This window comes from Lynx rufus, unplaced genomic scaffold (assembly GCF_022079265.1).
Source record: "Lynx rufus isolate CCGP_SWC_20201006 ecotype Redwood Valley unplaced genomic scaffold, mLynRuf1.p SCAF_18, whole genome shotgun sequence".
NCBI lineage: Eukaryota > Metazoa > Chordata > Mammalia > Carnivora > Felidae > Lynx > Lynx rufus.
Window position 1 is genome coordinate 23,776,673 of NW_025814832.1, and position 69,577 is coordinate 23,846,249.

General features: G+C 52.8%; 2 protein-coding genes across 2 annotated transcripts; both read left to right on the forward strand.

Annotated features, from left to right (window-relative positions):
• The first annotated feature begins 742 nt into the window (after window positions 1-742).
• Window positions 743-26,534, forward strand: TTLL6 (tubulin tyrosine ligase like 6). The gene is made up of 12 exons (XM_047081720.1): window positions 743-778; window positions 918-1,048; window positions 2,802-2,958; window positions 3,680-3,823; window positions 4,414-4,499; window positions 9,796-10,021; window positions 11,276-11,451; window positions 13,812-14,000; window positions 15,321-15,495; window positions 16,902-17,162; window positions 25,079-25,439; window positions 26,308-26,534. The coding sequence occupies exons 1-12, from the start codon at window positions 758-760 to the stop codon at window positions 26,532-26,534; spliced, it is 2,154 nt and encodes a 717-aa protein (XP_046937676.1). The 5' UTR covers window positions 743-757.
• A 33,083-nt stretch (window positions 26,535-59,617) lies between these two features.
• HOXB13 (homeobox B13) lies at window positions 59,618-61,459 on the forward strand. The gene is made up of 2 exons (XM_047080451.1): window positions 59,618-60,221; window positions 61,206-61,459. The coding sequence occupies exons 1-2, from the start codon at window positions 59,618-59,620 to the stop codon at window positions 61,457-61,459; spliced, it is 858 nt and encodes a 285-aa protein (XP_046936407.1).
• The last annotated feature ends 8,118 nt before the right edge of the window (window positions 61,460-69,577 follow it).

Consider the following 69,577-nt stretch of genomic DNA (forward strand, 5'->3'; position numbering starts at 1 on the left):
AAAGAAGGATGTGATAGCATATAAGTGTGGTTTTTTTTTTAATGTTTTATTTATTTTTGGGAGAGCGTGCACCCGCAGGGGAGGGGCAGAGAGAGAGGCGGACAGAGGATCCGAAGCGGGCTCCAAGCTGACGGCAGAGAGCCCGATGTGGGGTTCGAGCTCACGAGCCACGAGATCATGACCTTGGCTGAAGTCGGACGCTCAACCGACGGAACCGCGCAGGGGCCCCAGCCTATATGTGGTTTTGAAATGCACTGTATACTTTTTTTTCTGTTAGCTTCCTACTTAAGCTTGACTCTGGCTAATGTTAAGGATTAGTTTACATTCCCTGAACACAGAGTGCTTAGTGTTTGGAGGAAGGCCAGAAGCCTACTTCCTGGCAAGGGAAAGCCAGGGCAGGTAAAACATTCTTCCCAGATAACCTTCTGTGGGGTTCACCGGGTATAGGCTGTATTCCTCAGTAGATCTCCCTGTTTCTTTCTTGGCAAAGGTATGTCCAGACCAGGCAAGATGGCTTCCAGTTCCAACGAGCTGAGGTGTCTCTCTTCAGCACATGGTCTGACATGGTCTGAGACCACCTAGAAACATAGCCTCCCCACCCCATGCTCCTTCCCCACTTCCGGGGCTAACAGGCCTTTCTTTCTCCAACTCCATGGCAGTGCGTAGGGCTGCCCAGCGGTATGGCCTTCGAGAGGGAGGGGAAACCAATGACTGGACTCTCTACTGGACAGACTACTCAGTGTCGCTGGAGAGGGTGATGGAAATGAAAAGTTACCAGGTATCTGGGGGCAGAGCTGGTCCTCAGTATAAGTGTGACATCTATCCAGCGGGCTCCCACTTTTAGGACCGTCCACCAAGGGGATCTCATGGGTTCTCCCGTGGCCCCCCTTATTCATGAACTCTGGCTTCCTTCACAGAAAATAAATCACTTCCCTGGGATGAGTGAAATCTGCCGAAAGGACTTGCTGGCCAGAAATATGAGCCGCATGTTAAAGATGTTCCCTAAGGATTTCCTCTTCTTCCCTAGGACCTGGTGTCTTCCTGCTGAGTAAGTGCCCACCTGTGCACCCTTCTCTACCCTCCACCCCCAATTTACATTTCCGTCTTGCTCTTGATTCCCTGGTGCCACTTTCCCTTCCCAAAGGATCCCCCATCTATCGCTCTCCTCTTCAGGAAGAGAAGGGATAAAGGGTGTGTCCAAGGCTGAGAAAACACAAAGCTCTGCTATAAAAAATTAGATGACATCTCGGGGCTGGGTGCCTTGGAGCTTGTGCCTGTAGTTGGGATGAGAATGGGTTCTGACCCTGAACGCTGTTGATTTTGAACTTGTTCCAACCTCTTAAGTGTGCGGTTTCTGGATTTTGAAGGACCATGAACACTTCTGGAGGGAGTGAGATAATGGTTAGTGCCCAGGTTGGGAGCAGGGAGGGACGCCTGACCTCTGTCGCACGGCAGGACTATGGATGGCAGGCAGCCTTTCCCCATCCCCCACCTCACTTTCTCCATCTTGAAATTGGGCATCCATTCTCCGTGCACAAATTGCTCTGGACCACACCACCAAGGGACAGAAGAAATGTAAGATGACATAAATGTGACCTGGGTACCATCTGGTCTTTGGGATGAGGTGGAGGGGGCAGGGAAGCGTTGCCATTGGAATTATATTCACACAGCAAGAATCCTACTCTGTCCTCTGCACCCAGTGCTTTTCCTTTTTTTTTTTTTTTAATGTTTATTTACTTTTGAGAGAGAGAGAGAGCATGAGCAGGGGAGAGGCAGAGAGAGAGAGGGAGACAGAGATCCCAAGTGGGCTCGGCACCGAGAACGGAGAGCCTGAATGCAGGGCTCGAACTCACGAACCGTGAGATCATGACCTAAACTGAAGTCGGACGCTTAACCCACTGAGCCACCCCGGCACCCTCCCAGTGCCTTTCCAAACCAGGAGCTCCAAGATTCCCAGACTTCCTCAGCTTGTCTGGAACAACTTTCGGGACTTAGAACTCAGAAGGAAACATGTTTGCCTTTAAGCCACCGGGCACATCCAGAATTCATGGCCCCTAAGGAACTTGGGAGTCAAGTGACTTCTCTAGTGGTCACAATGCAAATGAGTTAAAATGCAAAGTAAGTGTAGCAGGACTGAGATCTGTAATGCATCACATTGGCTTCTTTCTTCCGGATACGCTTTCTTCAGAGCGGAGAATACTGTTTGCACCTTGATGCTGTGGCTGGAGGAGAGGTGTTATCCGGGAAGAGCTGGGACCTAGAGTAGGGAAGGAGACGGATTGATCCGAGGTCACAACACTTGTCAGGGCTTGAGCCAGATGCAGAACGCCACATCTCCTGTCTGCAGACCCGCAAGGCCAAAACACTCGGGTCCCAGCTCCCTCCGTGGGGCATGCAGTCTGTGTTAACGCCTTGCATGCCTCCTGTCATGTGACCAACCACCGTACAAGCCAGGTGTCGTTACCCCACGGTGTAGGTGATGGGAGTAAGGCTTAAAGAGGTCAAGTCCTTGCGAAGGGTTACACAGCTGTGAGCGGTGTCGCCTGGGTTTAAATCCCGGCCCAAGTTCCCCCCAAAGCCCACCCTCCCTCCACCGTGTGCGCGTGTGCACGGCCGTCTCTCCTATTGCCAGATCTCGTAGCGTGCGTCTGTTAGCTGGAGGGCTTTTTCACGTTAGAGAGCTTTAGTGTTTCTGTTTTGGTTTGGCTTTTGATGTTTTTTTTGTTAATAAAGGGCTAGGCTTTCTTTGCACTGCTCCCCCTCTAAAGGCGTATTTCATTCCCTTTCTGCCGCTCTGGTAGCTGGGGAGATTTGCAGAACTACAGCAGGTCAAGAAAAAATAAGACGTACATTTGTAAGCCGGATTCCGGCTGCCAAGGGAGAGGTATATTCATCACCCGGACGGTGAAAGATATCAAGCCAGGCGAGGATATGATCTGTCAACTCTATATTTCAAAGGTACTTCTTCCTTGGGATTATTTATTTCTTGCTACAGCAACCTCATGCTCTAGCTTCACTGGACTGTGGGAAATGAGGGGACGGGGGCTGGCGATGGGGGCCAAGCCGAGTCGTGTCTTCTGCCCTGGAAGTTGTCAGAGCAGGCCTTCGGACCAGGGATGTGATGTGTGCCTGGGCAAGCGTCTCTCACCCTCGTGCCCCTGTAGCTGGTCTAGCCTTACTAGGCTGGCCCTTGTCCTCCAACCGATGGCAGCTGGAGGGCACCTTTGGTCTGTGGGTCCCCCGCTTCATTTGGGAGAGGGGAATCGTCCTGGAGGGATCATGGTGACCGGCTTTACTCCATGGCTGGAGGTCAGAGGTCACAGTGGTATAGCCCACCGCAGGGAGGGAGCCCTCTGGGAGCGGGCGCGGATTGGGAAGGCCCGGCCAGCCCTGCAGGAAGCACTCTTGCACAAGTGACATTTGGTGACAGCATGTCCCTCATCACAGGACTTTATAATGGCACTTTGTTTGGTTGCCTGGAGATCTCCGGGAGGTGGTGAGTTGTGCTGTAGAAAACGGAGGCACAGCGTGGTTTAGTGACTTCCACAGGGCGAGTCCCCCCCTCCCCCGTTCCTCCTCCCCAACTCGGGCCAAGCCTGCACTCCGTAGTGCCTAGTGATGATCTTCAAGTCTGCATCTCTCCTCTGAAGCCTGTGTGACTCCTGTTCCCTCCTCACAGCCCTTTATCATTGATGGGTTCAAGTTTGACCTGCGGATTTACGTGCTGATGACGTCCTGTGACCCCCTCCGGATTTTTGCATACAACGAAGGGCTAGCGCGCTTCGCCACCACCTCCTACTCCCACCCCTGCGCAGACAACCTGGTGAGCTCAGGGGACGTGCCTCCTCCCCCGCTCCTCCTTAGGGGGACGAAAAGCCCCCAGTTAAACCCACGTCCTCAAGACGCTGTGGCTACGGGCTGTCATTTGTTGAACACTTACTACGTGCCGGGTTGCATCCGTCCCTTCACTTGGCCCTGTTAGGAGCCCTCGGAAATAGGGATTATCATCTCTCCATTTCACAAACTCGGAAATGAAAACTCAGGGTGTAAGGGACTTGGCGGAGGTCACGGAACGAGGAAGAGAGGAGGCTGGGACCCGTGGCCAGAGCTGCCCTGCTTCAAAGCTAGCGCTCCAGATCTGCGGGAGAGCCTCCGCCCACCCCTTCAGACCCCCCCCCCCACCCCAGGACTCCTGAAATGTCCCTCAGGCAGTGAACCACCCAAACGCGGGAGGGGTTGGACTCTCTTCTGCCCTAGGCTGCGGGATACCACTTGACTTCCTCTGTTTTGCCACTTGAAGCAAGCCCAAGGCCTCCCCTGTCTCTTCTTTAAGACCTAGGGGCCCCGGGAGGGCAAGGAGAGGAAGTGGGAGACCCCACAGAGTTGCGTGTCTCTCTCTCTCTCTCTCCCCAGGATGACATCTGCATGCACCTGACTAATTATTCCATCAATAAGCACAGCTCCAATTTCGTTCGAGATGCTCAGGCTGGGAGCAAGAGGTAAGGAAGCCCCTTCACTTCTCTCGTCTTGCCCCACCAGGCTCGGAGCCACGGTCTGCGATTCTACCCAAACCCCGTCAGTCCCCCTTGGTGGTTCCATCTTGGGTCACATGGCCTCAGAAACTATTTCTTGGCCTCCGTAGTCTCTGCCCTCTGGCTGTTAATCATTAAAAGCAGGCTACCTCGTAAACCCTAGGAGGTTGGGAGCAGGAGAGAGAAACGCGTACTGTTTCCCCAGCAGGATACACACACACACACACACACACACACACACACACGTACGCACGCGTGCACGCCAAAACATACGCCTGGTACGTTGGGCCCTTCTGAGATTTCCAAACCAATAGATATTTATCGATCGCTGGTCTGCCACGCTAGAAGGACAGGTCAGGCAGATGTTCCTTGGGCCTGTGGTTTCCTGGGGTGTTATTCCAACAGAGATTCTCAAATGATAAGTCACGATGTGCGTGGCATGTGTTGACATGACTGTGGCTGGCCGGCTTTGAGAACACCACCCCCCCCCCCCCCCCGCCTCCGCCCCACCTCCCAGGAGCGGGGAAATGAGAGGAATGCCTGAGTATCTTCCCAGTTACTACATTCATGTGATCGGCTTATCCTGTCTCATTGGAGTTTTAGGAGAAAGGGGGAGCTGAAGGAAGGGAGCCTGCCAGGCACAAGGGGAAGGGAGAGTGGTGCCTCCTGTGTGGTGGGGGCCGTGCCGGGCAGCGGGGGGGGGGGGGGGGCTTTGTTTACAGTTTTCCCACCACGCATCTTCAGAGCACTACGATAGAGGCGTTATAATCTGCCCTTTGTAGGTGAACTATGAGTTAGGTACTATGTCCATTTTACAGACAAGGAAACTGAGGTCTCTGAGAGGTTAAGCTGCCCAAGGCCCCACAACTGTCAGTGCTAGAACAGGATGAGAAGGTAGGTCTGCCAGATTCCAAGGCGCGTGCTCTGCCCCCCTGCCTGAGGCTTCCGAGGGCTGATAAACACGCAATCTGTTTGGCTTTGGAGCCTCAGGGAGGCACGTGAGATTTCACAACTCCCTTGGTGGCAGAGTTCCAAAAAGCAAACGGAAAATCACTAGCTGAAGCCTGCTCGAAGGGGAGGCCTCCCCTGTTTCCGAGGGCGCCCCCCCCCTCCCCCGCTCCCCACCTTGACCGTGGACGCCAGCTCAGCCTTGGGCGCCCTTGCAGGTTGAGTGACGGTGCTCAGTGAGGCCTGGCTTTCAGTCCTGGCTCTGAGTCTCGCCAGCTCGGTCAGCGTGGGCAGTGATCTTTGAGCCTCGGCTTCGTGGCGTGTAAGATGTGGGCAGTGAGATGCCCTGCGCACCTCCCACAGTCACCCCCATGAGACTCAAATGACCTGTGGGACAGTGCTCAGGGTCATTGTGACTTTCCCTAAGGGCCCTCATTTCCCTCCTCTTATGAGAAGGCAATAGGCTTTGCACCCTCGGGCCATGACGGAGGGGTGGCAGGGGGTGCCGGGACTAAGGGGAGAATGTGTGGTATGGTTCTGCCACCTTGCACCCCCCTTCCTCCTTCCTCCTCTGTTTCCTCAACTCTCTTTCCCCCCAGGCCAGGCCTCGCCCCTCTGCTCCGCTCCCCCGCCCTCCCCTCTGCCCTCTCTCCCTGAGTTCCGGGCTCATCCCTCCCCAGTGCACCTGGACATGTCCTGTTGCCTACGACTCAGCATTTCCTCACCCCTCGCTCCCACCCCAGCATTCCAGAATGGTTCTCCTGCCCAGTTTCCCCATCTCTCCCTCCTGACCTGCAGGATTAGGGAGCTTGGTGTCCTTGAATCCCGAAGATTCCTCCTTCAGAGGTCCCTGTGTCCCTTCCTTTCCACCAGACCCAGACCTCAGACCCAAGGGCTGCTCAGCCCCCTGGCTCTTCACCCTAAATCCAGACTTTAACTTCTCTGTACCTCCATTTTCTCATCTCTAAGATAATTTAGTAATCAGGGCGCCTGGGTGGCTCAGTCGATTGAGCGTCCGACTTCGGCTCAGGGCATGATCTCCACGTTCACGGGTTCGAGCCCCACATCAGGCTCTGGGCAGACGGCTCAGAGCCTGGAGCCTGCTTCCGATTCTGTGTCTCCCCCTCTCTCTCTCTGCCCCTCCCCAGCTCGCACTCTGTCTCTGTCTCGAAAATAAATACACGTTAAAAAAAAATAAAAAATAGGGGTGCCTGGGTGGCTCAGTCGGTTAAGTGGCTGACTTCAGCTCAGGTCATGATCTCGCAGTCCGTGGGTTTGAGCCCCGCGTCGGGCTCTGTGCTGACAGCTCAGAGCCTGGAGCCTGTTTCAGATTCTGTGTCTCCCTCTTTCTCTGACCCTCCCCTGTTCATGCTCTCTCTCTCTCTGTCTCAAAAATAAATAAACGTTAAAAAAAAAATTAAAAAATAAAACGACATAGAAACTACGAATACTGGCTGGCCAGCCTCAGATATGCCGTCAAGGACCTATTGAGATGACGTATGTGAATAAGCTTCAAAAACAATAACCCCCACGCAGGTGGGTGCTGTTATTCTGTATTCTGTATACAGTACTCCCCCTTATCTGTGGTTTCCCTTTCCGCGGTTTCAGTTACCCGCGGTTAACTGTGGCCCCGGGAGCAGATGATCCTCCCGATGGAGGATGGTCAGCCTAATGTTGCGTCACAACGTCCGCGTCACTCACCTCATTAGTCTCATCGGGGTAGGCATCGTATCTCACATCAGCTTCGTAAGCCGGGTGAGCGCAGGAAGGTGTTTCGAGAGCGTGCAGGAGAGACCACAGTCACACAACTTTTATTATGGTATATTGTTATCATCGTTCTGTTTTTCCTTGTTGTTGTTCATCTCTCACTGTGCCTAAGTTAGAAATTAAGCCTCATCACGGATGTGTCTGCAGAGGGGAGAACATAGTACCTGCAGGGTCTGGTGCTCTCCACGGGTTCAGGCATCCCCTGGGGGTCTGGGAATGTATCCCCTGTGGATAACGGGGTGGCGGGGGTGGGGACTTCTCTACTCATTACTGGAAAATGGTAGAGCCAGAGTAAAACTCCCGTGTCTACCCTGAACCCCTAGGCCATGGTCTGTGCTATTCGCTCCATGGGGTTCTACCAGGACGCTCTTTGGCTCATATTCTGTATATAGGCCTTGCTCGTTCCCACTTCTCCATCTTTGCTCAGCTCCAACCAAAACCATGGGGGAACATCCTCGAAGGCCCTTCGGGCTCGCTAAGCTTCCATACTGCCTTCTCCGATCTGGTTCTAGGTTCTGGTGCAGCCATATAACTAACCACTGTGAAACCAGTCGTCTCTATGGGCCTCTGTTTCCTCATTTAATCAGATGAGAGGATTGGGTTCCATCTCTGAGGAGGCCCCACAACTGTCAGTGCTATGGGATCTGAGTCAAGCCACCCACCTTCCCGTTTCTGGACCCCCACCACCCTCTGGTCAACGTCAGCCATAGCCCGTCACTACTCTGGGTTTGGTGCACATGTCTGTCTTGTGTCCTTGCTTGTACTTAAGTTCCCTGAGGGTTAGAGCGATGCCCTGGCCTTCTGGGTGCCTCCCGTGTTGCCAGGCAGAGTCCTTCTTTCCTTCTGTCCCTCCTTTGTCCTTCGCTCTTCTTCCTCTTCCCCGCCTTCTGAAGTGATCTGCTTCTGACGCTGACTGCCTTACCCAGCCCCAATTCCCCTGTCCCCAGCTTGAGGCCAACTGCACCCCCGGTAAGTCCCCCACCAGGTGCACACTCAGCAGGAACAGTGGAGGGGAAGACAGAACAATGGGAAACCTGGCAAGCTCGGGGGCGGGGGGGGGCGCAGAGACCAGGCCCTGTTCATCTTTCGAGGTGCCTGGCACATAGCTGGTGTGTTAAATTGAATTGGCTAACCACTGGGCATTATGAAATTACACGATAATGGATATTCATTGTGATGTGCCTGAGTCATCAAGAAGAGGTTACGCCATGATTTGCAATGTCTGTTATAAGAAGTGTATAATCTATTTTGGGAAGATTTATTTCCCAATTAGGCAAATTAAATACATTTTTTTTTTTTTTTGCACTTGAATGGATTGGCTTCAAGAGATCTGGAAAATTCATTTATGGGCAACACTTTATACCCTGACAATGGCGGGGGCGGGGGGGAGGTGGGCTTCTGTGTTCAGTGGCCTTTGCTAATCTGTCTTTACATGAATGCATCCTTGGTTGGTCGTTTTCATATGTGGGTTGACTCCCCAGATGGTCCTTAGCTTCCCATGGCCGCGGGATCGTGAGTTTCGCATGTTCAGCAGACCCTCGGCAAATGTGCGTTGACTGACTGCCCCCGCTTCCTCCTTTTTGGCCCCATTGGCTGGGGTCCCGTGAGCTCTTTGCACTGCCTTGTGAGCCCCTGTCTCTTGTCTTGTCTTCCCCTCTGCTCTTCCCGCCCCTGTGTCTCTCCCTCACACATTCCCACTTCAGCTCCGTGTGCGCATGCGTGTGCATGTGAGCGGGTGGCTGTGTGTCCCCACCGCCGCCTCTTAGACCTGTCACCTGTGCCCTTTCTCTGGACTGCCCAGCTCAGAGCTGACCAGAGCACCCCTTCAGACGTTTCCTCACGAACCTCTCCACACAGGGTAGACGTCCTCTGATCTGTGTAATAGGGTGACCAGCGGGTGACTGAGGGGTTTTCTGGGATGTGAGACTCTCAGTTCTAAAATCAGGACTGTCCTAGTTTGCCTGGGACAGTTGGTAACCCTCTCTGTGGCGGTGCCCTGGGGCTTCCTTTTCCCTGTGGATAGTCCTAAAGCAAAGTTTCTGTGAATCTAGTGTCCCCAGAAGCCCCTCGGATGGCTGGCGTGGGACCCAAGTATTGGTGTTCTTAGAAGGCTCCCTACGTGTTTCTAATGAACACCAAAGGCTGAGAAACCATTTGCCATCAAAGCCAAACCACAATGTAGGATGTTGGGTGGTTTCTTTTTTTTTTTTTTTTTTTTTTGCACCCATTAAGCTTTTCACCCAGAATACCTTGTCCCTGCCCTGGCCTCACGGGTGTTTTCTGGGTCACAGTGAAAGTGCCCAAGCCAGGTCTTATGTGTCATTTTACCTGCACCCACTTCAGGGCCACAGAGGCTTGAGGACTGTGGCCCTATATCTCCTGCAGGCCCCTTCTGAGCTGACACAGCCCTGTTGTCGCCCTGCACCCCGGGCGTCCATCCCCGTTAACTCCCGGGACCTCTCCAGAAGTTTCTCGGTGCCGGCATGAGATGGCCTTAGCTGACCAGAGGGGGGCCGCTTTTGCCTCACGGCCTGTGGTTTCCTTCCAGGAAGCTCTCCACCTTCAGCGTGTACATGGAGAGCCACGGCTACAACACGGAGCAGGTCTGGAGAGATATCGAGGACGTCATCATCAAGACGATCATCTCCGCCCACCCCATCATCAAGCATAACTACCACACCTGCTTCCCCAACCACACACTCAACAGCGCCTGCTTTGAAATCCTGGGCTTTGACATTTTGCTGGACCACAAGCTCAAGCCCTGGCTGCTGGAGGTAGAGGGGTTGGGGCGAGGGGCGAACACTGGCCGCTCTTACTGGGGTCGGCGGGGGTCAGGCTCATGCCTTCATCCCCCGGCTCAGCCAGATCCTCGCTATCAACCTCCCGGCCAAGCCAGTTCATCTGCCCGGGGCTTGCTGCCCGGGGCTGAGAAGTGGCCACCAGAGGGGGTAGACGGCCAGGGATTAGCGAATTCCTTGTGCCTTCTTGAAGTCCACCCAGAGCGGGGGTGGGGAAACCGTTGATCTCAGGCGCAGGAAGCCTCCAAAGACAGCTTTGTCTTTTGTAATAGAATCATCTCCCAGAGAGGGGGTGTGGTTCATCAGAACTGGGTGATGATATTCGAGATCAGACAGGAGCTGCCGGGCCTGGCTGTCCGGGGCTTGGGCCACTCGGTTCCAAGCACCAACAGAGAGTGGGCTGGTGTCTGTGGCCGCGGGAGTGGGTGGAGAGCCGCTCAACGAGTTTCCTGTCTCCCCCAGACCCATGGCAGGGTGCCCCGCAGCACGTTACGCAGGGCGTCTAAACAGGACGGACTTTTCCGCGAGCAGGAATGAGTTCTCTCCCACCTCCACCGGTCTCCCCCTCAGTCCTGCTCAGGGTCCCGAATGCATCGCTCTGGTTTCTTCCCCACCTCCCAGCCTGACCCTTTGGACTGGGTCTGGGTCAGCCAGACCCTCTGGCTGGTCTCCCAGCCAGACCCTTCCATCTGTCCTATGGGATGGCATGTACCTGAGAGAGCACGCACGCCAGGGGGAGGGGAGACCAAAGACGGGGCACCCCTGATGCTTCTCGAGAGGAAAGGCCTGATGGGACGGGCGCCTGGGTGGCTCAGTCAGCTCAGCGTCAGACTTCTGCTCAGGTTGCGATCTTGTGGTCGGGGTTCGGGGGATGGAGCCCTGCACCAGGCTAGGCACAGTCAGTGAGGAGCCTGCTTGGGATTCTCTCTCCTCTCTCTGTCCCTCCCCGCCCCCCTCAGAATAAATAAACTTCTAAAAAAATCATGAAAGAAAAAAAAAAAAAGAGGAAAGGGCTGAAATATACGCTGGTTAAACCAGAGGATATTCTCCTTCCTCCTTTTCTCACTCTGGCTGCAGTGCGGACTCCCTCTCCCTGTCTCTCCCCCCCTCACCTGGTAGCCAGGGCCCCACGCTGGGCTGAGGCTGCTCCCTGGAGGTGGCATTTTGGCCTCACTCCCTGCCTCCGCTCTGGACAGCCCAGCCCTCCCCCTCCCCCCGGTGCCTTCACAGGTCAACCACTCTCCGAGCTTCTCCACCGACTCCTGGCTGGATAAAGAGGTGAAAGACAGTCTGCTATATGACACTTTGGTCCTGATCAACCTGGGAAGCTGTGACAAAAAGAAAGTCTTGGAGGAGGAGAGACAACGGGGGCGGTTCCTGCAAAAATGTCGTTCTCGGCAGACCAGGTACAGAGGTGCCCCGAGACCCTGGAGACCCCACTCTCTGTGACTTCCCTGCTCCCAGTAACACTGGCCTGGCCTGGTCCTCGACAGCCTACTGGTTATGTGGCCTTCATGTCACTTCTCTGAGCCTCAGTGTTCTTTCTGTGAAATGGAGCCAGTGATACCTAAGTGGAATTAAATGAGATAAAGGTTCATCACAGTGCCTGGCACGATAGGGTGTGTTAGAGACTGTGAGGAGTCTTGCCTGCTGGGGGCAGGCAAAATGAGTGAAGGGGGTTAAAAGCTACAAACTTCCACTTATCAAATAAATAAGTCATGAGGATATGATGTAGGGCATGGCGACTATAATTAGTAAGACTGTATTGCATGTTTGAAAATTGCAAAGAGAAGCGCCTGGGTGGGTCAGTCGGTTAAGCATCCGACTTCGGCTCCGGTCGTGATCTCAGGTTCGTGAGTTCAAGCCCCACGTCGGGCTCTGTGCTGACAGCTCAGAGCCTGGAGCCTGCTTCCGATTCTGTGTTTCCCTCTCTCTCTCTCTCTCTCTCTCTCTCTCTCTGCCCCTCCCCTGCTCATGCTCTGTCTCTCAAAAATAAATAACATTTTTTTAAGTTAAAAAAATAAAGAAAGTTGCTAAGAGAGTAGATCTTAAATGTTCTCATCACAAGAAAAACATTTTTGTTAACTGTATGGTGATAAATGTTAAGTAGACTTATCGTGGGGATCGTTTCATGATATATAACAATATCGAATTGTACACCCGAGAAACTAACAGGGTGGTATATGTCAATGATACCTCAATTAAAGCAAGTAATTGCATTTAAAAAAAGAATCTTGTCCCGAGTTGGTGGGGAGGGAAGTCAATTCTAACAAATGATAATCCTATTTGGAAAATTAGCTTATATGTGCAGAAAGGGGCCTTTTGAACAGTTTTACCATGAGCATTTTTTTTTTTTTGTACTTAAAAATAGGAGATTGGGGCACCTGGTGGCTCAGTCGGTTAGGCTCCCGACTTCGGCTCAGGTCATGATCTCACAGTTCGTGAGTTCGAGTCCCGTGTCCGGCCCTGTGCTGACAGCTCGGAGCCTGGAGCCTGCTTCGGATTCTGTGTCTCCCTCTGTCTCTCTGCTTCTCCCCCGCTCACGCTCTGTCTCTGTCTCTCAAAAATAAATAAATGTTAACATTTTTTAAAAATAGGAGATTTAGTTATAGACAGAACTATATCCCGGGTATGAGTTCATTAAATATAAGATGAAGATTCAGGGATCACCAATCCCCAAATTAAAACCATTCCTTCATTTTTGCTGAAAGACCCATTGGTCTGTCCTACCCCATGTTACCTGTTGGCAGGAGCGAGCGCCCCCTGCTCCCCGAGTGGCAGCATCTGCCTTTAAACAGGGGCCTTCATTCTGCGGAGTGATTCTCGTGTCTGAAGAGCCTGAACTTGGTGGAAGAAATGCCTTTGTGGCTTTTCAGATCCCCCTGAAGCCCCTCTCCTCCCATGAGCAGAACCAACCCTTGGTGGGGGGGCGGGGTGGGGCTTCTGACGCGGAGGCAATAGCATCTACTTTGTGACAGCACTGTGTTTCTCAGGGCACTTTTGCGGGTGCCCCGTCTTCCCTGTGAAGACAGGTGGGTAGCGGGGGGTGTTATATGGTCCTGTCGTTGGAGCTAAGGAGACCAAGCGTCTGGGAGGGGAACTGACTTGCACGAGGTCGCCCCGCCGGGAAGTGACAGGTCTGGAGCCAAGAACCCAGGGAGCGTGCCGCTTGGGACTCCTCCGGGCTGCCTTCCACTGAGCCGGCTCTGTCTCAACTTCTCCAGGAGGAGGCAGCCTCCGTTAGGGAGGAGCCGGGGCTCTCCCCTGAATCATCCTCTTGGTCATGGCTTGGCCCCCGGATAAGCTCCGTGCTCTCGGTTTCCCTGCTGTAAAAGGGACTCATCATTCCTCCCTCTCTGACCTCCAGCTCCCCGAGGGGCTGTGAAGGAGAATGAGATCATCGCAGCTCATAAAAGCTCAGCCAAAGAAGCCCTCACATTTAGCAACCTCTCCAGAGGAGGGAAATCAGGGCTGCAAAGGGGGAGGTGGCCACAGTCCGCCTCCTCCGAGCTGAGCCAAGGGGAAACTGGGATCTTGTATGACGAGAGACCTTGGTGAGCAGCCGGAAAGACTGTCCTAACCAGCGTTTAGTGCCTCATGACAACGGCTGTCCCGAGAGGGCTAGAATCAGTCCCGCACATTTATTTAGCAAATACGGGTTGACTGCCGTTGTGTGCGAGGCCTCTGCCTGGCCCCAGGTGACATCCAGCTTGGCACGTCCCTTCCTAGAAAATCTACAGCAGCCTTGCATTCTGTTCCCCAACAGGATCGAGGAGGTCAAGGGTTTCCAGGCTGTGTGGTTAGAGAAAACTGAGAAGTACGAGAAGGAAAACTGTGGAGGGTTCCGCCTGATTTATCCCACTCTGAATGCGGAGAAGTATGAGAAGTTTTTCCAGGGAAACAACTCTCTCTTCCAGAATACTGTTGCCTCCAGGGCTCGGGAGGTGTATGCCCGGTAGGAAGGCTCTGGGTGAGGTGGGTGGGTGTCGGGGTGGGGGGGACATTATACTTGACCTTTAGGGTGACTGGCCTGGCACAGCGAGGAGGGTCTTTTATTTATTTACTTTTTCAAATTGTTTAATGTTTATTTATTTTTGAGAGAGAGAGAGAGAGACAGCGTGAGCAGGGGAGGGGCAGAGAGAGAGAGGGAGACACAGAATCCAAAGCAGGCTCCAGGCTCTGAGCTGTCAGCCCAGAGCCCGATGTGGGGCTCGAACCCACAGACTGTGAGATCATGACCTGAGCTGAAGTCGGACGCTTAACCGACTGAGCCACCCAGGAGCCCCCCCCCCTTTATTTTATAAAGTTTATCTATTTTTGAGAGAGAGTAAGAGAGCGAGTGGAGGAGGGGCAGAGAGAGAAGGAGAGAGAATCCCAAGCAGGCTCTGTGCTGTCCACACATGGAGCCCCATGAGGGGCTCCAGCCCACAGACTATGAGATCACGACCTGAGCCGGAATCAAGAGTTGGACGCTTAACTGACTTAGCCACCCAGGCGCCCCACGAGAAGGGTCTTTGAGCTTCAGTTCCCAACCTGGGAGTTGCCAGGGATATATTTGCTTTGGTCTCACAAGGACCAGGAATGCTAAGATACCCCGGTGTGGGGCGTTAAGTGGATATGTGGCTGTTTCTAGAAACTCGTCCCTGAGAGAGGCACCCTCACCCCTCTCCAGAAACCCCAGTCCCTCAGAACTCCTGAATCCCCACAGGTAGGAAACCTAAGAGCTGGAAGGGACTCATCCTGTCCCATCTAATCCCTACCCATCACTCATTTTATGGAAGAGGAGGTCAGAGCCCAGAAGGGGTCACATAGCAGGTGATGGCAAAAAAGAAATCGGAATCTCTGTCTCCTGACCCGGGTGACCGAGTTAGTCCCACTATGTCATTGGCCAGAGAGGTGTAGTGGTCCAACACGGGGGCCCCTTGGTTTGGCCGCCTACCCCGACCCTCTTCCCGGCACCTGCCATGCGTGGCCCGCTGGGAAGTGGAGACAGAGACAAGGGGGTGGAGCCTCGTAGAGCCACTTGCTTTGCCTGTCTCCCTGCATGCTGTTCCCCAGGCTGGGAATGGTCTGGTGGGAGGAATGCCTCCCCCCCTCCCCCCACCTCCTGCTCTGTGCCCTGCAACGTCATGGATGCAGGCCGGACACGCTGGGGGAAGGACATGTGGAGCATTGCCCTTCTTTGCCGAGTCTCATCTCCCCGCCTCGGGGGACAATAGCCCGCATTTGCAGCCCACCCCTCACCTCCCTGACGCTCGCTGTTCCTCACGGACAGGCAGCTGATCCAGGAGCTGAGACTCAAACAGGAGAAAAAATCCTTCCAAACGAAAGAGAAGAAGGCAGAGACGCAGGGGGAGTCGGCCGGCGAGCGAGCGAGGGGCAAGAGCGCGAGGAGCTGGCCACAGAAACCACAGCAGGAACACAAGGCCACGGCCCCCGTCTCCAGACAAGTAAACCCGGCGGGGAGGGGCGCCCGTGTGCCCAGCACCCTTCCTCGGCTGGGGCCGGTCCGTGGGGGGCTGCTGAGGAGGCCCCTGCCCAGAGCCCTGACGCACTGAAGGAATGGGGGGCTGCACGGAGGGCTGGGCCCCAGGAGGCGGGGGGGCCTGGAAGTCACAAGGAGCCCGGCGTCCTTCAGGCGCTCACCAGCCCTCCAGTGGGAGTGAAAGCAGCTAGGAGGCCAGGCACGGTCCCCATGTAGGCCGCGGGCTCCGGGCCCACTTGTACTCATAGGTCCCACCTCCAGCTTGGGTTGGAATGCTCGCCTCCAGCAGGCCAGGGGCACAGCTGGGGTGGGGGTGGGGGTGGGGCGCAGAGAAGAGCATTAGGGACGCAGGACCCTCCCCATTACATGGGGTGACTGACCACAGCTGGGTCCTTCCAGCCTGCCCGCTGCTCAGAGTGTGTGGCCCAGCCCCGGCCTGTGGGCCAGCTGTCCCGTTGTCCTACCGTCTGAATCTTTGGATTCCCCCTCCCTGCCACACTGTCTCTTCTGGCTCTGTGGAAGGACTCACGCGGGCTTTTTGGACCATCTCCTTTTTCTCCAACACTCGCCTGAAGGGGCAAGGTTAGAGCAGGATCTTTTTTTTTCTTTTTTTCTATGTTTTTTATAACTTTGTTAGGGTCGTAGGCCCTTTGAGAATCTGATAAAAGCCATGGAACCTCTTGCCAGAAAATATATAAAGGTACAGTTTTAAAACTGCAGTCTTTGGGGCGCCTGGGTGGCTCAGTCGGTTAAGCGGCCGACTTCGGCTCAGGTCGTGATCTCGCGGTCCGTGAGTTCGAGCCCCGCGTCGGGCTCTGTGCCGACCGCTCAGAGCCTGGAGCCTGTTTCCGATTCTGTGTCTCCCTCTCTCTCTGACCCTCCCCCGTTCGTGCTCTGTCTCTCTCTGTCTCAAAAATAAATAAACGACGGGGCGCCTGGGTGGCGCAGTCGGTTAAGCGTCCGACTTCAGCCAGGTCACGATCTCGCGGTCCGTGAGTTCGAGCCCCGCGTCGGGCTCTGGGCTGATGGCTCAGAGCCTGGAGCCTGTTTCCGATTCTGTGTCTCCCTCTCTCTCTGCCCCTCCCCCGTTCATGCTCTGTCTCTCTCTGTCCCCAAAAAAAAAAAAAAAAACGTTGAAAAAAAAAATAAATAAACGTTAAAAAGAAAATTAAAACAAAACAAACTGCAGTCTTAAGTGGCTCAGAGATGCCATGAAACTATCCATGAGCCCTCTAGAACCACGGATTAGAGACACTTTGGGACCAATTGCTTTCCTTCTCTTCTCCTTGGCACCTACCCTGGGTGCAGATGCATCTGGAAATGGACACAGCTGGGTTCCCACGGGCCGTGTTTGGTTTCCTCCCTTCCCAGAATCTCCAGCCATTGACGTTAGCGTCCTGCACACCTGAGTTGCTCTTGAGTGTCAGAGATGCAAAGACAAATGAGACAGACAGCAGCCTCGCCCCGGAGGCCCCCACAAAAGAGGCCGGTCCTGCACGGCGGCACACCTCCGCACCTGACCTCAGGCACTCGAGCCTTCTCGGCTGCCCGGGGCTGGAGCTCGGTAACCCCCTCTCCAGAATCAAGGAGGTCAAGTCCGCCTCCGCAGTGAACATATTCACCAGCACTGAGGTGAGTAGAGTCCTCTACCTCCCCAGAGGGCTGAGCTCAGGGGGCGGTGGTAGGAGGAGTCTTGCTTTCTGGTGCCTTCTCTACCTCTGAGTCTTCACTGTCTGTCTCTGAGTGAGCCGCTCAAGCCTCGATTTCCCCACCTGGGAAGCCCGAGTTGTGGAATAGCATACCTGCTAGGAGAACGGACCCTTACTTCTAGGGCTTTTCAAATGTTAATCACAGGCCCACCAAACGCTGGGTCACGACTGTACTCTAACTGCTGGAAAAGCTTCAGTGTTGTTGGGCCTCAGCTCGGTCCAAGTGCAGTATAGAGCGGTGTAAGTGTTTTTCAAGTTTCTAACCATAGCCCACAGTAGAAGTCCATTTTATTTCATCCGTACGTAGACACACACTGAAAAAAAACTTTCCAGAAAAGTGCTTAGGGGGGGCTCCTGGCTGGCTAAGTCGGGGGAGCAAGCGACTCTTGATCTTGGGGTTGTAAGTTCGAGCCCCATGTTGGGTGGGGAGATCACTTAAAAGTAAAATCTTAAGGGGCGCCTGGGGGGCTCTGTCGGTTGGGCGTCTGACTTCGTCTCAGGTCATGATCTTGCGGTTTGTGAGTTCGAGGCCCGCGTCGGGCTCTGTGCCGACAGCTCAGAGCCTGGAGCCTGCTTCGGATTCTGTGTCTCCCTCTCTCCGCCCCTCCCTTGTGCATGCTCTGTCTCTCTCTCAAAAATAAACATTAAAGGGGCGCCTGGTGGCTCAGCCGGTTGAGCGTCCGACTTCGGCTCAGGTCACGATCTCGAGGTCCGTGAGTTCGAACCCCGCGTCAGGCTCTGTGCCGACAGCTCAAAGCCTGGAGCCTGTTTCGCATTCTGTGTCTCCCTCTCTCTCTCTGACCCTCCCCTGTTCATGCTCTGTCTCTCTCTGTCTCAAAAATACATAAATGTTAAGAAAAAAAATGTTAAAAAAATTTTTTTAAAGGTTAAGATGGTAAATCTTGTGTGTGTGTGTTTATTTTACTGCAATAAAAAAATAAGAATAAAGAGTATGCATTGGGATCTGGCTGCCTCTGTTTGGATACTTGGATCCTAGAGTCTCCTATATGACTTTTGTCTAGTCACTCTTATCTCCCCAAGCCTTAGATTACTCATTGAGAAAAATGGTCATTTAATAATAATAACTACAGAGGATTACTTTGAGTGTTAAATGAAAGAATTGACGAAAATGTTTAGGGGCACCTGGGTGGCTCAGTCAGTTAAGTGTCCGGCTCTTGATTTGGGCTCGGGTCACGATCTCGTGGTTCATGGGATCCAGCCCCACGTCGGGCTCTGAGCTGACCGCACGGTCCCTGCTTGGGATTCTCTCTTTTCCCTCCCTCTCTTTCTGTCCCTCGCCAACTCGCACGAGTGCTCTTGCGTGCATGTTCTCTCTCTCAAAATAAATAAACTTAAAAAAAAAAAAAGGGAAAAAGAGGTTTAGAGTGGTGCCTGTTGCACAGGACTCCGGAAGCATTAGCTGTTATTTCAATATTCGTGTGACTTCTTAAGACTGCCTCTGTTCTCTTCTCATTAATTAATTAATGACTCATTAATTAATTAAGACTTAAAGCGGTACTGCTTAACTCTAAAGAGGTTTTCAAAAATAAGGCAACAACATTTTATTGTCTTTTTTTTTCTTTTTTGGAGTTCATATGCAGAGGGCTGATTCAGTACAAATCCTTGGTTCATTCAAAGCCTTTGTGTCTTTCATTTACTTATTTTTTTTCCTTTTATCTCTATGCTTATCCACCGTGTTTGGTTAGTGTGTTTCCTGGCAAAGTAGAGATTTTTTTAATGTTTATTTTTGAGAGAGAGACAGACAGAGTGTGAGCAGGTGAGGGACAAAGAGAGAGGGAGACAGAATCTGAAGCAGGCTCCAGGCTCTGAGCGGTCAGCACAGAGCCCGACGCAGGGCTCGAACCCACGGACCGCGAGATCATGACCTGAGCTGAAGTCAATGCTTAACCCACTGAGCCACCCAGATGCCCCAGTAGAGATTTTTTTTTTTTTTTAATGCATGCACTTAAACTTTATTTAAATGTGATTGGGTTATTTATCTCATTCTATGACCCAGTCTTTTTCTTGTTGAGCCCTGTTTTTTTTTTTCTTTTCTTTTTTTAAGATTAAATTTGGGTGCATTGAAATGCTCAAAAATTTTTGAAAAGTTTATGTACTTAAGTAATCTCTCCACCCGATGTGAGGCTTGAACTTGAATCCAGAGTCACATGCTGTTCTGACTGAGCCAGCCAACCACCCTGAAATGCTCAAATCTTAACTGTACGATTCTGACAAATAAATACATCTATGTAATCTCTATCCCTGTCACAGTGTAGAAGTTTCTGACATCTCCAGAAAATTCCCTCCTGCCCTTTTCCTGGCAATTGTCCCCCTCACCTCCCCCCCCACCCCGTTCCCTGTGTCCGTCATTCAAGGACAAGGGATCCTGACCCTGGCTTTTTTGACCTTGGACTATTTTGCCTATTCTAGAATCTTATATTAATGGAATAAAATAGTACATATTCTTTTGTGTCTGTCTTCTTTTTTTTTTTTTAAACATTTTTTTTTCAACGTTTATTTATTTTTGGGACAGAGAGAGAGAGAGCATGAACGGGGGAGGGGCAGAGAGAGAGGGAGACACAGAATCGGAAACAGGCTCCAGGCTCTGAGCCATCAGCCCAGAGCCCGACGCGGGGCTCGAACTCCCGGACCGCGAGATCGTGACCTGGCTGAAGTCGGACGCTTAACCGACTGCGCCACCCAGGCGCCCCAGTGTGTCTGTTTTCTTTAGCTGAATATTATATCTGAGATCCATTCATGTTGTTGGGTATATCAATAGTTGGTTCTTCATTGCTGAATTATAATCTATTGTACAAATCTACTGCAGTTTATCATTCTCCTGTTGATGGACATGTGGGTTGTTCCCAGTTTTTATTTTTTTATTGCTACTGTGATTAAAGTTTCTATGAACATTGCTGTACAAGTCTTTGTGGACATATGTTTTCATTTCCCTTGGGTAACTACCTAGAAGAAGTTTGCTAGGTCAAAGGGTAGATCTGTGTCGAACTTTATAAGAAACTCCAAAATCTTTATTTAAAGTGATTGTATCATTTGTACATTTCCACTGACAATGAATGAGAGTTCCATTTGTTCCTCTGTCCACGTTTGGGGTTATCTGCTTTTTAAATTTCAGCTACTCTACTGGCTATTTGTGATTTCACTTTGTAGTTTTAATTTGCAGTTCCCTGGTCGTTAACTGTTTTGAGACTTTGTCAGGTGCATGTTGGTCATTCGTATTATCTTTCTTTGTGAAGAGTCTGTCAAGTTTTTGCTTCCCTCTCTTTTAAAAGTTAGGATTTTTTATCTTTTTCTTATTGACTTGTAGGAATTCTTTGTATATCCTGGAAACCTGCTTATTCTTTCTCTTTCCTTTTTTTTTTAAGTTTTTTTTTCTTAATCTTTATTTTTGAGAGAGAGAGAGAGGGACAGAGCACGAGCAGGGGAGGGGCAGAGAGAGAGGGAGACACAGAATCCGAAGCAGGCTCCAGGCTCTGAGCTGTCAGCACAGAGCCCGACGCAGGGCTCAAACTCACGAACTGCGATATCATGACCTGAGCCGAAGTCGGACACTTAGCTGACTGAGCCCCCCAGGGGCCCCATGGCTTCTTTTTCTTACTAGTGCCTTTGATTAGTGAAAAATTTTAATTTTGATGAAGTTTATCAATTTTTCTCTTATTGCTTTCTGTGTCCTATTTAAGAAATTTCATGTACTTCCAGGTCATAAAGATGTTCTCTTAGTTTTTTCCTAAAAGCTTTATAGCTTTAGCTTTGTGTATAGGTCCATGATCCATTTCAAATTAATTTTGGGGAATGCTTGGTGATGGGAACCAGGGTTTGTTTTTCCCATATGTGTTGCTATTTTGAACACTATTTTTAAAAAATTTTTAGGGGCGCCTGGGTGGCGCAGTCGGTTAAGCGTCCGACTTCAGCCAGGTCACGATCTCGCGGTCCGTGAGTTCGAGCCCCGCGTCGGGCTCTGGGCTGATGGCTTGGAGCCTGGAGCCTGTTTCCAATTCTGTGTCTCCCTCTCTCTCTGCCCCTCCCCCGTTCATGCTCTGTCTCTCTCTGTCCCCAAAAAAATAAATAAACGTTGAAAAAAAATTTTTTTTAAGACTTTTTTTTTTTTTTTTTTTGAGAGAGAAAGAGAGGAGGCAGGGGAAGGACAGAGGAAGAAGGAGAGAGAGAATCTTAAGCACCCTCTAATGCGCAGCCTGATGTGGGACTTGTTCTCATGACTGTGAGATCATGACCTGAGCCGAAATCAAGAGTCAGACGCAGCTTAACCAACTGAACCACTCAGGCACCCCTCTAACACTGTTTATTGAAAAGACTTTGCTGTGGGGCGGCTGGGTGGCTCAGTCGGTTAAGCATCTGACTTCGGCTCAGGTCATGATTTCCCCATTTGTGGATTCGAGCCCCGTGTCAGGCTCTGTGCTCTTTTATTAGGCACACGTTTGCAATCATTTTGTCTTTTTGGTATATTGACCCTTTTTTCAATCATGAAATGATAAAATCCTCCTTATCCCAGATAATACTCTTTGTGTAAGGATCTATTTTGTTTGACATTAATATAACCACTTCAGCTGATTATGGTTAGTATTTGCATGGTGTATCTTTTTATTTTCAACATTTTTTTTCTCATTATATTTAAAGAGGATCTCTTACAGGCAGACATAAGTGGATCTTGCTTTTTTTAATTTTTTAAGGTTTATTCATTTTTCAGAGACAGAGACATACTGTGAGTGGGGGAGGGGCAGAGAGAGAGAGAGGGAGACAGAATCTGAAGCAGGGTCTGAGCTGTAAGTACAGAGCCCTGTGCTGGGCTCGAACTCATGGACCATGAGATCATGACCTGAGCTGAAGTCAGACGTTTAACTGACTGAGCTACCCAGGCGCCCCGGATCTCGTTTTTTTTTTTTAATCCGGTATAATAACCTCTGCTTTCTAATTAGGGCATTTACTTCATTTTCATTTAATACAGCTATTAATACCATTGAATTTAGAGCTGAAATTTTGTTGTTTGTTTTCTATTCATCTCTTCTGTTTTTGCTTTTTTTCCTTGTGTTCCTCCTTTTCTGCCTTCTTTTGGGCTAGTCGAAAATTGAATTTTTGGGGGCTGCCTGGGTGACTCAGTCAGTTGGACATCCTACTCTTGGTTTTGGCTCAGGTCATGATCTCATGGTTTGTGAGTTGGAGCCCTGTGTCAAGCTCTGTGCTGACAGCATGGAGCCTGCTTGGGATTCTCTCTCTCTCTCTCTCTCTCTCTCTCTCTCTCCCCCCTCTCTCTCTGCTGCTCCATCATGCTTTCTCTCTCTCTCAAAAACAAATAAACTTAAAACAAATAAAGGTTTTCTTTAAAAAACTGAATATTTATGGGGCGCCTGGGTGGCTCAGTCGGTTGAGTCTCTGACTTCGGCTCAGGTCATGATCTTGCAGTCCGTGAGTTCGAGCCCCGCATCAGGCTCTGTGCTGACTGCTCAGAGCCTGGAGGCTGCTTTGGATTCTGTGTCTCATTCTTACTCTGCCCCTCCCCAGCTTGTGCTCTCTCTCCCTCTCAAAAAGAAACATCAAAAAAAATAAATAAATAAAATTAAAACCCTGAATATTTGTTAGTTTTAATTCATTTAGTTAGTTAGTGATGATTTTTGCATTTTTTTAGTGGTTGTTCTAAGGATTGCAAAATGCATCTCCAGCCTGTCAGAATCTACTTAAGAGGTGATGGATTTCATTCTGAATATAGGAAAATTATTCCCTCTTTTGTGCTAATGTACATTATAAATCCCACAACACAGTGTTATAAATTTTGCTTTTTTTAGCTTTACTTTTTTAATTAATTTTTTATTATTTTTTAATGTTTATTTACTTTTTTAATGTTTTTGCTTATTTTTGAGAGAGAGAGAGAGAGAGAGAAAGACAATGTGAGCAGTGGAGGGGCAGAGAGAGAGGGAGACACAGAATCTGAAGCAGTCTCCAGGCTCTGAGCTGTCAGCACAGAGCCCGTCGCGGGGCTCAAACTCACAAACCGCGAGATCGTGACCTGAGCCGAAGTCAGTTGCTTAACTGACTGAGCCACCCAGGTGCCCCTAAACTTTATTTTTAAGTAATCCCTACCCCCACTGTGGGGCTTGAACTCAACCCTGAGATTAAGAGTTCCATGCTCCGATCACCTGGGTGGCTCAGTCGGTTAAGTGTCTGACTTTGGCTCAGGTCATGATCTCATGGTTTGTGAGTTCGAGCCCCGCGTCGGGCTCTGAGCTGACAGCTCAGAACCTGGAGCTTCGGATTCTGTGTCTCCCCATCTCTCTACCCCTTCCCTGCTCATTCTCTGTGTCTCTGTGTCTCTCACTAAAAAATAAACGTTTAGGGGCTCCTGGGTGGCTCAGTCGGTTAAGCAGCCGACTTCGGCTCAGGTCATGATCTCGCGGTCCGTGAGTTCGAGCCCTGCGTCGGGCTCTGTGCTGACCGCTCAGAGCCTGGAGCCTGTTTCAGATTCTGTGTCTCCCTCTCTCTCTGACCCCACCCTCCCCGTTCATGCTTTCTCTCTCTCTGTCTCAAAAATAAATAAACATTAAAAAAAATAAATAAAAAATAAACGTTTAAAAATTAAAAAAAAAAAGAGTTCCATGCTCCACTGACTGAGCCAGCCAAGCGCCCCTAAATTTTGCTTTAAACAGTCATAATCTTTAAAAGAATTAAGAGGAAAGACTTAAAAAACAAAGTTCCATTATCTTCCCATCTTCTTTTTCTTTTTTTAATGAGAAGTCAACGGTATCCATAATATTGTCTGCTGTATATAATGTATATACATTTTTCTCTGGCTGTTCCCTTTATCTCCAGATTTCAGCTCTTTGTGATGTCTATGGGTATCATTTCCTTTTGGAAGAGTTTCTTTTTTTTCTTTTTTTTTAAAGAAATCTCCACCCCCAGTGTGGGGCTTGAACTCACAACTTCGAGATCAAGAGTCGCGTGCTCTTCTGACTGAGCCAGCCAGGCGCCCCCATCTGGATGCCATTTTTTCGTATTCGTTCTACTTAGGAGTCTTGAGCTTATTGGTCTTGTAAATTGCTGTCTTTCACCAGATTCGAGAAGTTTATGGCTACTAGTTCTTCAAATGTTTCTTCTGCCTTATTTCATTCCTCTCTATTTTACTGCCTCTATGACCACTCTAGGTACCTCAGAGAAGAAGAATCATACAACGTTTATACTGTTGTGTTGGACTTATTTTACTTAGCATCGCATTTTCAAAGTCCATGCATGTTGCAACATATATCAGAATTTCTTTCCTTTTTAAGGCCGAATAGTATTCCATTGGATGTATGTGCCACATTCTGTTTCTTCTTTCCTCTGTTGGTGGACAAATGGGTTATGTACACCTTTTGGCTACTGTGAATAATGTTGCTGGGAACATTGGCGTATACACTTTTTTTGAAAAGGAGTTATCTAATAACTCATTCGGTAGGTATACCGAAGAAATGCTGAGTCGTAGTGCATTTGCAACCTTATTAACTGTTTCTAGATGGTTCACCAAAATGGCCGTACCAGTCTACCTTCTCGTCGGCAGTGCCTGAGTGTCCCTGAATACCTATTTTTCGGATGAGCAATCTCGAGTGTTTAAAATCTCTCGTGTATTAAAAACAACAACAACAAAGAAAGTTCTGTGGACACCCCCCCTCCCCGATCCTCTGCCCTAATGTTTGTTTAACCAATTCCTGGTGAGGAAACCATTTGACCTAATCTTTCTTCCTGCTGATGAGCTTGGCTTACTTTGTTGGAATCCAGAAGGCATAGGAAGGAGCCCTAGGCTTCGACAGTCTCATTTCGGGCTATTTTCTCTTCCAGCCCTTAACCTCAGTGGAAACCTCCCCAGATTCCACCACCCAGGACTCAGACTCCCCAGAGTCTCTGCCTAGCATGACCGCGAAAACCAGCCCTGAGTGCAGTAGCCCCAAGACGGTCTCCTTGAAATACAGGCAGCACCACATCTCCCAGCACCTCCTCCAGGGGAAAATCTCGAAAATTTCTCTGCCGACAAATTCCCAGAGCTTCTTAGGAAATCTGAACCAGAGCTGGGCTTCGCCGAAGAGTGACGCGAGGAAGCAGAGTCTGATGTCTGAGCTATTCACCAAGGTTCCCCTGAGGGAGAAGCTCTCCCTGTTCCCAGCTCACGACAACCCAAAGCTGGTGCTGAGTAACAAGTCACGTGAGTGCCAGCGCGCATGGCATGTGCCTAGGGGGTGGAGCCACCAAGGGAACCAGTCCTCATCTTTGAGGAGTGGCCATTCTGGGGTGGGGGAATGCAGCCCCTGCCCTCAGGCAGATGGGAGACCCCAGCCTGATGGTGGAGACATAAGCCATGTCCTTAAGGAGTCTCTAGTCTTACCAGAAACACAAAAAAAGGCAAAAAAAAAAAAAAAAAGAATTTTTCTTTTAAATGTTCATTTATTTATTTTGAGAGAGGGACAGAGAGGGAGGGAGAATGCGAACGGGGGAGGGGAAGAGAGAGAAGAGAGAGAGAGACCCCCATGAACTGTGAGATCATGACCTGAGCTGAAATCAAGAGTCTGATGCTTAACCGACTGAGCCACCCAGTGCCCTGAGATCTTTTTTTCTCCTTTTAATGTCTTATTTATTTTTGAGAGAGAGAGAGAGAGAAAGCGGGGGAGGGGCAGAGAGAGAAGGAGACCAAGGATCTGTCTGGGCTGACAGCAACGAGCTCGATGAGGGGGCTCGAACTCGTGAACAGAGAGCTCATGACCTGAGCTGAAGCCAGATGCTCAACCCACTGAGCCACCCAGGTGCCCCGCTCCCCCCTCCCCCCCAATAGAATGCTTTTGACAAGTAGGCTGTTCAATTTCCTAGTTCTCATTCAAATGAGTTGCATCCAGCCGAGTCACAGGGTATTGGGTGAGGGGCATTCAGTCTGGCAACAGGAAGAGAAACTACTTGGAGGAAAGGAGCAGTGGCTGATTCGGATTGAGGAACCTCAGGTGGTTTGAGGCCAGGAGACCCTAGTGGGAGGTGTGCCGAGTCCGCACACGTTGATGATGCCAATGACTTTGCCTTTCCAGAAAACCACTCCCTGCCCTGGGAGTGCTGCTGGGGCGGCCAAAGCTCTGGCAGGAAGAGGCGGCTGCACGTGTCCTCCCTTGTCCTCCTGCACGATCGTCCGAGCTACAATGTTTCTCTGAAGGATCTGCTGGTGGTCGCCACCCCAGCCCGACTGGATCCGAGGCCTGGCCGAAGCCACGGGGGAAGCGTACACTCACTGCCCGATCGCTGGCCCAAGAGGATGTGAGCGGAACTAGGTAGGTCCGCCCATACTCCCTTCGCGTGCTTGCTGATTGGCGGGCACCACAGGTACGTATTTCTGGAATGTCGGATGGGCAGGTGGATGGCCGGAGTGATAAAAGACACACGTACTAGAGCAGAGGTCCGAGTTCTGGGGCTTTCTTTGGTCAGTGTCATACCTTCCACACGTCAAGGTGATGTACCATATCTCACGTGATCCTCAGGTCACATGCTGCGAGGTTGGCACGAAGACATCATTACTTTGTCCTCAACTTGCAGATGAAGAGAATCAAGGTTTGGGGGCATTAGACGACTCGCCCAACCTCACACCAGTGATGGGTTCTGGACAAATAACCCCGTGTTTCTTCCTCTCTACCGCTCTGCTGTGAACGTAGAGCCCATCTTGACCCATGGGAAGAAAGGAGCCCTGCCGTGTTTCTACTTAAATCACTATGATCTCATCATCCTGCCTCTGGAGCCACTTTCACGGTGGATGGGTCACTGAGTCGAGGCCTTCAGAGGTGTCAACCATTGAGTTTTGGGGAGATACGTAGCCCCTTGTGTAGATTTTAAGATGATTATGAGCAGGGCGCCTGGGTGGCTCAGTCGGTTGAGCGTCCGACTTCGGCTCAGGTCATGATCTCGCGGTCCGTGAGTTCGAGCCCCGCGTCGGGCTCTGTGCTGACGGCTCGGAGCCTGGAGCCTGTTTCAGATTCTGTGTCTCCCTCGCTCTGACCCTCCCCCGTTTGTGCTCTGTCTCTCCCTGTCTCAAAAATAAACAAAACGTTAAGAAAAAAAATAAAAAGATGATTAAGAGCTTGCTAGCCTGGGGTGCCTGGCACCCCGCTGAATAAATGGTAGCTGCAGCGACGATGGTGACATGAGTAGGATTATGATGATGACACTGTGCTGATGGGGACGAGGCCCAAGACACACGTGCCTCTGATGCACTAACCGCTTTGCAAACATTTTCTCAATCGCCAAAGCAACTCTCTGTGGTGAGTACCATCGTGGCTCTCTTTTCTCAAAGGAGAAAGCCAAGGTTCAGAGAGGTTAAATAACTTACACAAGGGCACTCAGAGCTCCCACGCCTGGGCGCTTAGCCACCGGTCTCTCTGACCGGCCACATTGGCTGCTCTTTAATGACCCGTATCAAATGTGTGGGGCTGTCAGGACGCTTAATGTTGTGCAGGTGAAATGAGTTTCTGGTGACTGTGGCTGTGAATCACCTGCTACTGGGTAGGCGTGGTGATGATGAGTTAATTGACTTGAATATTTTAGAGGCCATTTTATTTTTTTTTTTAATTTTTTTTTTCAACGTTTATTTATTTTTGGGACAGAGAGAGACAGAGCATGAACGGGCGAGGGGCAGAGAGAGAGGGAGACACAGAATCGGAAACAGGCTCCAGGCTCTGAGCCATCAGCCCAGAGCCCGACGCGGGGCTCGAACTCACGGACCGCGAGATCGTGACCTGGCTGAAGTCGGACGCTTAACCGACTGCGCCACCCAGGCGCCCCTAGAGGCCATTTTAAAGGAAACACCTAGGGGCGCCCGGGTGGCTCAGTCGGTTGAGCGTCCGACTTCGGCTCAGGTCACGATCTCGCGGTCCGTGAGTTTGAGCCCCGCATCGGGCTCTGTGCTGACAGCTCAGAGCCTGGAGCCCCTTCCCGATTCTGTGTCTCCCTCTCTCTCTCACCCTCCCCTGCTCACACTCTGTCTCTCTCTGTCTCAAAAAAAAAAAAGTTAAAGGAAATATATATGTCTTTTTTTTTTTTTCAGAATCAGACCGGATCTTTGCCATTGTTTCCCTTTCCACGTCATATTCCCAGGAAATGATTTATCTTTTCTTTTTTTTTTTTTTTTACGTTTATTTATTTTTGAGACAGAGAGAGACAGAGCATGAGCGGGGGAGGGGCAGAGAGAGAGGGAGACACAGAATCGGAAGCAGGCTCCAGGCTCTGAGCCATCAGCCCAGAGCCCGACGCGGGGCTCGAACTCACGGACCGCGAGATCGTGACCTGGCTGAAGTCGGACGCTTAACCGACTGTGCCACCCAGGCGCCCCGATTTATCTTTTCTTAAAGTGTCTACAACGTCCATAGGATCAACGGAAAGTTTTATTTCCTCATCTAGATATCCTGGTCTTACAACTGCCTCCCGTTAACATCGCTGGGCCAACAACCTTGCCTTTTGTGCCCTCCCAGTTAGCTTCCGGTGCTGAAGGACCGTGACTTATGAGAAGTCTTGGAGCTGCCCCAGGATCCACCCCAGCTGCCCCACCAGTGGCATTCCTACGGGTCCCTCAGATGGCATCGTCATCCAGAACACTCCCCCCCCCCCCCCGCCCCAGGTAGAGCAGTGTGAAGGGAGGCATGTTTCAGGGAAGGACGCAAAGCTTCCAGGGATGCAAAGCCCCCAGTCCACCAACAGGCCTGTGTCAGTTGGCTTTCAACCTCGAAGAGAAAAGACAGAGAAAGGGCCAGGCCTGAATGGAGAATTCTGAGCCCTGAGACCAGACCTCCTCCCACCCCAGCCACCTCTGTGCCCAAACACCTTTGTGCCACCTCCCTCACCGGTCCACATCGATCCTGCTGATGGAGAAAGAAGTGAGGCGAGAGTGCCCAGCGTGCAATGTTTCTTCCATCAACCTGCAGAAATGACGCATCTTCCCCTCAAGTGTACATTAATAAATTGCCACGCTCAATGCCAGGGTGGTGAGCCTGATCCAGAGGGGGGATGGGAAGGGGGAAGGGGGAAGGGGGAGAGATCGTTCTCGCAAGCAACTCCTTGGGAAGAAAGCTCCAAATTCACTGAAAATGCATCAGGAGCCTTTGAAGAATCTCTTTGGATGAATGGTAGGCCCTGCCCTCCTTGCTGGGAGGCTAGTGCCCAAGGTGGCCCTTTGCGCAGGGGGCGGGGGGGCACGGTGGCTGCCGTGTGCCTGTCCAGCATCAGTTCTGGCTAGACTCCGGGTGTAACATTTCATTCTGCCGGTTCATTCTCTACCCTCTCCAGGAATGTGATCCAAGATTTTGCCCCTCTTGTTCTTCCTGAGTGAGAGCCCAGGAATGAGGAGCTTTGGAGGCGGGGCGGGGGTGGGGGGTTGGGGCAACGGTGGAAGAAGGGTGAGGTCCCAAGTCCAAGAACCTGCCTCCCAATGTTGATGCAGCTTTGCTTTTTGAATTCCAACTGGCACGAATTTCTGACCTCAAGGATGCCAGGGGGTTCTGGGATACTCGAAGCGCACACAGCTGTCCTCAGTTACCCAAAGGAGTGAATGGAGAAGCCATTTGGGTCCGGCTGTGAAGGACACACATACACAACACCTCCATCCCCGCCTAGGCGCCTGGCGGCCTCACTCAGAAGAGCATGCGACTCTTGATCTCGGGGTTGTGAGTTTGAGCCCCACATTGGGCACAGAGATTATTGAAAAAAAGATTAAACCCCCTTGGCCCGCCCTTCCCCAATCCCATTGAGGACCCTCCAAGTAGACGGGCTCAAGGCCAATTTTTCCATTGTCAATTTTCAGGCTATACGGATCATAGCTGGGCCCACACAAAAGATGTAAGCCTTGCTGAGATAGGGCTTTCTGGAACGTCTACAATCTCTCCCCTTTTCTCCCTAGTCACCAGCCCCAGCCAGTCAAGGTTCCTGAGCTGACAAAAAGGAAGCCTTTTAAGGAGGTGAAGTCAGAACGATTTGTCTTTCTAGGGGACGATTTGGTGCCCGCACCTTTGATCCCAGGAACGGGCTCAGCTTCATGGGCGTGCAGTCTGTGTTGTCTCACGTGGCCTTGCACTTGGTTAGATGCTCTGTTGTCACCCTCTTGCAATTCTATTTTTTTTAAATTTTTTTAACGTTTATTTTTGAGACAGAGAGAGACAGAGCATGAACGGGGGAGGGGCAGAGAGAGAGGGAGACACAGAATCGGAAACAGGCTCCAGGCTCCGAGCCATCAGCCCAGAGCCCGACGCGGGGCTCGAACTCACGGACCGCGAGATCGTGACCTGAGCCGAAGTCGGACGCTTAACCGACTGAGCCACCCAGGCACCCCTTGAAATTCTATTTTTAAAAAAATGCTTGTTTATTTATTTTGAGAGAGAGAGAGAGAGTGAGCAGGGGAGAGGCAGAGAGAGAGGTAGACAGAGAACCTCAGACAGGCTCCGCACTAACAACGCAGAGTCTAATGCGGGGTTCAAACTCATGACCCGTGAGATCGTGACCTGAGCTGAAAACAAGAGCTGGACGCTTAACCGCCGGAGCCACCCAGACGCCCCTGAATATTTTTGAACAAGGAGGCCCGCATTTTCATTTTGCACCCACCACGTTATGTAGCCAGTCCTGCTTAAGAGACTTCAACAGCTCTGGGTTATCCAAAAAGAAGGCAAAATGGCAGGCCCCACCCACTCCTGCCGGTTCACCCATAGGGCCCCGCCGAGCAGCCGTCCGCCAAATGCTCGTGGGGGACAAAAAAAATGCTCGTGGCAGACGTTGCCCCCGTGGAGTGTGCAGTGGAAGAAGACAAGCCCCCAGATAGCTAGCCTGACTTAAGTGCCACTAATAAAGAGTGTCGTTAGATGAGAGGGGGAAATGCCCTCCCACCCAGCAGGGAGGATCAAGTCCCCTTCTTTGGAAGAGGTGATATTTGAAATGGCAGGAAAAGATGAAGATGTTTTTGGGGCGCCTGGCTGGCTCAGTCGGTAGAGTATGCGACTCTTCATCTCAGGGTCGTGAGTTCAAGCCCCACGGTGAGTGTGGAGCCTACTTAAAATTAAGGGGAAAAAAATTAAGGGGGGGGGAGATAAATATGATTTTTAAAAGTGGAGCTGAGGAGCGCCCGGGTGGCTCAGTCGGTTGAGCGTCCGACTTCGGCTCAGGTCATGATCTCACAGTTCGTGGGTTTGAGCCCCGCATCAGGCTCTGTGCTGACCGCTTGCTCAGAGCCTGGTGCCTGCTTCAGATTCTGTGTCTCCTTCTCTCTCTGCCCCTCCCCCGTTCATGCTCTGTCTCTCTCTGTCTCAAAAATAAATAAACGTTAAAAAAATTAAAAAAAAAAAGAAGTAAAGTCTAGTTCAATCTGGCTGCATCAGAAAGGGAAAGTGGGAGGTGACAATGGAAAGATTGTTTATGAGACCAGATTGGAGATCCAGGGGCTCTTGTTTCCATCACTAGCATCACTCTCCTCATGATAGTGAACTTGTGTCCATGGCTGTCTCTCCAAGGGATTACATGTCTTTACATCTTTATACTTTTAGCCTAGTGCCTAGGACATACTAAAAATTCAGTAAATATTTGCCAGATGGGTGAATATTGAGGGTCTAAAATGTTATCCTGGGTAGGGCCGCCTGGGTGGCTCAGTCGGTTGAGGGTCCGACCTCAGCTCAGGTCATGATCTCTCAGTTCACAGGTTCGAGCCCCGTGTCCGGCTCTGTGCTGACCGCTCGGAGCCTGGAGCCAGCTTCGGATTCTTTGTCTCTCTCTCTCTCTCTTTCCCTCTCCCCCTGCTTGCACTCTGTCTCTCTCTCAAAAATAAACATTAAAAAATTAAAAAAAAAAATAGACATCTTGGACTGGGCAGCTTGTCCAGGCTCAGAAACCACCGAGGCAGCTTCAAGATATGTGTGCTCCCACCCCCCCCCCCGAAAACCAGAGTAGTCAGTTGACCTGGAGGGTGTTGACCTGGATTAGAGAACTCCCTCAGAGGGCTCTAATGCATCGTCGTGTTCGGGAACCACTTCTCTGGCTCACCCCACACTGGACAACCCCTAGCCCACCTCCAACAGGCCAGGCGGGGAAACCTCTCCGTAGCGTAGCCTTAAAAGGGCAACCGCAGATTCCGGTTCTCCATCCACCCTAGCAGGGACTGGAAGTCAGGCCGATTGGCAGCTGGCTCAAGCGTCCTCCCCCCACCCGCAGTGGATGATTACATGAGCCAAATGTAATCATTCACAACCCTTGTCTTTACAGCTGGCATGTTGCTTAGTTTAATTACAGCACACAGCGGCATTTCAATTCAAGGAATCGAAAAAAGCAACGAAATGGGTTTTGCAAATTGTTAGGAAGGCAATGAAGCCCGTGGAACTGCAATTTACGAAGCATTGCTTTCAATTATTTTGCATTCTTCAGCCATGACTCTACGTTATTAACCAGCAGCCTGGGAAAGCCAAGCAGGCAGTGCGCCGTGGCCAGGCTATTTTGTGACTCCTGCGTGCGCCCTGCGGGCTGGGGAGGTGGCTGGAGGCTCCAGGAGCTGCCTTGCGGTGGGAGGATCGGGACTGCTCTGAGCAGATGTTCTCCCCATCAGGTACTTGCTACCCACTTGTTATCCGCCGCTACTCTCCAGACGCTCTGACTGGTCTCGGGTGAACTTCAGCAAGGGTCCCCCTTCCTCTTTACTCCGGAACCGTCTACTATCCCCAGAGAACATGAGGAAAGGAATGGGGGGAAGCAAAACAAGTTCTTTCTTTCTTTCTTTCTTTCTTTCTTTCTTTCTTTCTTTCTGTTTATTTTTGAGACAGAGAGAGAGAGAAATAGAGCGTGAGCAGGGGAGGACAGAAAGAGAGGGAGACACAGAATCGGAAGCAGGCTCCAGGCTCTGAGCTGTCAGCACAGAGCCCAATGCAGGCCTTGAACCCATGAACCCAGAGACCTTGACCTGAGCCAAAGTCGGACATTTCACTGACTGAGCCACCGAGATGCCCCTGATTTCTTTTCCTGGCTTACTTCCTTATTTCCTCTCAATCCTTGAGAATGTACTTCCTGGGCCGCCATTTGAAGTTTTTATCGTATTGTATTTTCTTAGTTTATTTATTTTGAGAGAGAGTGAGAGAGAGCACGAGTAGCGTAGGGGCAGAGAGAGAGGGAGAAAGAATTCCAAGCAGGCTCCACACTGTCAGCACAGAGCCGGATGCGGGGCTTGTACTCACAAACCATTAGATCGTGACTTGAGCCAAGATCAAGAATTGGACACTCAACCGACTGAGAGACTCAGGTGTCCTTTATTTTATTATTTTTGAGAGAGAGAGAGAGAGAGAGAGCGCTAGAGAGAGAGTGTATGTGTGAGCAAGCAGGGGAGGGGCAGAGAGAGAGGGAGAGGAAATCCCAAGCAGGTTCTGCGAGAGCCTGACGTGGGGCTTGAACTCACAAACCCTGAGATCATGACCTGAGCAGAAATCAAGAGTCAGATGCTTCACTGACTAAGCCATCTCAGGCACCCCCCCCCAGACAACCATTGTAAAGGGAAAGACTGTGGGGCTCGTCAGATCGAGCCCCGTGTCTCGCTCAGCGTGGAGCATGGAGCCAGCTTGGGATTCTCTCTCCCTCCCTCTCCCTCTCCCCCTCCCCTGTTTGCTCACTCTCTCAAATATACTTTAAAGTTTAAAAAATAAACTTAAGGGGCGCCTGGGTGGCGCAGTTGGTTAGGCGTCCGACTTCAGCCAGGTCACGATCTCGCAGTCCGTGAGTTCGAGCCCCGCGTCAGGCTCTGGGCTGATGGCTCGGAGCCTGGAGCCTGTTTCCAGTTCTGTGTCTCCCTCTCTCTCTGCCCCTCCCCCGTTCATGCTCTGTCTCTCTCTGTCTTAAAAATAAATAAACGTTGGAAAAAAAATTAAAAAAAAAATAAAATAAACTTAAAAAAAAGGGGGGGGCGTAAGACTATGCCGTCTCTCCACCACCCTGCTTTCCCAAGTCTAGGAGTCTTAGGAATGAGAAGGGCCCCCCCCCCCCGTCCATCTGCAAAGGGGGGAGTGGAAGCGGCAGGAAGTCAGGCAGGCAATGCTGAGACAGATCCCGCTTGCCGTGAGCAACACTGGTTAGCGGGGTAATTGGGAACAGAATGCCAGCTGCCTTAGCAGTCATGCCAGGCGGGAGAGCAAACACCCAGATCCTGTTGGCAAACCCAGCAGGGCCATCACGACCTGGCCAAAGCAAACAGGGGCTGAGGCAGGCCTGCCGCGACGGACTCTCGCTTCCCCTGGGATCTGGCCGAAGGTGAGACGGAGCCAGCAGGGTCACGTGTCAGGACATCAAGTAGCCTTGCGGACGTTCGTACCATCCCTGGGTGAGGGCCCAAGCTGGATCCTCGTTTTCCTTGCCGTGATCCCCTTTCAATTTGGGAGAGGCCAAGAAAAGTCTGATAATGATAAAGCTTTTCACGTGTATTATTTTGTACAGCCTTCACAGAGGTCCTGTGCGATCAGTAGTATCCCCATCTCGCAGATGAGAACACTGAGGCCGGGGGCCATCAAAGGCACAGAGCCAGGACTTGGGCTCCGGGCCTCTGACAACGCGTCTGTTGCATTTCCCATTTCCTCTGCGCTCCCACCTTTCCACCCGGAACCCCTCGATGTCAATTCCCACAGTCTAAATGGGACTTGAGTTCTTTCCATTTTCTAGCTGAGAAGCAGAGGCTCAAAGGAGGTGTGTATGTGTGTGGGGGGGGGGGGGGAGGGGAGGATATTTTGGTTTTCAGACCAGAAAAATAGCTAGTTGACATCCCTGATTCTGTCTGCCACTCCCACCAACCAAACAGAGGCCCGGTGAAATGAATATATTTATGCATATTTCCAATTATTTGGATACTTCAAAAGTGTTTTTCCCTTCTTTATTTAAACAAAATTTTTTTTAATGTTTATTTTTGAGAGGGAGAGAGAGAGACAGGGTGTGAGCAGGGGAGGAGCAGAGAGAGAGGGAGGCACAGAATCCGAAGCAGGCTCCAGGCTCCGAGCTGTCAGCACAGAGCCCAACGCGGGGCTCGAACCCGTGAACCGTGAGACCATGACCTGAGCCGAAGTCGGATGCTCAACCGACCGGGCCACCCAGGCGCCCCTTCCCCTCTTTATTTAAACATAAAAGATCTGAATCAAGATCTCTGGTTTCCATGTTGTAATTTGGTTGTATTTGGAGGTAGCCTGAATAGACCCCCTTGTGGCCTGTGGGTGGTTTTAGGGCTCAGTGTACCTATAAAAATTCATATTCCTTGCAGCCTGGCTGGGAAATTTATATTTCACGGAAAGATGCACAGTATTTGTATTCATATCTGATGGAGGGACTGGGCTCCTATGGAAAGGGAAAAAAAAAAGCCAGCTGTTGGATTACTTGTTCCCTTCTGGGTCTCCATGCCTCAGCAAATTTCCTGATTCTTCGAACATTCTGGATTATTTTCCAAAGTGCCTGTTTGAGGGGAGGGCAAGATAGGAGAAAGAAAAAGGAATCTTTCATTAGTCTCACACCCACAACGGGTCCTCTTTCCCTGGCATTGTCATTTGCCCCGCATCTGGGAGCCCTGCAGGGAAATGTGCACCAGAAGGGGCCTGGCAAAGTGGAGGTGGAGGGCGTGATTGGAGCATGGCCTCCATTTCCCATCTCCGGAGAGGGGGGCTTAGCGGGCAGGGTGGGGTTGGAGATCCCCCGGGGAGAGAGAGAGAGAGAGAGAGAGAGAGCTAGAGGCCTATGCGCAGCTGGTTTAGAGGTTCCTGTTGGAGGTGAGCGCGGAGAAGGCGCGTCCCGGTGAATTTGCACGAACTTGGAGTTGAGGACGCACGCAGAGGAAAACCTCGCTCACCCAGGAGCCAGGTCCGCCTTCGTGCTCCAAGCGACCGGAGGAGTTCGGCAGATCCCGGGCGCTGAGCCCCGCGCTCTTGGTTGGGGAGAAACCCCGGGGGGACCGTTGCTCCCTGCCTGTCCCCCCCCCCCCCCGCCCACCCCGACGCCGCTGCGCCTCCGCGCGCTGCCCTGCCGAGCGCATCCCGGCTCGGGCGCCAGGACCAGAGACCCGGCTCGGCCGTCCGTCCACCCAAAGGGAAGCCGACCTTCGTCCCAGCGGGGTCCCAGGAGGATCCGCTCCAGGCTGGAAGAAGTAGGACGGGGGTTGGGGGACCTGCGCCTTCCCCTCGCTGCTTTACAGGCTGTGAGCAACCCAGCGTCTCCCGCTCAGATACCCCAACGCTGCAGGGGTAAAGCCTCCCGCAGGGGGGCGTGCAAGTCAGCTTCCTTCCTCCGGTCTCTACTTAGGAATCTACGTCCCTGCTGTTTATTTAGTGCGGACCAGGTGTCAGGCACAAGGGCCAAGTGCTCTAGGAACTTTATTATACCCAAACCACCCGATGGTGGTGATGTGTGCCCGTGTGGGGGTTCAATCCCCCTTTACAGATGAGAAAACCAGGCCCTGGGAAGCTGAGTAATGTTAGAAGCAATATGGGTGGGAGGCAAGACTGAACTCCGCCATGACTCCAAGGCCACCCGAAACCTCAGTGAGATTCTTCCAGGGCCACGGTTACTTGAACTTGACCTGCACCCTTGCAATTAGTTTCCGGCGTGGAGATCAATGTAATACCACGCAGGGGAACAGAGCATTCGGTGCAGTCACCTCCACTCTGTCACTGTTCCCATAAGGCCCCCCCGGAGGAAGACAGGGTAGGAATGGCAGTTACCCCAGGTTTACAGAGTAGGAGCGGGTTCAACCACATCCAGGCCATAGCTCGTTTGGAGACCAGCTCCCAGAAAAGTCTTCTGCTGTCCTAAACCCAGGAAGAGCTTTCAGCCAGTCCTTCTCCTGAATTACTTTCATTTTAAAAGGAAACAGGGTGGTGAAAACAGGCTGTGGAGTGTCTCTGGACCTTAGTAGCTAAGACCTCCCTCTTCTCAGAGCCATCGGACTCCTTGGTGTGGAGCTCAAGGGAACTGAGCCGCCCCCCTCGGGTGGGTGGCGGGGGTGGGGGGGGGATGCTGTGGCAAAGGAGTAGAGTTGAGTATGACTTCTTGAGTCCAGCATCAACTCTGTAGCTGTTAGTATCAGCCCTCTTTTACAGGCAAGGAGACTTGGCTCGGGGCGGGGGGGGGGGGGGGAGGGAGACACTTGCCGGGACCTGAAGCCAGTGGGCACGATGGATCTGTGTGACTCCACAGCTCCTCTCTACCCGCCTAAGGATGGCTTTGAATTGGGAGCCCTACACAGGCTCTTTCCACGCCGTCTTAGCGTTAACAAAGGAGAGCTGTGGCGACCACACGGTTCTTAAGGTTTAGTGACCCCCCCCCCCCGTCCCTCCCGAAGGAGTGAGGATGTCATTTGCGCCCTGCTTCCATCCATAACAGCTCACAGATGCCCCGTATCCCTTCAGAGGGGTATTCTTCCAGTGATCCTGGGGGGAATGGGAACAGGGTGGGCGCCTCTCAGCCCCTTCCTGCTCTCCTTTGCCCCCCCCCCCAAGTCTGGGACCTCTTCCAAAGTGGCATTTCCAAGGTTTGAATGAAGGGATTCTTCATCCAGCAGGAGAGAAACATCGCCCCACGGGATGCGCCTTCTTCGGCCTCCAGGAGGCAGCTCAGCTGACACCCCCTGCGCCCCCCTGCCGCCCCCCCCCCAGGAAGACCATCCCTGGATTCCCGGCTGGACACAGGATTTCAGAACTTGCCCGTCTCTAGGCCTCTCTCCTAACCCCGCTCCCTCTCCCGGCCATCCCCTCGCCTTTCTGGTCCCACCAGTTTGCCAAGTGCCGAGGATGTTTACTCTCCGGAGCGCGGCGGGCTAGGGGCTGAGGTCAGAAGCCTGATTCACCGCAGGGAGGCACCCCGGCCCGGCCCCCACCCAGCGGACCCCGGCGAGCGCGGCGGCGGGTGAGGCGATCGAGGCTGGGAACTGCCACCCCGCCCGGCCCATAAATGCCTCCGCGACTCCCCAGCCCCGAGGGCATCCCTCCGGCGGTCTGCCCTTCCTCCCGCCTCGGGCTGGCTACGCCCCGGGGGGCGCGCTACCCCGCGGGAGAACTCCGGGGGGGAGAGGGCTGGGCGCCCCTCACCCCTAGTCCCCCGTCCCGATTGAGATCGAAGGCTGCGGAGAAGGGATGCCCATAATCCGCTCCACCTCACCCCCAATCCACTAAAAGACTTTGGTGACCCTGACCGAGGCGCCCCCTGCGGAAAGGCTAGAGGTCTCTGCTCTCAGCACCCCCCACCCCCACCCCGCCTCGGGCTGAAAGGCTCTTCACTCTGGGGAAGGAGGAGCCGGGAGGCAGAGGAAACCCGAGAACTTGGACCTTCCCACGCGCCACGGGTTGGGGGTTCGAAGGCTTGGATTTGAATCCCAGGATGCGGGGGAGAAAGGGGAGCAGCGTCCCCCCCCCTTTCTCCACGTCCTCCAAGGACCGATGTCCCCACTTCAGAACCCAGAAGGGGTTAATATTTCACCAGCTTGCCACCCCCCCCCCCTTCCTTCCACCTGGAGGCCGGGACTGTCACAGCCGCCACGCGGTCCCCAGCGTGGGGGCGGGGCTCCTCACCTGCACAGCCCTGGCCCCCGTCTGACCCCGACGCACCGATAAGCCCCCAGACGGCCAAACATCGTTAACTTCTTTGCCTTTCTAGACTTCTCTGCCTGTCCTTTCTCCGACCTCGGGCCCAGGGGTCGCCTGGGTGTGTGCCAGTAGCTCCTCCAGGAATCCTACACACCACACATCGGGCCTCCCCCCCCCCCCCGGCCCCTCCCTGCCCCGCCACGCAATCCCCTTCCTCCCTATCCTCAGGCTTTTGGCCCAAGGGCCGACTTTCTGTGCCACTCGGTGGGTGTAAAATCGTGTTCCCTCGCCCTCTACTCCGCCACAGCTCCTCTTGCCTCTTTGGCCCCTGTCTTAAAAGACTTCCAGGAAACCGTAAAAATCAAGAGAGAGAAAGGGGGAGTTGATGTCTCGGAGAATGTCAACAACGATTTCAGAAACTGAAACTTAGTTTCAGCTCAACCCTGAATGTGAGGGGCCGGGGCGAAGGGTTGGATTTGTCCTCTGGGACCGCCCTGCCGAATAACGTTCTGTTTCTCGTTTCCCTTTGCCTTTAAAAAAAACTTCACGCACACGCGCGAAAAAGGAGATCTCAGACGGATCAGAGACAGGGTCTACACCCCAACCACCGGTTGCTGGGAAACAGCGGGATGGTAGTTTTCCCCTGGTGTGGGGGAGCACGGACAAAGTGTGGGTCCCCGCCCCAGGGCCGCAGACCATCTGTCCAGGGTGGAGGGAGCCAGGCTTAGAAAGCTGGTCGTTCATGTAGCAGCCACTGCCCCTGGCGACATGGCTTCTGCCTTCAAATCCTTTCTTAGCTCTCTTCTCCCCATCCCTTCTCCCAAGAAAGAGAAGGCTCCTGGAAAAGACCCTTGGAAGACAGGCTCTGGTCACAGAGGCCAGGTGGGGGTGGGGTGGGAAAGTGGCATCCACGGGAGAGGGCAGAGGGGTGGGGATGGGAGCTCGTCCTTAGTGGAGGGGCCACCTCCCTTTCTCCACAGGAACTGAGGTCTTAAGTCCAAGTTGATACCAAGTCCGAGGTTGATACCAATTCCAGCAATTACTTGGATGCATTGGAACATTTTCTAACTTGAGTTTTTTAACATTTATTTTTGAGAGAGAGAGAGACAGAGAGCACACACAAGTGGGGGAGGAGCAGAGAGAGAAGGAGACACAGAATCGGAAGCAGGTTCCAGGCTCCGAGCTGTCAGCACAGAGCCCGACGCGGGGCTCAAACTCTCCAACCGTGACATCACGACCTGAGCCAAAGCCGGACACTTAACCGACTGAGCCACCCAGGCGCCCCAACAGTTCCTAACTTAAAATAATGCAGTCGTAGGACCAAAGAGTGAAATGTCGTTTGGTCAGAAATTAGGTAATAAAAGCCCTTAGACTTCTCCGGAGAGACAGAGAGATCTTCTGACAAAAAAAAAAAATAAATAAGTTATTATCCCATAATAACGTTCTTAAAAACCTTCAACGTTTAGCACGCCCACTCTAGATGTCACTTCCAACAATTCTGAGGGGATCAAACTTAGTAACAAAACCTTGGGGGAACGTAGATCTCATTGTCAAACCTTAAACACGGCCCTGAGACATCTGGATTGGAGACCCCGCACCCCCGAAGTTGTTAGCAAGTTCCTGGCATGCTGTAGGCGCTCAGAAAATGTTTGCAATATCCTCTCCTCGCTGCGCCCGCCTGGCTCCTATCCACGCAACTCTGCAGGGTCCAAATTCTCTGTTGACCTCTCCTCTAAAGATCTGCTAGGTTTTTTGCCCAGTTTCTTGACTGCTATCTTAGGTACCATAAAGGGACGCAAACCATTCTGTCTTCCAAAAAATTCCTGGAAGTGGTGGGAGTGCGAGGCTGAGCAGTGACACCCCCCCCACCGCTGCCTCCCCCCTTCCCCAGCTGGCTACCGCTCCAAGGTTCCCCGACGGCTGCGACTGAGCCTGGGACAGCCGAGTTGTGTGCGGCACGATGGGGGAAGGGGGGGCTGGTCAGCTCACTGCAGGGACCCCCTAGCTGAAAGAGCTGTCTCTACAGCCCCTCCAATCCCTCTGACTCCTCCTCGCTCGCCTCCCTCACCCCTCCCAACTCCAGCCCCACCGACCCTCCTGTCCCCAGCCAGTCTTTGCTGTCCCATGTGTTCTCCGGGGTCATAACAAGCTTGTGGCGACCATTGGGTCATGGGAGGGAGCGGCTAAGCGCCCTGGCTGCTTTTTCTCAGTTCCCCAGAAAACTGAAGGCTGAGAAGGCAGACCGTCACCCCTCATGGAAGGGTGGAACTTCCAGAAGCCCATCTGCCAAGTGCCTGGAGGAGCCATATCTTAGACCCCACCCCCACATTCTAGTGTTGGGTGAGAGAGTCTGGAGACCTGGGTGGGGGGTTGCCCTGGGCTTAGAGGGGGCGAGGCTGCTGCGGCGACACTGGGCCTGAGGTCTCAGTTCTGCAGTGCTGAACCTTCCATCACTGTCCAACTTGGGACTTTTCTGTGTCTTCTAATCTGAAGGAGAGTCAAAGAAGAGATAATGATTAAGAAAAAAAAAAAATCTCCCTCCATTTTCCAATACGGGTGGAATTCTGCAAGAGGAAATCCAAGCGGGCAATAGTCCAAAATCAACACCCCATTCCCACCATTCTGTCCTGAATCTCCAGGAAAAAAATGTCGGGAACGCTCTGATACCTTATAGATGGAAAAACTTTAAATCCTCTGTCACATTTATAACCCTACCAACAGAACAAAACCAGAATCTTACATTGTAATAAAGTATCGTAAAAACAAACTAGGAAGACTCTAGATCAACAAAGAGCAATAGAAAATGGGGAGGGGGGAGACAGGAAAAGATAGTTCTCTGAAAAAGGACATGCAAATTGCTTTTAACACTGTGAAAATAAGTTCAAACTCAGAGCACATTAAAAATGCACAAGGCTTTTGATCCCACCCGTCTCCAAGAATATATCCTACAGATACACTTGAGTATATACACGGGGTCGTGTATATTTCATATAGCGGCAGAAAAAAAAGGGGAAGGGAACATTGGAAACAATTTAAATCTCTCTCAATAGTTACCTGCTTAAACTAGTTATGGCACATCCATACAATAAAGTGGAGCTGTTAAAAAGGAGGCGTTAGTAAAGATACCGAACCATTATCAACATGATTAAAAAATAAAAGACAAAAATACCAAGCCTTGCGTATTTACCAGCTGCCGCCCTTTGTGTTAAAGGCTATATTTGTAAGGGTACAGAAAACTCCGCACAGTGGTTGCTTCTGGGAAGGAACCGAGGTAAGAAGCGGGACAAAGAACTACTTTTCTTTTCAACGAATGTCCTTTGGTCACTTCTGAATTTTTCCTTTAGCCAACATTATCCATTGAAAAAAAAAAGACAAAAATCTGGAAATTATTATTTCGATAGTGTTCCTTTTTAGTTACACAGGTAATAGAAGCTCATCACGAAACCATTTTGAAAATAGAAAAACTAAAAACGAATTACATTTCTCTTTGTGAGGTCTCATGTACTCAATCTTGGCAATCACTAAAGAAAGGGTGGACTTTTCTCAGATAAGCAGAACTGACAAAAATCAGGTCATTGACTTAATTCCTTACAAAAATATAAAAACAAAGTCATTTGTTTCTGAAGCAAGTTTGCAGAGTTTAATGCAACGAGAACGATGCGAAAGCAGCGACTTAACCGGCAGACCGGGCGAAAAGACGCATTCGGTGGGAGGGGGTGGGGGGGGGATGGAGGGTGTAGAAGAACTCACTCTTCGCTCCCAGGCCAGGTCTACACAGTGGAGACCCTCCGAATGAAGAAGGGAAAGGAAACACCATTTGCGCCATTCAGACCAAATGGAAACCCAGGCACTGTGTGTGTCTGTTGGGGGGCTCCCCGACTTCCCCGGGGCGGCATGGCTCTGTAGATCTCCCCACCTTCCGTCCCCGTCCCGGGCCGCGGGGATGCTGCGGCGGCCACTTGGGCCGCTGGGCCGCGGGGGGTCGGGGGCCCAGGACATCTGCGAAAGGAGCGGGGCAGGGAGAGCATGCCTCTATCCCTGACGGAAAGAAATGCTTCTCCTAGGGAGATGCCCCCGCTCCGCGCCCCTCTGCGCCCTCCCCGACCCCCCAGGAGAGAGGTGAGCCCAGCTCTCCCCGACGGGCCCCCGCTGCGGCCCGCCTCGGGCAATCTCACCGGGTTGGGCCGGTTCCCGCGCCTTATTGGAAAGGGGGGGGGGCGGTGCGGGTTTTCCAAGGATTTGGTGAGGAAGCCGGCGGGCCCGAGGTTCTCAAGCTGCCTGTGCGGAGCTGGGCACCCCCGCCCCCCGGATAAACGTGGAGCGAGCGAGGGGCGCCTGTGAGTACGCTGCTCCCACCCTTTTCCGTTGGGGACGACTCTTGGCCCTTTCTTCTTCTCCATGTCCCTGGAGCGACCAGCGACCAACTCCGACCCCCGTGCGCGGGCCTGGGGTCAAACCCCCTCCCCACCACTCGGCCCACATCTTTCCTGCCCAGACCGACGACGCCTCGGCTATCTTCCGGGTCTCCCTCGCTAAAAATAGAGGGGAACCGAGGCACAGAAGTTGAAAGAGATGTGCTGGAATTGGGTTAGGAGATCTTGGGGATGGGTTTCTTGGTCAGCGGGATCGTTGGCAAGTCTGGAAGATGCATTGGGTGAAGGGGAACAGACAGGTAAGGGTGGGCCAAGTTGGGGGTGAGGAACATAAGGGCTAGGAGGGGGGGAGGAGGGACTGGAGGACAAAGAGATCCCACCCCCAGGAGCCCCGACAAGGAGCCCTGGGGAGAAGGACTCTGACTTGAGAGCCAGCAGGCCGACCTCCCTGGCTCCTGGTGTCCTCCCAAAAAGCAGAGGTTGAAGTGACCCAAGCATTACAGCAATCGTAAACGGGCTGGATTTACCCTCAAACCAACAATTTCTTCTCTTTCCTCCTTTCTCTCCCTTACTGGGAATTCTGCTCTCCGCGGTCCGTTCCCTCCAAAGAAACTGCTAAATGAAGGAAGATTGGCTCAGCTGAACAGGGCCCTTGGAATCTTCTTCCTCTGTCACCTTCCCCTCCACTCCCCCCCCTTCCCCCACTGGACTGGTGTGGCTAAAACTGGGAGCAGTGGCGGTGGAGGGGGGCTGGGGGGGGAAGCTTGGAATCTGAGTATTTGCCCAAATGCTCCGGCTTTCTTTGGGTAAATGTGGTTGGGGCTGTGTCACAGTAAACAGAAGGAGAGGATCAATAATGAGACTAATACAAACAATAAAAACAAAACCGCATCGGCTTTGGGGGACTCTAAAATTGTGGGTGGGCCTCTGGTCTTGCTTCTGGACACACGATCAAAGTTGATAAAACTTCAGGATCACTCTGGCTGGTTTGGTTTATGGGCAACGAACTTTCTCTCGGGTGTTCAATCAGTAAAGGTGAGAGATTTCCCCCCATGGGGGTGGGTGGGTGCGGGTCTCCTCCTGGATAAGGGCGACGGGTGGGGGGGGGGCTGACCAACTCCCCTGCAGGAGTTAACAACGCAGGTAAAGGGAAGATTCCAGCCAATCAATTATTGTTTGGTCAAAGAAAAGCCGAACAATGACTCCCTGGCTCCTTTCTCCCAGAATTGGCTGCACTGGGTGGCTATTTTAGCATCCTAGAAAGCCAGCCTAGCGGGTGCCGAACTGGGTGATGTGTACCTGTGTCAACGTGGGTGCTGGACGATCCCAGCCCCTGCTGCCCTCTCGTCCAGCTTGCTAGGACGTTCCTTTGCTCAGTGTGCACTGAAATTCCCTGATTTTTTTAAACGTCAGTGTTCATCCCACCCCGCCCCCCATATACGCTTCTATCTTTTCCTCTCTCTGTCTGTCACAGACTGAATCCGTTTCTCTGGGGGTGGGGTTCCTCTGGATTCAGTCCCTCGGGTCTGGTGAGGGAATTAAATGGTTCCTGGTTAATTGGCTCCTTCAAATGCCGGGTCAGGGTGTCTGTGTGTGAGGACGCAGCTGCTGTCTGTGGTTCTGTCTTTTCGCAGGGGGGGGGGGGTGCTTGCGGGTATGGCTTGTCTTCATGGGAAGGGTAACCCACTACCACCTGCGTTTATGAAATCCCCACACACTTTGAAATGACCCCAAAATTTCTTTTCTCCTGAAACGAAAAACTCGAGTGAACCAGAGACGGAAGACGATTTTCTTTTGTTCCAGTTTGTAGCCTCGTTGGCCTGGCCATGAATGGGAAAAAAAATGTCCAGGCCAAGACTCCAGCTGAGATGCGGACTTTGCCTGCCACTTGGAAGGACGCGGGGGACCTGTAGGGACCCGCTAGGACAGACTTCTGGGGGCCAGAGGGAGCTGAGGGGTTTTTGGAATCCGGTCTCCCTTTTACTGAAAAATACGTAAGTTCTGCCATCCAACTCAAGGAAGGAAATTAAAGGAAGCAAAAGGGAAAAGAGAACCAGGAAGAAAAAAGCTGGGGGGGGGGGCAGTTGCTTTCTCAGCTCAGAACTGGCTGACTCCACGGCCCCTGGTAGGGCCTTCTGCACTCAACTTGGGGGCCAAAAACTGAGAGAAAGTGTCCTCAACTCTCTCCTTCCTTTTCCCCCCTCAAAGACCCAGACTTTTCTCTGGGGCAGGAACCCAAGACACAATGCCTGTGTCTCCCACCCCTTCTATTGTTGAACTCTGGGTGGCTGGCTTGAATCCCTGCCCCTCCCTTACATTTTCCGCCCACTCTGCACTGCCTTGGTCAGGGAGAAGGAGCCTGGCCCACAGGGGTCACGGCCAAGAGTCCCTGGACTGCCTCCTCCCCCCCCACGCCCCACCACTGTATTTCCAGATTCTCTTTTTTTATCCTCTTTTTTTAATGTGTATTTATTGATTTAAAAAAATGTTTTTAATATTTATTTTTTGAGACAGAGACAGAGCACGAGTGGGGGAGGGACAGAGAGAGAGGGAGACACAGAATCTGAAGCAGGTTCCAGGCTCTGAGCTGGCAGCACAGAGCCCGATGTGCGGGGCTCAAACCCACAAGCCGCGAGATCGTGACCTGAGCTGAAGTTGGATGCTTAACCGACTGAGCCACCCAGGCGCCCCAATATTTATTTGTTTTTGAGAGAGAGAGAGAGAGAGAGACACAGAGTGTGTGTGCCAGTGGGGGAGGGGCAGAGAGAGAGGGAGACAGAGGATCCGGAGCGGGCTCCGCGCTGACAGTGGAGAGCCCGATGTGGGTCTCAAACTCACGAACCTTTGAGATCCTGACCCGAGCCGAAGTCGAGTGCTCCACCGACTGAGCCACCCCAGGCGCCCCCAGATTCTCTTTAAAGAAATAGCTTCAGGGGCGCCTGGGTGGCGCAGTCGGTTAGGCGTCCGACTTCAGCCAGGTCACGATCTCGCGGTCCGGGAGTTCGAGCCCCGCGTCAGGCTCTGGGCTGATGGCTCGGAGCCTGGAGCCTGTTTCCGATTCTGTGTCTCCCTCTCTCTGCCCCTCCCCCGTTCATGCTCTGTCTCTCTCTGTCCCAAAAATAAATAAACGTTGGAAAAAAAAAAAAAGAAATAGCTTCAGCTTTCCAACCCCAGCAAGTCCAAAAAAGTTTTAAAAATGTAGATTCCCTGATTCCAAGAACCATCCCTGCAATGCTAATGGCTCTATGGGGATCCTGCCCTCCTTGAGGAAGAAGCTTGTTTTGTAGATGGGGGGGAGGAGGGGGAGGGGCCGAAGGAGTAAAGAGCGTTTAAGTTAGTTGGAAAGGAGTTTAAATCCCAGGCAGAGACTCCACGCTCAACAGCCGAGACCTTTGTGATGTATGGCCGACGTGAATCTTGGATGATAAAGACCCAGAGGCCAGGGGAACTGCTGCCACCAGGTCAGCAGAAGCAAAATTCAGCACAAATTTCTCTTCTGCAATGAGATGGCTACGCGTGTCCCTTGCAGATATTGCAAAACAAGTGAATGAGGAATATAAATATATGCGCGATATATATACATATATATATCTCACCAGATTTTCTTTTTTTTCTTTTAAAAATGTTTATTTATTTTTGAGAGAGACAGACTGCCGGCAAGGGACGGGCAAAGAGAGTGGGAGACACACAGAACCCGAAATGACCTCTGAGCCATCAGTACAGAGCCCGAAGCGGGGCTCGAACCCACGCACCACGAGATCGTGACCTGAGGACCTGAGCTGAAGTCAGACGCTTAACGGACTGAGCCACCCAGGTGCTCCATCACCAGATTTTCTAAGAAAGAAATCCTATCAGATAAGTAGTCGAGAAAACAAGACTCAATGTCTTAATCCCCTTAGCCAGCTATGTAAACTCGTTCTCCCTCGCTCAGGCATTCTCTCTCTCTCTCTTTTGGCGTCACTGCTGCTGGAATGAGTAAGCTCTCTCTAAGCTAAAGTCACACTTCTATTTCCCCCCCAAGACTTTCAAAGGATAAATACAAGCTGTGTCTGCGGATCACAAGCAGCCGGTTACTCAGGATGGATTATGTGAGATTCAGTTTATGAGGGCAAATTGGGTCTCACACATGAGTCACCTTGAATAACCCAATAATTAATTAAAACCATGTCCTCCAGGGGACAATTTATTACATTCTCTGGCTTTTTATGAGCTAGGTGTAGTTTGGAAATGAAAAATGTGAGTGCTGTTCCATGATGTCTGCCCTGCCTTCTGCACTGGACTCTCGGGGACTCCCTTTCACCAGGTCCCAGAGGTGATGGGAGGGACGTCAGCCTGGAAGGGTAGAGCGGAGCAGCCGGGTTGCCCTCCTCCCCCCACCCCCTTCAGCTTCTGTAGCCAGGGTCCCAGCCAGTGTTTTCTGGAGTTCTTCCTGGAAACAAGTCGAGGTGTTGGGTTGGTTGATGCAGCAGAGGTGAGAGCCTTGGAAAGAGGGAAGGGGCGTGGGCTGCAGGGAGGGAGCCCAGGGATGAGACAAGATCCTGGCTCCCGCCTCCTCGGCAGTCCCTGGGCAGGCGTTCTGATACTCTTCTCCAGGCCTAGAGGTCACAGCTTCTCTGACTGGACAACACCAAGCTCAGGTCTCTCTTCCCAGTCGGGGAGGTGGTGTTGTGTGGGTGTGGGGGCAGTGCCTCTCCATGGGCAGGAGGCCAGAACAAAGTTGTAGGCTGGTTCGTCTTCTCCCAGTAGAAATCATCACCTTCCCAGCCACAAGGAGAGAAACGACCCGTTATTTACATATCTATAGTCTTCTTTTCAGTCTTCACTCCCTTCCTCTTGGTCTCCCAGCAGCCTTGGAAAGAAGGTGGGGCAGAGAAGATCGCTTCCACTTTGCAGATGAGGGCACTGAGGGTCAGAGAGAGGAGGTGGCTAGTCCAAGGGCACGCAGCTGGCAACAGGTGACAGAGCAGGGACAGAAGTTCCAGCTGCCCCCGTCAGGGATGCCCTGGGGGCAGAAAGGAGGAAGGGTGTGGCAAAGCTAGTCTGGCTACCCCACCTCAGAAACAGACCGGGCTCTGGTTCCCTTGGGAAGCGTGGAGGTCTCTGGGGACATCCCCGTGGAAGGACAGTCCTGTGCCAATGGCAGCAATTTCGTCCCTAGGCCTGGGACTATATACTCAGTCTCTGACACTCTCTGAAGGCTGGATAACCCAAAGACTCATCAGAGGATCCTATTCTCGGCTGGGTGGGAGAGGGAAGAGGAGTCTGCCTGGCAGGCTCCTCTCTCTTTGGGAGGGAGCAGAGGGAACTATGTAGCTCTCCTGTCCCCAGCCAGCTGTCGTGGACAGTGGGGCAGGAGCCTATAAGAATAAGAAGCCTAGGGGCGCCTGGGTGGCGCAGTCGGTTAAGCGTCCGACTTCAGCCAGGTCACGATCTCGCGGTCCGTGAGTTCGAGCCCCGCGTCAGGCTCTGGGCTGATGGCTCAGAGCCTGGAGCCTGTTTCTGATTCTGTGTCTCCCTCTCTCTCTGCCCCTCCCCTGTTCATGCTCTGTCTCTCTCTGTCCCAAAAATAAATAAACGTTGAAAAAAAATTTAAAAAAGAATAAGAAGCCTATAAGAATATATGTTGGACCTTTGGTCCAACATAGAGCAGTAATCTTTTTTTTTTTTTTTTTGAGAGACACAGAGAGAGCATAAGCAGGGAGAGGGGCAGAGGGAGAAAGAGAGAATCTTCAGCGGGCTCCAGGCTCAGCACAGAGGAGCCCGACTCAGGGCTCGATCCCACGACCCTGACATCATGACCTGGGCGGCAATCAAGAATCAGATGCTTAACCCACGGAGCCCCCCCCCCCGGGCACCCCTAGAGCAGTCGATGACCAATACCTTTGAGAATGGGGTTGACCCAGGTCTTAAATGAATAAACGGCACGAGAAAAAGGAGAGGAAGCTGTTATCAGTTATAAGCCAGTTGAGAGATGTATCAGCCGAATGTAAGGCGTGGAGTTTGTCTAGGTCAGGATTTTGTTTGAAAAACTAATTGTAAAAAGAACCGTGAGACAGTTGAAGAAATTGAAACATGGATAGTATTAAGGGATTATTGGTAATTTTGCTATGTATGATAATCACGTGGAGGTTTTGTTAAAAGAAAAAAAAAAGAAGAAATCCTGATCTGTTAAACATCCAAACAGAAGTGATTTTGGGTAAAATGACGTGTAGGATTTGCTTTAAAATACTTCGGAAAAAAAAAAAACCACCCTGAAATAAGGCTGGCCATGAGTTGATCACTGTGGACGCTAAATGAAAAGTATAAGGAAAGCATTATTATCCCCTTCTGCATATGTGAATTTTACTTTTTACTTTTTTTTTTTTTTACTATTTACTTTTCTGATATGTGAAATTTGCCACTAGAAAACAAGTCAGTAAAGTGTGGATCCCTATCCCAGAGAAACACATACATGCACCAACTTTCACCCCCCAATTTCAAGGCGTGAGCCCATGGAATCAGGTTTACAATCTTTGGGCTTACCAGACACCTACTTTCCTCCGGGGACAGGAGAGAATTGGAAAATGATTTAGCGGCAGAGCAACGACAGAACGTTCTTCTCCCCAGTGCCGCGGGTGTGGGCAGCCCAGGTGTCCTTAGCCCAGGCGCTAAGGAGTTTGGGCTCAGACATTGGGGTATAGGTGAAAATTTCCCAGCACAGCTCTGTTGTTGCTCCTAGAGACTCAGCTCTGAAATGAGACAGAATGGTGAGAGCGGGGTAGAAATAGGGGAGTTGAATTTCGTCCCCACCTTTGTAGTTTTAAAAGTCGGGGGGGGGGGGTCGGTGTCCCTAGTCAACCTTTACCGTGTGTGAACGAGTTCTTCCCGAACGCTTTATTTTTCCCTCTGCCCTTCCCTAACTTCCTCAAATAGGTTCTGTCTATTTTCAGGATCCGTTTGTACTTTTTAATGAGATTTATTTCCATTTCAAAACTTGGAAACAGCGTGGCGTTTAAACAGGGAAGAGAGAGCGAAAGGGTCGGAGCCTGGATTTGGTGCCATAAAGACACGCGTTGGAGTCCAGCCTTCATCATCCATTAGCCTCTAGAAATGGGACACAATAATCTCTTAAACCTTGGTTTTCTTATCTACAATAAAACAGAAATGAACAAACAAACAAAACAAAACAAACAAACAAAGAAACAAGCAAAGCTCCGGTAGTAACAATCGCCCTCTACCCAGTTCATTGTTGGGGGGGATTAAATGAAAGTGACATACAGGGCACTTACAATCCCCAGCACAGGACACACTGGGTTAGGATCCTAACAAGAATTCTGAAGCGGCCCCCCACCCCCACCCCCGAGAAGCAGCGGCGCAGGGATGTAGGGGTCTGGCCGGACGTAAGGTGCTGGCCAAAGTGGCGCCCCGGGGATCGGTCCTCAGGCCGGTCCCGCGCTGCTCCCGCGCACCGCTTGCGACGAAGCACTAGGCAGGTTTTGGTCTGGCGGGAACTTCCGTCTAGAGAGAGAGCCTCTGCCTCAGGGTAAGGACTCCCTATTAGGAGGGCGCACCTAACGGCACAGAGGTCTCTGGGTGGGTGGAAGGAGGGCCTGGGAGGAGGCTCCCACACTCTGCAGCTGCGCCCTCTGAGGTCAAAACGACCCATCCGCGAAGGACGCTTTGCCATCCAAGAGCGGGTGGGTAACCCTCGCGGGACGGGTGTGTTCGGCCACATTACTGAAAAATCTGCCCGACGGGGTGTTTACACCCATGTCAGTAAGGGAAGAAAGGCTCTTGGACTAAAGGGGGAAAGTCTTTAGGCCACCCCTCCTCTCGATGGAGAGTTGTTCCTATGAAATTTCCTTTCTGGAGGGAGGATCCACCTAGCCCGCATCTGAGACCACAAAGGGCCCCTGGTGGAGGAGCTGGTCTACCGTCCATCTTTGCCGGCCCTGGTTCCAGCCTTGGCCAGCACCCCTGGGACAGGTGATTGCTGAGGCTAGAAACACCATGCAGAGCAGGGGGGGGGAGCAGGGGACAATGAATGATGCAGAACCTGAAGGTAGGCTTATATGGGGAATTCCAATCCAAGGCTGGAGGGCACCCTTCCCCCCCACCCAGGTCCCTGTCTGCATCAGCCAAAACACACACACACACACACACACACACACACACACACACACACGTAGCCAGAGATCTGAACTGGGCCTTGCCAGATCCCCGGGGTTATTAAGGAATTGGTGGTGGCGAAGACATGGGGCGAGGGTCTGCTTACCATGGCTCTTCCCCAGGCCTCCATCTGGGCCTCTAAGGCTGAGCCCTGTTCTAAGGGAAAATTTCCAGGCCAACCCTAGGAATAGGAAACCGAGAACCCTGGTCTTGCTCAGTGGGGCTGGAACAGCCCCGACCAGCAGTCCCTCAGCCTGGGAGGGCGTGCCTTTGTGGCCAAGCTTTGGCCCTGTAGGACCTGGGTAGATAATGGAGCCAAACTTGTGGAGCTTCTCCATAATCATGTCCCAGTCAGCCTGGCTTTGGGGGCTCCCCCAGGGCAGGCGCCGAGAGGGACAGTCAGGGCGTCACTGGAAGTTCCCACATTGCATCCAGCTGCCGTAGCTGTCTACCTTCTGGTTTCATCTCTCCGTCCCGCTCCCACCATGGCAGCTCGGAGCTTACTGGAACCAGAGAACCCCCAGTTATTCTGAGGTCAGTTCATTCTGGTGTGAGCAAAACTGCTTCTTTCTCTTGGCCTCTGCCGTCTAGCCACTTGAGCACACGGCTGGCGAAAACTGAATGATCTCTGAGGATCCTCCCCACCCCGAACACCAACTGACCAGTTCGAGTAACTACAGAATTTGGGACTTCCGATCCTTCAAGGGGAGAAGAGAGAAAGGGGAGCCCCCCCCAACACCCCCCAATCAGAGATGGCCCTGATTAATGAATGATTCCTTGGGAGAAAGCTTTTCTACCCTCTTAAGCTCCTAGATCCTTAGCCCCTGGTGTTAGTTTTTATACAGTAGCCTCCAAGATCAGAATCCGCTCCCAAGCCCTCCCCCAGCCATATAAGCAACTTGAAGGGAGAGCAAAGTTCTTCGTGTCTCTGGGGAAAGATTTCTGGCCTCCAGGGCCAACAGCGGATACCAGTCTCCTCTAATTGTGGACCAAGCCATAGACTCTGTGGAGACCAAATAAAAAAAAAAAGTTGTTTTTTTTTGGCAGGAGATTTTCCAATTTAAAATGAAGGGCATCTCATCCACCCTCTCAGAGCGCTTAGAAAACCCCTGAAGGAAGCTGGAGAGGGAGAGGTACTAGTTTAAGCTGGTGATCCAGAGCTCAGAGCGCGGCTCCAATCCCAGATCTCATGTTAATGGAGGTGTTCCCTGTGTATGGCCCAGTACTGGCTCTGGACCTTGAGGGTCGGTGTAGATGGGCGGCAGACAATCGGCCAGATTCCTCCCGATTTATAACATGCTGGTGTCTGGGGTAAATGGCTGGCCCAGAACCTTGGCGGCCTGTCCAAGATGGACTTTCCTGTAGGTCAGAATACTTAGGTAGTAACCAGGAATCATCTGACTGTCATCTCAGGCTAGGGCTGAGATTCAGAGAAGCAGATGGTGTGTGTGTGTGTGTGTGTGTGTGTGTGTGTGTGTGTGTGAAATGCCTACTTTTCTCCTCCCCCAACTTTGTTTCTTGGAACAAATAACTTAGTGGAAAGCAAAGGGAAAATCTTTTGCTATAGAGGTGGGGGAGAGAAAAAGAAGGTGGGGCCACAAGACGGTCAAGTTCTGGACCATTGGAGGGGGTCTCAGGCCCGTCAGCAAGGGAAGTGGGGGAAATCAGGGCAAGAAGTTAAATCTCTCAAACGGTACTCTCCCCTAAGCCTCAAACCGACAGCTCCACTTTAGGCCAAGGAGGTGGGTTTGGATTTGAAGGGGCCTTGGTGCTGACTTTCCACTTGACTGCCTGTCCACCAGCAGCCCTGAGAGAAGCCAGCCATTTTTTTTTAATTTTTTTTTCAACGTTTATTTATTTTTGGGACAGAGAGAGACAGAGCATGAACGGGGGAGGGGCAGAGAGAGAGGGAGACACAGAATCGGAAACAGGCTCCAGGCTCCGAGCCATCAGCCCAGAGCCCGACGCGGGGCTCGAACTCGCGGACCGCGAGATCGTGACCTGGCTGAAGTCGGACGCTTAACCGACTGCGCCACCCAGGCGCCCCAGAGAAGCCAGCCATTTATCCTGATAATTATCATCCAGAACCACATGCACCTGATAGAAAAAAAACAAGGTGGAGATGGGGTGGGGAGTCGCTTACGACTGAAATTATTTTCTCAAATTTGCAGGTAAGCTTTTTTTTTTTTTTTTTTTTTATGTTCCTCATTCCTGAGTCCCATCCAGGATCGCAGGGGCGGGAACAAAGGAAGCCGAGTCTCTGGGGACCCGGGAAGCCGCTGCAAACCCCAAAGACGTTGGTTGTGCCTCTCCGTTTGAGGATGCCACTCTTGTTACTCTACTCCCAGTGGGTGCATCATTGAGGAGGAGGTTAGAGGGCTCCGCAGGGCATTACAGGATGAGGGGTGGAGGAGGTGATCTCCCACACCAATTTGGTCCTATTTAATGGGCTACTGTGGAGTTTATACCCTGGGGCTGACTGCCCCAACTGAGTCAGCCCGAGAAGGTCTCAGGGCAGGGCTCCCTCAAGGACCTAACTGTGCCCCACCTTGGATCCTCTCAGAATAATCAGTGGCCAGCCCAGTGGCCTATTTGTGGCTCTCTCCAGGGTTTCCCTCCCCACTAACGCCTTCGACCTCCAGGAATGCTCCCTTTTCCTGTTCGTGCTTCTGCCCAAAGTGAACGCTGAAGCGGGCCTAGAGATTTGTCCAGCCCTCCGCTCCTTACACAGGCAGAGGAGAAAACAGAGGCTCGGAGAGGGGAAATGATTCTGCCCACCCAAACCTTGCTCTGCAGTGCCGCTCTCTAGGCCCCAAATTCCTAGTGGTTTGGGCCAGATCCACACTGGGCTCTTCTGGGTTGGGTGCTGGGGTGGGTGCCGGAGGTCGTGCTCCCCAGCAAAGCCCAGGGTGGGAAGAGGCTGGGGACCCTGGGGGCCAGCAGGGCCTCCAACTGGACACACAGCACACAAGGCAGGCAGGGAACAGCGTGCTTCTGGCCCACAGTTGCAGGACCAAAGGACTGGAGGCTCTTGGTCTCTTTTCAGCGACCCTCAGTTTTGCCCCCCAGCCCCCCCCCGCTCCTCACTCTCTCCCTCCCTCCCCCTGCTCCAGACCCCCACTCACGGTTCTTGGGCTTGGCTAAGCGCTTCTCTGGTTTCCAGGCGCCATCAGGGCGGGCGCGCCGCTCCTCTTAGCAGACCGTCTTTTGATCACTCCTCAGATCCAGTGTTCCGTGCCCGAGGCCGTGATCGGCTCATTTTGTAGCTCTCTCCTACAGTCTCCGCTTCGAAAGCACTTGAGTTTGTCCTGAGAGGGTCCTAATCCCCGGGGATGTCTCCAGGCTTCTCTGGGTGGGGAGAGACAGTGGAGGTGGCCGCGGCCTCCTTCTCAAGAACCGTGCCTCCAATCTCTGATTCTTGTAGCTCCTGGACCAGGCCGTCAATTTGCCCGAAAGACTTTCCTCTAAGGTCGGGAGAGGCCCAGCCTGACTTCAGTTCCGAGAGAAGGGCCTGGGCCCCCTGTCATTCCCAACCGCCGGCAGGGCCCCCGAAGCCGGTGACCCACTCCAGGCCGCCCTGCAGACCGACCTTGCCAAGGGCCGGCTCCGGCCGCCTGCGGAGAGGCCCCTTCCAGACTCCGGAGGAGAACAATGGAAAATTGAGAGGATCCGAAAAGGAGAAACTGAGTGTGTGCGTTGGGGGCAGGGGGCAGAGGCAAGTAAATCTGAGAGAAGAGAGAAAGAAATTGAAAAAAAAAAAAAAAGACATAAAGGAGAAGGAAAGACAGAAAAGGAGGAAGGAAGGAAAAGAGAGAAAACGAAAGAAAGAAAAAAGAGGGGAGGAAAAAGCAAACAAAGGAAAAATAGGGTAAGGGACAGCTAGGGAGAAAGGGACCGAAGGCTACATAAAGGTACCCGGGGATGGGGAGGGGGGCGAAGGGAAGCAATACAGACAGAAAGAAAGAATGCGGGAAAGAATGCAGGAAAAGAAAGATAATTAAAATCGAAGGAAAGAAAGGCAGTCAGGACAATACAGATGTAAAAAAAAAGAAAAGAAAGATACCAAGAGACTAAAGACAGACGAAAAGAAAATACAGATGGAAAGAAAAGAAAGGATGTTAGAAAAGACGAGAGAAAAGAGCACACACCCCATTAGGCCCTCTTCATAAAGGAAGCGGCTCCAAGCAGTGTCGCGGCAGCGGAGCCCTGACCTTTGCAGAAAAAGAACTGTGGCCACCACAGATAAATTCGCCTCACTCTTCACGGCCGACCTGAGGCCTTCGGTCGTCGTGATCATATACCTTGTTCCAGGTGGGAGAACGAAGACAGCGGCGCTCACCTTGCTTTACAAAACATAATACATAATTTAACCACTGCCCCAAGTGGGCCGAGGGGGCGTCGCTCGCCCCCTCCCCCTCGCCGGCGACCCGAGCCCGGGCGGGGGCGGGAGCTGACAAGGAGGTTCCAAGTCCCCGTGGCGGAACCCCTGGGGGCGCGGCGGCCGCGCTCAAAGGCCCGGCTGTAAAGGTCAAAGGCGGTCCGTGGGGCCGCGCTGAATGGGCTCCCGGAGGTAAACAGACTCTTAACTTTCAACTTGGCCTTGACCTTCCCGGAGGTGTCTGGGCGGTATGTAAAGGAGCAGCTGAGGCTTTCAGCGCGTTTGGCTGGGTCCGTAAAGGGACCTGGGGGGGTGGGGGGGACGGCTCGGGGTCCTGGAGGGTCTGCATGGAGGCTCCCAGCAGGACACAAAAGAGTCTGTGGGGCGGGGCGGGGTGGGGGGTGCCCGGGGGGAAGGGTTGGCTCGGCCTGGGCCGGCTGGGAGGTCAGAAGGCCCCCTGAGACCTCAACCGAACTCTCGTCCGGCTGGAGGGAGGATTTGGAGGCTCTGAGCCTCAGTTTCTCTTTGTGGAAATCTCAGGCGTACACAGGGCTGGGAGAGGCAAGTGAGGAGAGGCCGGTAGTCTTTAGGGCAACTGTCCTTTTCTCTTCAAATAAGAAAAGGTGGCTGTAGTTCCTTAGACACAGATACACATACAGAACTCGTAGGTGTTCAGTTTATAAAATGCTCTCAAGTGCATTCCATTTAAATTCCATTTAATCTCCACACCATTTCTGTGAAGTAAGAATTATTGTCCCCGCAAGGAGACATAATTTTTACGGATGAGGGAGTTCGTCGCACCTTATCTGAATTCACTAAACGTCGATGACAGGTCACAGAGAGACGGACATGCATACACATGTACAAGAAGCGGGAACATATGTCATATGCTAATAAATATGACATCCAGAAGGATTTCCTGGGATCTAGTAGATACTAACTAAATTGCAGAGTGTAACAAAAACAAAAACAAAAATCCTAGAGTATTTGTATTGAAATGTATCTGTTTACACGGGAGTCTCTAGCACAGCTGGAGAGCTTCTCCCCGGCAAGGTTCGAGTGAATCATCTCTGCGTTCCAGAATAATGCTGAGCTCAGTGCATTTCCGTGGACACGAACCAGAGCACTACATATCCCCAAATCACATATATCTGTGTGACTCATCCATGTTGTGAATAGCAGTAGGGTTTTTTTATTGCTGTGTAGTACTCCCTTCTTTAATTATAGCACGACGTATTTACCCATTGTACTACCGATGGACATTTGGGTTGTTTTTGTCTTTGAACTACAAGGAATTAAGCTGCTTTCGACATTCCGGTACCTGCCTTTTGATGGACATAAACATTCGTTTCTGTTGGGAATATGTCCAGGAATGGAATTGCTGGGTCATAAGGTATGACTAGAATTATGTACTTTGGGGGGCGCCTGAGAGGCTCAGTCGGTTAAGCGTCCAACTGGCTCAGGTCATGATCTCGCAGTTCGTGAGCTCGAGCCCCGCGTCGGGTTCTGTGCTGACAGCTCGGAGCCTGCTTCGGATTCTGTCTCCCTCTCTCTCTGCCCCTCCCCTGATCACACTCTCTCTGTCTCTCAAAAATGAATAAACATTAAAAAATTAAAAAAAAATTATGTATTTCTAAGTTTAGGGATCTTATACCTGTACTGTCACCTACAGTAAAAACCAGTGACAAGAGGTGCCTGGCTGGCTCAGTCGGTGGAGTGCGTGACCCTTGATCTCGAGTTGTGAGTTCAAGCCCCACGCTGGGTGTAGAACATACTTAAAAAAAAAAACATTGAAAAAAATTGTAGTCTTTAGGTAAAAATCCTGGCAGTTTTGTCTTTCATTATTACACAAGCAAGAGGCTAGGAGAAGAAACTGGAAAGCATCCAAAGAGATATCTCCTCCCTTTTCTCTCATGTTGTTTTCAAATAAAATAAAACCTAGTGAGGATTTTGTGCTTGGTGTCTTCTGTTATTAGCAATGTCCGTCGAGGGCGAGCTATGATCTCCACTACAGCCCCACAGCTTGGGGGAAATTCCAGTTTGTATGGGTGCTTTCCTGAGAGGTGGCTCAAGTTCAGGTTCAGGTTGGTACGGTTGGGCATGGCTGAGCCCACCGAGAGTCAGGGTGGATTGTTTCGTATAATCGCCATGACGCTGGTGTGGAATGGAAAAGTTCCTGCCTCCTCCAGAAAAACTGGGGGTTCTAGAAGAAGTGGACCCAGAAGGATTTGATTTGGGAGGGGTAGCAAAGGAAACAGAAAAACCTCTGAGGAACTGTGACACAAATTGGTTGGAGTCTTCTGAATTACACTGTACAATAGGGCCCAACGGAGGGACCTCCAGCAATCCTTGCGGTGTTTCGGGCTCTCTCTCTCCCATCCTGCTTTCCAAGGAAATGTAAATCCTGGAGGAAGCCAATAGGGGGTCTTGGGCTTTCTGGACACTCAGCTTGGGTAGGAATGTGCCAGGGCCATGGTGAATTACCTGGGCCTCTTGGGAATTAAGAGGAGAACCGCAGGGCGGAGAGGCTGGACATCTTTGCACAGGGCAGGCTCCTTCTTCCTTGGGGCCCAGCACCCCTGCAACCCGTGTGCTTAGCCAGTTAGGCCTGGTTTCCTGGAAATTCCTTAGATCCCAGCAACGGGGGAAAAGAGATCCTCTTTTCTGGCTGGTACTTCGGGGTTTTATAAGACCCTTTCCCACCCCTGCAACCCAATTCTCTCTTTCCCTCTTGGTGCTGTCGTCCCTCGGCCTCTGCCTCTCTCTGAATATACAAGGCATCTTTGTGCTCTCTCCGTACTTCTTCCCCCACCATGAAACGGAAATCCGGACCCCCTTTCGCAGGCTACAGCTAGAAACTCCATTTCCCTTTCAGATCTGAACGTGGCACATCCCAGGCTCCAGATCTCCCGTCTTCTCCCCAGCTCCTGTCCCCCTCCCTCTCTTGCCCCACCCCACTCCCGGAGCTGGCGGGGCGGTAGCTGGGATCCCGGGGTGTGTGGGGGGGGTGGGGGGAAGGGCTTCCCAGGCACTTCCCTGGGCAGCCTATTACGCGCATCCGGAATAGGAGGGGCACCTGGAGTGAACTGGGATGCTTGCCCCCCCCCCCCCCCCCCCGGGACCTAAAGCAAGGGGTTCCCAGAAATGCCCTCTAATCCCCATTTCCCAGCCTCTTCTGGTTCAGGCACCTTCCCAGGTTCCCCTTTCAGGCACAGAGCGGCCTCCTCCGGGCCCCACCCCCGACTCCCCTTCCCCACCCCACCCCCACCATGAGATGCACACTTTATAGGGAGAGCTTTTTATTCTCTCGTTAAACCTGCCAAAGCACCGGAGACAGAGAGCCAGGGAGGGAGAGGAGGCTGCGGAGGTGGGGGGCCGGCTCGTTGTCTTCTCTCCCTCCCCCCTCCCCTCCCGCCTCTCTCTTCCCCCCAGGACGCGGAGCTGGGTAGCTCCAAACTGGAAAGCAGAGAAAGGACACTTCCTCTCGGTTCTTTTCTGGTTTCCAAATGCAATAAAAGCGAGGGAGAGGGAGAGAGGGAGAGAGGGACTTAGGGAGGGAGGGAGGGAGGCGCGCGGAGGGAGAGAAGGAGGGGGAGGAGGAGAGAGGGAGGGAGGGAGAGGGAGAGAGACACACTGGGAGAGAAGCAAGGGTAAAGTATTTTCGCAATTTCTGCCAGGAAGATTTTACTAGCTTCTCTCCCCAAGGCCACAGCCAATCAGCGCGCGTGCCCTGGCACCTGCGTCTCCTGCGTCAAGACGGCCGGGACGAGCGAATGCAGGCGCCGGGCGAGCTGGGAGCGATTTAAAACGCCTTGGATTCCCGGGGCCTGGGTGGGGAGAGCGAGCTGGGTGCCCCCTGTATCCCCCACCCCCGGCACCCCATGAGCCGACCCGCGGCCCCATGGAGCCCGGCAATTATGCCACCTTGGACGGGGCCAAGGACATGGATGGCTTGCCCGGCGCGGGAGGGAGTCGGAATCTAGTCGCCCACTCCCCACTGACTAGCCACCCAGCAGCGGCGCCTACGCTGATGCCCGCCGTCAGCTATGCCCCCCTGGACCTGCCGGGCTCTGCGGAACCGCCAAAGCAGTGCCACCCTTGCCCCGGGGTGCCCCAGGGGGCGGCCCCGGCTCCGGTGCCTTACGGCTACTTTGGAGGCGGGTACTACTCCTGCCGAGTGTCCCGGAGCTCGCTGAAACCCTGTGCCCAGGCGGCCACCCTAGCTGCCTACCCCGCCGAGACTGCCGCCGCCGGGGAGGAGTACCCCAGCCGCCCCACCGAGTTTGCCTTCTATCCGGGGTACTCGGGACCCTACCAGCCTATGGCCAGTTACCTGGATGTGTCGGTGGTGCAGACTCTGGGGGCCCCCGGGGAGCCTCGCCACGACTCCCTGCTGCCTGTGGACAGTTACCAGTCCTGGGCCCTCACCGGGGGCTGGAACAGCCAGATGTGTTGCCAGGGAGAACAGAACCCGCCAGGGCCCTTCTGGAAGGCAGCATTTGCAGGTAACTTGCCCCACTACTTTGGGTCCCGTTGGTGCGGAGTGTGGGTTGTAGGCCCGGCGGGCACTTGCATGGGAGGAGGTGAAGGGAAACTTGGGGCTGGTGAGGAGGAGCTTGTGGTCCTCTGTTGGCTATTAGGACCCTGAAGGAGGGTTTTAGGTGGTTGAAGAGCCTGGTGGAGCCCCAGAGGGTCAGTGTGCGGGGGTGGGGGTGGGGGGTGGGGGTGGCTGAGCTGGGTGTTTTCTAAAGCCTGCGGGCCACCAGACCCCTTCACCTCCCTAGGAGGCTTTGGGACCAGCTTCTCAATATGTCAGAGTGTTTGGTTCCCCTATCACCTCTGAGGGGCTCAGGCTGTTCCTACCTCGAAGATCCCAGGTTTACTTCTGCCAAAAGGCTAAATGACTCTCAGTTTAGCGAGTATGGGGGTGGGGTGTGTCGGAACAGAGACAATGGATGTTCTGTAAAAAATACAAGCCCTCCTTTTCTCTCCAATGAATTTTCAGTTTCCACAGGAAAATTCAGATTTCCTGCAGTCATAACCTAGGGGTATGTGTGGGGTGTGTGTGTGTGTGTGTGTGTGTGTGTGTGTGTGTTGGGAGCGGGGACAGAAATGTGTTCCCTTCTGTACATAACTTGGCTGTAGACTCTAGGAGAGTGGCCAGGAGTGTGAAAATGCATGTGGGGGTGGATGTATGTATGTGACCCTGGGCAAAGGTCTGGCCGTGTGTGATGGGTGTGTTTCCAGACCTGCAAGCGTGAGGACAGTGTTAGGTAATCCTGGTCTTTCCAAGCCTCAGCGGTAATTAGAACCGAGCCGGAAGTCGAGGTGTCCCGCTGTGCTTCGGGGGAGTGGGAGCCCACGTGTGTCTGAAGGGCGATCTGGGTGCTCCTGGAGAGTTACTTAGCTTGTAGGGCCTGGGTCTGCGCGTGGGCTTGGGGGCAGAGGTCTGAGCGTGGCTTTCTCTCCCTCCTTCCGTCGACGCGCAGATACAAGCGCGCAGCACCCTCCAGAAGGCTGCGCCTTCCGACGGGGCCGAAAGAAGCGCATCCCGTACAGCAAGGGGCAGTTGCGCGAGTTGGAGCGCGAGTATTCCGCTAACAAGTTCGTTACCAAGGACAAGAGGCGCAAGATCTCCGCGGCCACCAGCCTCTCAGAGCGCCAGATCACCATCTGGTTTCAGAACCGCCGGGTTAAGGAGAAGAAAGTCCTCGCCAAGGTCAAGACCAGCACCACTCCGTGAGGGAGATCCCTGCCTGGGGAGGTTGGGGGCGGGGAGAAATGGGAGTGTCCTGGGGAGACCGGGAGACTGCCAGTGCCAGGCTGGAGCGCAGGACTCTAGTGAGGGGCTCCCACAGGTTACACTCGTCACAGGCCACACCTCTTGGGCTGTTCCTCAGGGATGGTCTGCTGTACCCCCATATGTTCTAGGGAGCCAGTGAGGCCCAGAGTTACAGTCCAACCCACCAGAGTAAGCCACCACCTACGGGACCTGTCGCGGTCATAATCATTCATCTTAGCGGTGACAGTAATTACTATCACCAGTGTGAGTTCCCATGATAATTAGTCTCCTATTTTCTATCTAGAGCTCTGAAGAGCACCTTAGAAACCGCTTGCATGGATTGAGCTGATTATGAATAAACTTGGAAGGAGACCCCTGGCAGGGAAGCTTCCTCTGGATCTCCTTCCATTTCCAAATCCCATCCCCCACCCCAGTGACTGCGGCAGAGAGGAGAAAAGGCACATTCATCCCTGCGACTACCTACCCCTACCCCTACCGTTGCTCATTTAGCATTTTTCTCAGAGGACACACGGGCAAGAAAGACAACACGGGTGGGCACCACTCCCTCCCTTCCCTGCCCACCCCCTAGGTTGTACCGAGTGGTCTCAGAAGTCCCATCCTCAACGCTTAGATTTTGTCCTTGTGTGAAAATGAAGCCAGCGTGCTGCCCTCCCGAGTCCGTCCTCCTTCCTGGAGAAAAACTGAGTTCGAGAAAGCGCCCGGATAATTCCCCACCTCTCATTTCCTCCCCCAAACTTCCCAAGTCTTTCCTTAGCGTTCCCGGTGGTTCTGTCCAGGTTACGATCCATCGGGCGTTTGGAAGCCACATGAAATAGGTATTTGTGGCCTTGTAGATGTGCCCCACCCAGGCACAGAAGGTTACAGAACTAGAGAACCGCATCGCGTCCCACCCTACGGGGCAGACACGTCCCAAACCCGCTGGACTAGCCAGGCTGGAGAGAAAACCAGAAAATGGCCCTTCACCACCCGCTTGCCCCCACCAAGAGAAGCGTGCGGGTCCCGGGCTTGGGAGACGGGGCAGGCCCTTTGTGGGTAAAAGAACAGTGGGTGCCAGAAACCCAAAGACCCATGTTCGGCAACGGTGGCTGCGGATTTTTTTCCCCCTTTTCCCTTTGCGCTGGCTCAAGTACCCTGAATCCTGGGTGGGTGGAGGATGAGGTTGGTGCTCGTGTCAACTCCCTTTTCTCCATCCAATTAGAGACTTGGCATGTAGAATTCCACGAGCCTGGGGCAGACTGGCTGCTCGAAGAGCTGCAGAGCCAAGGACGTCCCCGCTGTGCCTGCTCCCTCACGTCGTACCTGGGCTCAGTGCCCTGCGGGATTCACCACCTTGGCTGTGCAGCAAAGTGGGCCGGTTTGCCCTGGGTCTTCCTGCAGCCTGGGCTGGGGCATCCTGGCGGGCACGCTCCTCGTGATCCAAGTGGAGAGGGTCTGTACCTCCCATGATCCCAGACGCCACCAGGAGCACCCTGTGGGGGCCGCAGTCATTGTCCCAATGGCCTCTCCAAGCAGGCTCAGGCTCATAGTTCTCCAAGTGTAGCCAAGGGATTGGGGCGTTTACAGCCGGGCGTTCGGGTGAAATCCCAGTTCTGGCTCCTCTCCTGGGAATGAGTCGGGAAGCGACTCAGATTCTTCTAAATCTATATACCAAAGAGGAGCCCAGGGTTGAGGGGAAAGGCCCCAAAGGTGGCCGATCACCCTCCCCCCCTTGGGTCTCCTTAGACTGTGTCTGCCTGGGGGAGGTGTTCCTTTTGTGATTAAAAAAAAAAAAAAAAAAAAAAAAAAAAAAAAAAAAAAACAATGAAAAAACCCTCCCAAGCCCCGTGGTCCAGTTTAAGCTCTTTGGTAAAGCACCCGGCTCAGAGGGAGTTACTTACTGCCTTTCAAGCAGACTGATGCAAGTAGCTTTTAACTTCACAGGTTCTGGAGGGTAGTGTGTGAAAACCCCCTTTTCCCCTGCTTCAGAAATGGCAAGACTTCAGTGCATACCAGCATGTGGGTAGGGTGTGGGCCAAATGAAAGCGTGTGTGGGGGTCTCCATGGTGCGGGGGGTCGCCACACGAGGAGAGGAAAGGCCACAAAAGGGGCTGATGCTTGGACGCGCCTAGTGGGCCTAGGGGGAGGCCTGAAGGAGTCAAGAGGCCTCGAGACTCTGCAGCCCCCGGGCTCTAACTCTTCCACGCCGCTATAAGGGACTTAAAGTTTCGGGGGTTCCTCTATTATTCGTTTGCGACAATTTCCGAACAAAAGATACGGGAGTTTAGAGATTTATTTCTCTACCAAGGAGTTTGTGCACGATTAAAAAGGCAAGGACGCCCCCTGCCGGCAGAAGTTTGCTATTTCAGGGAAACCCGCTGGTCGGCTCGGCCTCAACCCCCCAGGCCTGGCCGCTGGCTTTCGGATGCCTGGGGGTCTCAGGCCTCCGGAGTAAGTGCAGTTTAGGGCTGCTTATGAGGGCGCCGGGACCCGGAGTCGCCTGGAATGGGGCCAAGGTATCGTCAGTTGTATCGGTCCGGCCAGCGAGAGACCCAGGAGGAAGGCAAAGTGGGCAGCAGCATTGATCTTAAATATAGACAACATTGGGTAGCAAGGCCGCGGCGCCATCTGTCCTGGGTCTGGGTCTTCGTTCCACTGGAATATTATTTATCTTCCTCTGCAGACCAGTTCGCGGCGACACCCTCCCCCCCCCCCCCAACCGGAGTGATTTACGTAAGGAACCTGTGCAAAACAAAACAAAACATTTTAATTGCGTTTGGCTTTAAAGCCTCTCATGAAATCCCTTTGCAAACACCCTATTTTACTCCGAGGCAATTTTACCCCCTCCCACCCAGACCGAGCCTTTAAAAAAAAAACAAAAAACAAAAAAAACCACCTCTCCCCAATTTGTGTTAACTGACGACAAAATCCATACACCTACGTTAACTTGTCTGCAGCGATTTGCTTTTAAATCGGGCCATGTTTAGATACCGGAGAGCGGGTTTTGCTAAAAAATTATTCAGGCTGAAGCATGTGAACGCCACGTTCCCAAATCGGTAAATTCAGACAACATTTGCACGAACAAAATACATGTAGGAGCGCACAAATACGCTCCCGAAAACACACCGGGTGTGTTTCCGCCAACGAGGCGGAATTCTCGGAGCGGCCCTCCACGCCCTGTCCGTACTCCCCCAAACACCCGGGCTGAGAGTCTCAGCAGCAAGCGTCCGAACGGGATCGTAGGGTCGCGTCTACGCTGGCTCCAGGACCGCAATCACTGCTAACGCCAAAGCGGTTGTATTTTATTAGGCTTCCAGAGGCCGAATTAGGGGGTCGTGATGGAGAAGTGCGTAGACGCAACCTCCGGAAGCTCTTTTCGAATCTAAATTCCCGAGGCCGCCCAGAGGAGGGCCTGGCCGGGGCTCCAGCCCTGGGGTCCTTCACTCAGGCTGGGAAACGCTTCCGACCGTTCCGGAGCCCGCGAGGCTGCGGCGGGCGGAGAATTCGCACAGCGGGCCCCCCCCCCCCGGCCCCCCACCCCAGCCACCCCTGCTCTGAGCCGCTCCGGAGCCGGAAACTGCCCTTTGCGGCAGGAGAAAGGCTCTGATCGAGCCCCCCCAGTTCTCCCAGCGGCCCGGCTCCCCTCCTCCAACGCGAAGAAGACTGCCTACCCCCCCACCCCTTCCTCCCCGTCATTAAAGTTTTATCCGAGGTCCTAGGTGCTGCACTTTAATTAGGTTTCCTTCGGGAGAAACTCTCGGTGTCCCGGGCCGCGTCCGGTCTAGTAGAAACCCCGGAGCTACAATCATGGATTGGATACTCAAACCTCACTAAAGCGCGGCTCCGCTGTTGTTGAAGAAATTTACATCATTTCTCACCTACCTGAACAGTTCCTCTCCAGGAAGGGGGCGGGGGGGGGGGGGGGGGAGAAAGCACCAGAGTGGCCCTCGGCCTTACACCCGAGTCGGACACCCCTCCGCTCCCCCACCGCCACCCCCAGGCATTGATCTGGGCCTGGAGAGAGATTTAAAAAACATCTAGTGGGGAACTGATGCGGGCCTTTCCTCTTTTGTCCGCTACAAGTTACCTCTGTGTGGAAAGGGGGTGGGATGGGATGGTCGAGCAGACAGAGAAGGAAAGAATCCCATCACTGACTCCCCTCCCCTAAATTGCCCCCAAGGTGAAACAGGGGACTCGGGCAGCTTGCGTTCAGTCGCCCCTAGAATGTTTAAGAGGGAAATTGAGTCTGTGGCACCCAGAGGGGAGGGGAGGGGTGAGAAGGGTCAGGGGCTGCCGTTGAACTTGAAGTTTCAGGTTGGTGGTCTCCACTGCCTCCGCCCCACTCTCCTAAACGCTTTGAGGGAAGAGGGAGGAAGGTGGGGGGAAGGGCAGGGGAGGGCACCTCCGGCCTTGGGAGGCAGAAAGTTAAACTGGTGGGGGGCGGGGAGGAAGGCCGGAGAGACCCGGAGACCTGCTGGGGACACCGAGGTTGGGAGGTTGGCAGGCAGGCGAGGAGGCCTCTGTCTGCACTGGGAAGGAGATACCCCAGCCTTCGGCCGCAGTGGGGAGCCCTCTCCCTGAGCCCCGCCCCAGACTCTGCCTGGAGGGGGGCACCTGTCCTTCCTTCTCTAGCCCAGAGTGCGCAAACTGAGTCCTGTGCCACTCCGAGGCTGAGCCTTCAGGTCGGTGACTGCCGAACTCAGGCCCTTGACGCCAGCTGAATTCCGGGCTTGGCCTTTGCAGAGAGAACAAGAGTGTTATGCGCCCATTTCTCAGACCAGGGACCGGCCCCGTTTCACTACCTTCAAGAGTGCGTTTCTCCCTAATAAGGTAAACTAGCTAATCTGTGGGCCAAAGGCGTCACCGCTCTCACAGTCTGGGACCGGCCTCAGGAGGCCCTGGAGGGGTCTCCCCAGGAATGGGGGGGCCTCCGCATCCAGGTGGGCAGGGAAAGGGGGGTAGAAGGGACTTGAGACCAGAGACTGACCACCTGGGGAGGGCACCTCCACGTTGGTTCCTGGAGAGACAGCCGCACAGCTGCCTGAGCGGGAAGGGACAAAGAAAGCGCTTCGCAGCACGCGGGACGGACACCGCCCCGGGCCTCGGAGAGGCTGGCAAGCGGCAGTAAGCTCCAGCACTGGGGCCCCGCACGTGACCTATGTCTGTCCCCGACTGGGTGGTGTCCTGGCACAGACAAAATTAATATTATCGTTAATGCTATTGTTATTGTTATGTAAAATCATAATTCTTTACAACACGCCTAGTTTTGGAAACTCCGTGAGGATGAAATGTAGTGATAACACGGATGATTGACAAACTCACCCTAAAGGGCAAGGCTCTGGCCCTTTAAAAAAAATAAGTCAGCATACCATTGTCTGGGAGCCGCTACCTTCGGTCCCCCCCCCCCCTTGCCTGCGTCTTTTTCAGAAGCCTGGCGAGTGCCAGGATCCGAGAAGCAACTGGAGGGGACACATGATGCTGCTGGCACACACGCACAGGGGCTCAGAGCCCCAAAGGACAGCCGCGGGAGGTGGGACACATGCCCAAGAACTTAGTCACTGACACTGCTAATTCGTTGGTCTTGGGATGGGGGGCAAGGACTCACCTGCCCTTCTTCCCTCCACCCCAAGCTGACCCCTGCTCATGTTTCCTTCCGGAGCTACTACCGTCACAATGACAAAACCCACAACTGAGTATATAGCTTATAAAATGAGGACATTGAGGGGCGCCTGGGTGGCTCGGTCGGTTAAGCGTCCGACTTCGGCTCAGGTCACGATCTCACGGTCCGTGAGTTCGAGCCCCGCGTCGGGATCTGTGCTGACAGCTCAGAGCCTGGAGCCTGCTTCCGATTCTCTGTCTCCCTCTCTCTGCCCCTCCCCTGTTCATGCTCTGTCTCTCTCTGTCTCAAAAATAAATAAACGTTAAAAAATTTTTTTTTTTAAATGAGGGCACTGAGACCAAGGAGGGTAAGTTACTTGGTCAGCGTCACCCAGCCTGCAGTGGCAGGGGCTCTTAGTGTCTAAGCTTCTCTGTCTACATCCCCAACATGCCTCTTTTCACAAGGTCCCACTAGACACTGACAGATGCCTGTTTCCATCAGGAGCCGAGCCCTGATGTCACACAGGTGCACTTAAACTCCCTAGACCTGGCCCCTCTTGGGTGCACCAGGGAGATTTGCATAAATGCAAAAAAACAAAACAAAACAAAACCGCACCAGGATTAAAGACAAATAGAAATTTGGTTAAACCCACCACTCATTTACCCGGTGCCTACAGGATGCAAAATCTTCCACGGGGGGGGGGGGGGGGGGGGGCGGGGAGGCTGGAGGAGAGACATTGGAGAGGCCATCTCCCATCGCGTTGAGCCCTGCCTCTTGCTTACTGCCACATCCTGGGTCTGCGGCTTCCTCAGTTGTGACCTCTGACATTGTGTGGCGGGGTAAATGATCACAACCAAGACAAATGGGGGGAACAAAGAGTGTGCGAGATTCGCCCCTCATCCCCTGGCATCTGGAGTGTCCCAGAAAAGGGCCTGTTGGAGTAGAACCTGGGAAGATGATTAGAATATCAAATCCAGGAGGGAGGATGCCAGTAAAACTCGGGGAGGGGGCCGGAAAACGCAGGTCGTGGCCAGAGAATGGTCTGGTCTGGGCTCTGGGTGGGTAGAGCAGGCAGGGGCCTTAGCACTGGGTCCTGAAAGGTGGGCGTAGCCGGAGTAGGGATCAGAGAGCTACTCGCCATTCAGACTGTGACGGCCCCACTGCAACCCAGGGGGACATGCACCAAATGTTGGTCTGGGGCTACAGGCCGCACACCAGAGGCCCCAGGCAGGGGACAAAGAGATCCATACTCTTTCTGAGGGCCCTCAGCTCCCCGAGTCTACTTGGGCCCAGGCCCCCCCCCCCCACCTGCGCTCTGCCTTTGTCTTTGTCTGATGGAAGGCTGAAGTTCGGTGCCCCTCCCCCTCCAGGCAGGGTTTTGTCATTGAACTTGAGTCAGGCTATAAACATTCCTTCACCCCTCCGGGAGGTGGATCTGGACGCGGAGCCGGTGGAGAGAAAGGGGCCTGGGGAGGGTTGTGGAAGGATCCGGAACGCGAGAGGCCTGGCTTCTAGCCAAGCCTTCATTGCTTTATCAACGAGTATTTGTTGTCTTTCTCGGAAAACTTGCCTGATCTGCGTGAAAAATCCCGGTTACTGAGGCTGCACGGCAAGTTAGAGCAATATTTCAGTCAGGATCAACATAATGTAATTTTTTCATTTTCGCTCTTTCGTAATTCATGTTTTCTTACCTTATTTTTAGGCAGCAAAATCTCCAATTTTTTTTTTTTTTTATGAGTAGGGAAAACAAATGCATAAATAGCCAAAGAAGGGCACCTGGCTGGGTCAATCGGTAGAGATTGCAACTCTTGATATCCGGGGTGTGAGTTCGAGTTCCACACTGGGCGTAGAGATTACTTAAAAAAAAAAAAAAATCTTAGGGTCCCTGGATGGCTCATTCGGTTAAGCATGCCTCTTCTGCTCAGGTCAGGATCTCCCGGTTTGATGAGTTCGAACCCTGCATTGGGCTCTCTGCTGTCAACGCGCAGAGCCCGCTTCGGATCCTTAGTCTCCCTCTCTCTCTTCCCCTCCCCCGTTCTCTCTCTGTCAAAAATTAACATTACAAAAACTTTAAAAATTAAATCTTAAAAAAATAGCAAACGAATAATGGCGAAAAAAGGTGAATTATTAAAGAACGTTCCAGTAGGTCATGCCGCGACCTATTTTCAAAGCGCCCCTCCGTCGGCGGGGTCATTCCAGCGGGCGGTGGCCGAGGCCCCAAAAGCCCGCGGTCCCCTCAGGCTCTGGAAACTTGAACTTGGTAGATGGGGCGTCCTCCCCACGCCCGCACCCGTGGCGGAGGAAAGCCAGGCCTGCCGCGCCGCCAGAGCCGGGAAGGTGGCGCGGACTTGCCAGCCACCCGCCGGCCGAGGCTGCGCAGAGCGGCCTGGTGAGACGGAGTCAGTTACTCTTTATTTCCTTCTTCTGTTTGTTTTAAGGACTCTGGGATCCCGGAGCTTGGGAGGATCAAAGACTCGATCTGC

What these genes read in the sequence shown, in the direction of transcription:
- TTLL6 (XM_047081720.1), top strand. Translation starts at nt 758, where the DNA reads ATGGAAATGAAAAGTTACCAG. An exon ending in TGGAAATGAAAAGTTACCAG is followed by an intron (nt 779 to 917) that starts GTATCTGGGGGC and finishes CTTCCTTCACAG; the next exon opens with AAAATAAATCACTTCCCTGG. An exon ending in CGGCCCCCGTCTCCAGACAA is followed by an intron (nt 15,496 to 16,901) that starts GTAAACCCGGCG and finishes CTCCCTTCCCAG; the next exon opens with AATCTCCAGCCATTGACGTT.
- HOXB13 (XM_047080451.1), top strand. Translation starts at nt 59,618, where the DNA reads ATGGAGCCCGGCAATTATGCCACCTTGGACGGGGCCAAGGACATGGAT. An exon ending in CTGGAAGGCAGCATTTGCAG is followed by an intron (nt 60,222 to 61,205) that starts GTAACTTGCCCC and finishes GTCGACGCGCAG; the next exon opens with ATACAAGCGCGCAGCACCCT.